The sequence below is a fragment of the Ciconia boyciana genome, chromosome 14, assembly GCF_034638445.1.
Source record: "Ciconia boyciana chromosome 14, ASM3463844v1, whole genome shotgun sequence".
Classification (NCBI taxonomy): Eukaryota; Metazoa; Chordata; class Aves; order Ciconiiformes; family Ciconiidae; genus Ciconia; species Ciconia boyciana.
The window spans coordinates 16036290-16087881 of record NC_132947.1 but is presented as its reverse complement, the minus strand read 5'-3'; the positions used below and the strand labels follow the sequence as shown (position 1 = coordinate 16087881).

The 51592-nt window shown below is 40.2% G+C and overlaps 1 protein-coding gene across 1 annotated transcript; it reads right to left on the bottom strand.

Moving 5' to 3' along the window:
• Positions 1-6707: 6707 nt before the first annotated feature.
• Positions 6708-13888, bottom strand: ASIP (agouti signaling protein). Its single transcript, XM_072879535.1, has 3 exons — positions 13708-13888; positions 8591-8652; positions 6708-6905 (listed from the first exon to the last, which is right to left on the bottom strand). The coding sequence occupies exons 1-3, from the start codon at positions 13886-13888 to the stop codon at positions 6708-6710; spliced, it is 441 nt and encodes a 146-aa protein (XP_072735636.1).
• Between the last annotated feature and the right edge of the window lie 37704 nt (positions 13889-51592).

Genomic DNA, 51592 nt, shown 5'->3' with positions numbered 1-51592 from the left:
AGGCAGCTGTGCAGAGTGAAGGGAAGCCCATATGAGATCATGAACGACATTTTAGCTGAGGAAACTGCCAAAAATAGCAAGGGTACCACAAGAACACTGTTATTAGCTAAATCCACTTGATGTTAGAGTGTGAGCAATGAAGGTGTTTATTAAAGTATATTAAAGTCAATAGAAGATTTCCACTGATTCAAAGGGGCCTAAACTGGATCACTAGGGAGGGTATATTTTTGTCTTTTCCTGCCTTTATATGTATTAAATGAATGCTACATATGAATTGTGTTATGACGCTATTACAGCCATTTTAGGGCTCCCATATTTCAGGCCAGGATTTATCTCAAAGGATTTCCTGGATAGAAATATGTGTGCATATGCCATGCAGCAATTGTGATATTTTTTTCATTTCACTGAAAAATCTTGCAGAAATGACTAAAGCCTCCTTTTTCTTCTGGGAGAGGGACTTAGCCATATGTTGGCCATCTGCATATCATCTGAGAAGTTTGCCACTAAAATCTTTGTATTACCTCAGAAAGTAATCTGCAGGCACCACAAATTTAACAAGGGCACTTTGAGAGTGATTGATTGCTCTTTCAGGCAGCCTAGTGTGTCTCTGGCCTTGTGCTGCTGCTCCAGATGGGGACAGTCTCCTATAGGTCCCATGTCACATCTGCCAGCCTTGCATGGGTGTTCCTGATGTGCCGAAGATGGCGCTGGGCACTTACGCTGATGCTGCTGAACTGGTCCTTTTGTGAAAGTCAGTTACCAGAGAGAAAAAAAAAAAGGGGGGAGGCAAATTTTCATATCCCTCTTCTCAGCTCCTTCAAATATAACTGTGCAAGAAGCAGAAAATACCTGTGTTGATTCTGGAGGACCAGAAAAACCTAAACTATCCTGGCATGCCAGACTGACGTTTGGGTGCCTTGGCCCCCAGATCAGGGTAATTTGCTGGGGAAGGGGAAGAAAATTCTGCCAAATCCTGTCTAGGTATAAAACTACTCTCACAGTTGTTCAATGTACTGGAAATAGCTAATCAACAACAGAGCTGCAAGCTCCTGCTGACTTCACGATCCTCAATATATTGTTGGATGTGAAGAAATCAGGAGCATTTTTAAAGCATGTTAGAGAAGTTATCAGCAGAACGTCTCAGGATCTCTAATCCGTAGCTTTCTGGAGCAGGTGGTGTCTTTTTTGTTGCATTGTTCAAGAATGGCATTAGGCATGCTGTGAGCTCTGGGATGTTACCACAGGTCCTGTAGCTGGCTGTGTAACTAACTTGAGTGAGGAGCCACAAGACTTTGCTTCCATTTTACAGGCTTAAGGAGCTACTAAGAGTGAGGAAATGCATTGCGGGTCTATTGTGTGTGTTCCCCTGCTTTGTGCTACATCTGCATTGACGGGAGCTGATGATGCCATTGAAAAATACCTAGTGGAGTCTGGATACTGGCAAAAGGAAAGGTGAAACAGCCCAGAGCGGAGATTGTATGAACAGAGACAAAAGAACTGCTCAGAGGGCTGCGATTCAGCACTGCCCATGTGTGGGCCCACTGGTGACACCCACCTGTGATGCATTATTATGACTACGTTGTGACTTGCGAACTGTAGCCTTTAGCAGACTGGGGACATCACTGGGGGCTGCCTTTGGGGTGCCCATCAAAAGTGACATGGGACTTTGTCTCATCCCCACGGTTAGAAAAGCATGCAGCAGTTGAGGTGGTTTGCATCTGACACAGGAAGCAATTATTTCTTTTCAACTATTAAATGTACTACAAAAATCTAAGATTATGTTTCTGCTTGGAAATGAGTAGCTGTTTGCTGTGCACTTTCAGTTTTGGAAATTGTCTGTGACCAATCTGTTCCAGGTATTACAGTGGCAGTTGGGATTTTGCAAAGCAGTAGCCATAGCAGCCCATCCCACGTGTTTCCCTCTGTGTGTTGGAGATAGCTGTGTGGAGAAGGCTGTCCAGAAGGGCAACAGTTCAGAGCTCAGAAGTAGACAGAAAAAAATGTGAAGTGCTCATGCATTTGTTAGGGGAGTCCGTTTTTAATGATTTTCTTTTTCAGCCCTGATTCTGCAACTCACAGCCATGTCTCTGAGTTCAATAGGACGCTGGATGTGAACAAATGCTGAATTGGTCTATTCAGTGTGTTTATAGAGTCACTTCTGGCCATAGAATGGTCTAATTCAACTTGAAATGCTTTGATGAAAAACGTTATGATTTAATGCTTTTTTGCATTGGCCTTGGATGTCATTTAATGTCTACACCCATACCGTGAGTGACCTCAGGACTGCAGTATCTCTCGAATAGTGTGTCCCACAATAGTCTGAGAAGCACGTTTGCCATAGGACTAAGGTGATGTAATTTTTGCACTGTAAAATAAGAGTTTCCACAGAGTCAGCTTTGGGCGTGGCATGTACACGTTCTTCCTTGACTCTTCAGTTTGGTTATACAAATCTCCATCTGGTTCCCCTACAATTAATTTCATCACGAGGTTAGCACTATCTCTGCATCTCAAAGGGACTTTACTGAATCTTTCATAACCCTCAGCCAAAGCAGCATCACAGATGCTGTTGACTCATCGGTAGAACTTGGAAAAAGTTGTTCTGCTTTCCATCAAATCTTTCCTTCTCTGAGAAGATCCCAAAGACTGATACGAGGAGTTGGTTGTTTTCCATCTGGGGTCTCCCAGACAGTTTTGGTAATTAGCCTGGAAAACTATGAGGTATTTAGTTAGTTTGGTATAGTCATTAAGATGTTAATTCTACCATTTGTTTTATCCACCAGGATAAACTTGGATTTTGTAGTCTTTGGGTGTGACAATAAGCAATCAAGTCAGGACTTTGGATGGGAAAATACAATATCTGTTTTAAATTCACACAAGATAGGCAATATTTGGAAAAGCTAATAGCGATTTATTTGTGCTTAATCCTACTAAGCTGTAATTAGGGTAAAATCTCCATTAGTCTCTAGGAGCAAAATTACTCTGTCATAGAGCATTTACTGGGTCTGTCTCTAAGCCTGAATTGCAATAAGTTTTCAGTGGAGACATTTTGGTACGTGACAACTAAAGATGAAACACTCCATCTTTGTCATGCATATGTTTTACCATGTGTGTGTGCTGATGACAATTCAGATAGGTCCCTTAGGGAACTCTTACTCTTACAAACAACTCCTCGATACAAATATCTGTTCAAACTAAATACAGGAAGCAACTATTAGGTGTACATGTTTTGCTGATTTCTGTATCCTATCAATACTTCATGCAACACGATCTCTACCAGAAAAGTAAAGTCACTAAGGCTAATAATTTCAGAGTACTTGATTATATATATTCTTTGGTGTGATAGATGAATGGCAAGGAAAGCATAACCTCTTTCTAATAAATTCCAGTTACAAAAAAGGCTTATTAATAAATCAAATTTGTCAAAATGCACTATATATAAATGCTATATTAAAAACTATGTGCATATGTGGTGAAAAACAAATACCCTCGTTCTCATAGGAAAGGATCTTTCCTTCTCCTTCATTGCATACAGGCACCATCCTGCACTTCGCTGGTTCAGCTTCCATGTCTCTCGCTCCTCATTGTGGGTCTTGGCACTTTCCATTTCCTTAGCTGACAGCCACAAGCTGTGGCTAAGATCTTCATTAATGATCTGGATGATGGGGCGGAGTGTACCCTCAGCAAGTCTGCCTGTGACACAAAATGGAAGGAATGGCTGATACACCAGAGGATCATGCTGCCGTCCAGAGGGACATTGACAATCTGGAGAAATGGTCTGACAGGAACCTCATGCAGTTCAAGAAGTGCAAAGTCCTGCACCTGGGGAGGAACAACCCCATGCAAGAATATGTGCTGGGGCCCACCCAGCTGGAAAGCAGTTTTGCAGAAAAGGACCCGGGGGTCCTGGTGAACACCAAGTTGAACATGAGCCAGCGACGTGCCCTTGCGGCAAAGAAGGCAAATGGTGTCCTGGGCTGCGTTAGGAGGACTGTTGCCAGCAGGTCAAGGAGGTGATCCTTCCCCTCTGCTCAGCACTGCTAAGGCCACACCTGGAGTGCTGTGTCCAGTGTGGGGCTCCCCAGTACAAGAGAGACATGGACATGTCTCCAGTAGGAGAGAGTCAAACATCAGGAAACACTTTTTTTTTTTTTTTAATGGCGAGGGTGACTGAGCACTGGCACAGGTTGCCCAGGGAGGTCGTGGAGTCTCGCTCCTTGGAGATATTCAAAAGCTGTCTGGACGTGGTTCTGGGCAACCAGCTCTAGGTGGCCCTGCTTGAGCAGGGGGTTGGACCAGATGACTTCCAGGGGTCCCTGCCAACCTCAACCATTCTGTGATTCTGCAAAGCCGGAGTGGGAGCTGCTGTCTAGAGAACAGCTGTTTGTTTGATTTCTGTCTCTCCTTCTCTCCTCCACTCTGGGAAAATACAATTTTGCTGACCAGCTGGACTTTCTGGTAAGAAAATGATATTGTTTCCACATGAGAAGTTGTTGTGTGATTATTGATGTGACTTTAGTGTCAACCAAGGACAATTTCTTATAGTTACAAGAATTTTGAAACAACTTGATGGGAACCTACATCTTTCCCTAGTAATAGAAGGGGCCAAATTCTGTTTCCTAAGCCCATTGTGATGTATCATTCTTCCTTCTCATCCTCTTTTTATCATAACTGAATGGCTTACAGATTCCTGAGCCAGGATATCTGATTAAAAGACATACTTATGTACATTTAAAAGAATTCAAGCTTGCATCATATATGACAGCCAATGTATTTTATAAAATACAAGGAACACAATGACATCCTGTCAGCATTTGGGCTCTTTCTTAGATTAATGTCATCTATATATATCTTTAAGACGAACAAACATTTCTGTCAACATCTGACCTATGTTTTGAGCTCTGGGCTTTGGATTGGTTATTAGAAGAAAAAAAGTTCATATGGCTTGAGTGTCATTAGAGTGTCATCTGTATCGTCTTTGCCTGCCTAAAAGATTTTTGTAGCCCTCAGCTGTGCTTAGAAATAAATCAGTAAAGAAATTTCCTCTCAGTTAGACCTGCACAGAGCATAAGAAAATTCAGGATTGGGATTAGAAATTCATGGTTAGAAAATATTTGATTGTGAAAGCTAAAGAGCATTGGTAGGGACACTGGTGCAGTCATCTAGCAGGCAGGTGCAGGAACATGGAAGATGTGGTTTTAGCCCTGGGAGTGCACATGGATCCTGTGGTGACTGGCAACAGCAGTGGGATGACGGGAAAATACTAAAATCAAGAAAGGCCCACAGAAGAAAAAAGAGTGTACAGGAGTGGGGGAGAGGAACGTTGCAGATACAGAACAGAGGAGGTGAAAAGGAAGAGCTGGAGTCTGGCAGATGAAGAGTCTTCAATGTTGGGGACAGCTTCTGGGTCTGCTCCCTCCTTGCTCTCCTGTGACCTCCCACATCTCTCCTGGTAATTTAACCAAGAGGGCATTTCCTCCTGTGCCATCTTGGATAACTCAAGATTAAGGCAAAGAAGCTTCAAGAACAAGAGAAAGATGTCTTCTAGATACCTGTTTGCTGCTGCCTTTAGCTTCATCCATACCTTCAGAGATGTTTCTGAGCCTTTAAGGGTTGGTACAGCATTCGATAATTTTTTATTTCCTGTGGTCACTGGTTGCATGCAGCACATGGAGATTGCCACCTAAATTCATGCTTGGGGTAGATGCTGGGAGTTGCCCGTAGTAAGAATGGGCAAAGAAGGAGGGATTGATTGCTTGTAATAGTTTTCTTCAAGATGTACATGTGGGATACACATTTATTTTTTTGCTGATCTTTCCTTTCTTCCTCAGAGTTCTGGATAGGTGTTCCTGCTTTTGGGCTCTATATGCACTATGTCCTTGACAGCAGGAGAAGGGCTGAGGACTCAACTCCTATGGATACGGCTGGGGAAAAAATTCTGATTTTTAAGTCGTGAGGCACAGATACATGTATATTTGAACCCTGAATGTATTATTATTATACACCTTGGAGATACTGGTTACTGGTAGAATGATTAAAAACCCTGGAGGTGGATGTACTGATGCTCAGCTGGGAATGATTAAAAAATTGCCCTATTGTTTTGGGTCTGTCTTTTCAGGTAGGATAACCTATGTAAATTCTTGTCCTGATTTTTGCTGAATGTGTGAAAAGGGATAACCCTGATACCTGCATTTTCAGCATGATATTTTGGCTGTGCTGAAAGTTGGTGCTGTGCTGTCCTTGTGGGCAAATCCAGGCTTTGGTCCCTCACTGGATTAACCAGTCCTGTTTTAGTGTGGCCGTTAGTGTGCCGTTGGTGCAGGTTTTGTGGTGCCGGTTAGGCAATACTGCAGTCTGTGGTTAATATAACCCTTCAAAAAACAAAAAAAAAAAATCCCAAACCAAAGAAAAAAAAAAACAAACCAAAACCAAAAAAAACCCAAACCAACAAGAACTCAGAATTGTTCTTAAAATGCAGGTCAGCTTTGCTAAAAATAGTTGTTCAATGTCAATCTCCCTGGTTGTCTGCTCCCTGAAAAAACATCCTGTTTATGATAGCATTAACCCCATGGGGAAGAAAAAAAATACTGTCCACTTAATTTTAAGAGGGGCAAATCCAAGCTGCCAGCTTCAAAGCTCTCTACTTTGATTGCTGTACACATGGGGCAGTTTGAAATATACACTTGAGAAGCTAATGAAAGACAGAAGCCTTATTGTGTTCCCAGTTTGAGTGAACACTTTGGGTTTAACATTAGACATTGGCAGATGGTCTGAAAAATTCGGCATTTGCACAAAGCACAGTAGTTACAACATGAATTCAAGTGTGGTTTGCAGGTTTTGAAGTTCGGCACGCAGTCAGCAGCTGGTGTGGGCCTTGTTTTTTGAGATGTTTTCAGTTCAGCTTTTTTCTAGAAGAAAAAACATCAAAATTCATATAAACGTAAAATGAGTATGGGTCAGAATAAAGCATAGGTGCAAAGAAAGTGAACCATGGGAACTTCTGGCTTGAGATGAGTAGGTGGTTGCTAGCAGTGAGACCTATATTAGTAGCAATCTGTGGTGGGACTGGATCATGGGAAATGCTGGCTTGAGACAAACCTACCGAGCAAAATGGTAAATCTCATGAGCCCCATATTTTGAGCATTAGAAATATGACTGGATAGAACATTGGGAAATGCTCTGTAGGGAAGAATGTGGCAGCAGTGAAGAAAGGGACACAAGAATCTGCAAAGACAACGACGTTATTGGTAGAACAAAGTAAGGAATTACTCTTGGATTCCCAAACTTTTCAAATGAAAGAGTGAAACCTCCCTGTCAGTCTGCGGGGCTGGTACCCACTTCGTTTCATGAGCTGCGGGCTGAGAGAGAGGGGACGTGACTTGGCAATGCTCTACCTTGCATGGTTGGTTTGTCAAGCTGCCTTTAGAGCTCGGTAATCCTTTGTACATTGGATTTGTGCATGGGAATCCTTAACTGCAGACACAGGTAAGTGAGCTGAAAAAGATCTCTTGGGCTACCCAAGGAGTGCTGCTTCTCTGTCTGCGATTCAGAAAGGTGGAAAACTTTGGGTTGATCAGCATGTGCCTGGGACCCAGGAGAGGTCTCTCGAGCCCTCCAGCTACAGGGACCCTATGCACTTTTTTAACTTGGTAGTTTCTCAGGAGTTTCGATTTTGAGGTAAATTGTTCTGTGTTCTCTAAGCGCTTTAGGAGCTTTTAAGCCAAAATACTTTGACAAAGTTTGATTGCAGGAATGTCCTGCTATGAGCCAAAGGTGGAACTAAATGACGTCCTGAGGCCCCTTTCAATCTGGGTCATCCTGTGAATTTAGGAAGTGTTTCAAGGAAGGTTAACCACACATGACATCAATTAGAAAGGAAAAGGAGAAGCTCTAAATGTTTCTGGTTGCAGCAATGACTGGTTTGGCTATAAATGGCTATCATGACATATTAAAAATAAAGTAAAAATGCTATTTTCTATTCTTCTAGACAATCTTTAAAATATAGGAGTCCGGCCCATGTAATACTTCACATTCGAGATCTATGGGTAACATCACATTAAGGAAATCTATCAATCTGAATCTACTGATCTGATAAAATTACTAGTTAACATTTTCAACCAAATACCAACTTCTTTGTACGCTTCTACTTTAATTTTTTTGGCACCTACAGTTAAAAATCAGCAGATAGTGAGTTTGTGCCTCTGGGCTGCAGAGCCTGTACCATTAACCCACATGGTGTGACTGGGAATGATACCTCTTTATGGCGGATGCCTAAATAGTTTTACAAGTACTTAAACCAGTTCAAGGTTTAAGTACCTTTTGTGTGAGAGGACTGTAAAAAACAAAAGCAAAATCAAAACCAACAAGACTCCCCAAACCCAAACAATAACATCTAACTAATCTAAGATCAGAGAGTTTTCTTTCCACCAGTAATGTTTTGCATCTGTTTTTACAGTATTTAGAGCTTCAAACTGGATGTAAATTATTTATATTGGGGAATGGCTGTAAAAGCCTTGCAAATGAATGCACAGAGGAAAACTATAGAAGTAATAAACCATTCTAATTCAACGATGTTTTCTGAACAGCCTCCTACCTTGGAAGATTTCTTGTTTTCTGCTTCTTTCCTGCTGACTTGCTGGGATCTTTTAGTTAAATCTTCAAAGAGAATAGCACAACATAATATTAAATCAGTTTTACAGCACATGTAATTTAACTGAGATGCTTAGTACTATTTTTGTGCGAGAGAAGGCAGATAACCTGCATTGCCACCTCATCACCGTATGTTTTGCAGGGAAGACATTCATCTCCAGGAGCCGTCCTCACTTACACATAGCGTGTCTGGACTCGTGCCGTCATTGTTGCTTGTGCGGAGTGGAAAAACACTGTTTTGTATTTCAGGAGGGCTTTTTTATACATTGTTCGGTCAGATACGAACAAGGTCAGATACGAACAAGGAAAATAATTTCAGAGAAATAAAATTAAAGATCTCTGTAAAAGATGGGGGTACTTATGCGCATTAGTCACATGAACAAAAATAGGAAAAACCTTTAGAAGTCCATATTTTTTTCTGCTAAAAGGTGGTGTTACCTGCATAATTTTGGCAGCAATTAACAAGTGTACGGTGGTTTTCACAAGCAAAAACCTCTTTGCTGATTTGGCATAAACTCTTCATCTGTATGATGCCACCTTTCATTCTTCAGTTCTTTGTTCCTTTTTCACCTACTATCTTGTTTTACAAAATGTTCCTTGCAAAGGTGTTTCATTAATGCGCCTGTAGCTTTGAAAGGTTTGTGAATATTCATACAGTTGAATCTTGGATCTGGTGAATTTAGGGGGGGTGTTCAGACTATGCCTGATGTAACTTTCTTTTTTCTCTTTAGATCAAATCACTAGTATTTGTGAACTTCCTCATTTTATCCCTTGAGGGCTAATAGCATTTATTGCAGTTGTTGTTGTTATTATCATATCAGCTCTAATGCTATTTATTACTATATATAAACTCCATGACTAAGACTTGTCTTGGGATCTAACACAGCAAGACTGTGAAAGTGAGACACTTCCCAGCTCACTAAGCTGTTACGGTATTTTTGATACCTTTTTCTGTGTGCAGGGGGTTTGTAATAAGCACTACCTGTGTGTAATGAATGATTGGGATAAAAAATTTACATACGCCCACTGATGAATGGTGGCTCCTTGTCTATTCCAGTATTTGCTATCCATATCTTTTTGAATATTTAATAATTGCCAGGATTTACAGAATCACAGAATGAAGAATACACGTTCTGGGCTGTTTTGGAGGGTTTCATTTATTATCCTTGCATGATTACAGTTAGGGTTATACATCTTTAAGAAACTCTGGGAGGAAAAACTATACTTCAAGCATGTAAAGTTATTGTCACTTAATAAGAGCACATCTTAAAAAAGGCATTGCACTAACTAGGATTAATGGTTTAGATCCAGTTCCAGCTAGCAGATAATGTTGGCTTTGTTATACTGCCCTTTGAAACTTTCTGATGGTAAACAAGATGCTTGCAAGCCGTTTAATTCTACATTAATTTAACTTTCTATAGCACAATTGTACAGGATTGTCTGCATTGCTTTGCCTATAAAATTGTTTTGAAAACATTCAGTTAAAGGGTGTATGATGTCATTAAACTGATTTAAACATTAGCATAATGTAAATGCACTTTAATTATTCCAGGGAATTCAGTAAAGAAGAAAATGATGCCCAGTGGACAGATGAGAGGGAAATGTAGAGATGCTTTTTTTGACAGGTGAGTGCTGTAATTGTCTCTTCTACAGTTCCTCTGGGTTGGGTAAAACACCTGCTTTTCCCAGCTGGCCTCTAATCTCATATTCCTCACGCTCTACCTACCGTGTTTTCAACAGCTGCCCAACTGACCAGCTCCTTACAAATCTCATCTGTGACAATACGGGAAAATGTAATACAGGCTTGTGAAAATATTGATAATACCCACCTCTAACCCCTGTTGATACAACTGTGATTTGAAGTGCTATAGAAAGCATGTATTAATTAGATGATTGCGTGTTTTACTAGTTGATGCTAGTAAATCCTCTGCTTACCTTTTAAGATGTGATTCAACTCCAGCCTCGGGTTTTATTGAATTTGAGCCAGACATATCATCTTTTGATACCATGAGCATTGTGATTGACAGGTGTGTAAACAGCTGATTGCAAATGAGTTTTATTACTCAAGTGTGGCTACAGCAACATTTAAAAACTGAGCTGTAACACGAGTGCCTTCATCTCTGTTCTGTGTAGCCGACCAGAAGGAACAGGACCTTGTATAAGAAAATGTCACTGAGATAGGGAGCTCAATCCAAAATGTTTAAGTCAAGCTGACAAGAAATTTTGCTGTTAGTTTATACAAAAATAGACTATGTAAATCAGCGTGGCAAATTATAACTGATAAATCGTAAAGAAATTGACAGTATCAGGAAGGGAGAGGAGGCTGTGGTTATTTAAACACTCTCTTAATATTTGCTCTAAATTAATTGTTTCTGTGGCAGTGATGGGAAAGACCAGCCTGTCAACCTTTTGCCATGACACTGTTGTTGTTATAAATATTACCACGTGCGGCTTCATCCCCCCCCCCCGAGTGTTGCAGGGGTTTTGCTGGGGCTGCAGGCAGAGGGAACGGTGGCAGCGCTGGAGGAGCCACCTCTGCGCCTGCCCTTCCTCCTTCTGTCTGGCTGCTTTTTCCAGCTCCTTTCCCCTGTTTGCATTAGTTTCGACCTGTTTCCATCCTCCGCAGGACTGTCTCCAAGGCATTCTCTCTCCCTCTAGCAACTCTTCCCACTCATTTCAGCACCCAGCGCCATGAAGGCCACGGCTCCACTTCTTCATCCCACTGCTGCATAATGCACACAACCTGGCAAAAATCAGGGGAAAAGGATGGGCCTCCAGTTATGTCTCATAGTACGCTGGAGTGAGGCAAGTGACCTTCCTCCCAGCTCACTTCAGTGAAAATGATGAGACCTGCTGTCACCCTCCTGCTCGCAGCGGGAGGTATCAGCAGGGCTGGAAGGTCCCTCGGTCTGGTAACCTGAATGCCAAAACAATGTCAGCGCGTGTCCTTTCTCCTGCACCTTCTTTCTCCACCCATTTGAAAGGTCACGGCTAGGGACCTTCAAACGCTTTGCGTATGCCATGCATTAATGCATGCTTTTGATTAACTTATATTTAGTTTATCAAGTTATAATTCAATTATTTTAGTTAATAAGTGATAGAGGTAATGTGGCTACTGGATGTCTGAAATAAAACCCAGAAAGGTTTGAGCATGTGCCATTTCAGCTCCAGAATAAACTATTTCCAAACTTAGGTCAGATTCTATTGAATGAGAAAAAGAGGAATGATTTGTCTCAGTTTTATTACTTATTTTGTATTTTTTCAATTTTCTTTAGGTGTGGGGAGTGGAGGATCAGACTGCCCTCTGGCCTTTGGACAAGTGGGCTGCAGAAAGGCCTTGGGATACCTCTGGAAATGCCTCGTGCCCCAAGAAAGTGAGCGCAGCCCTGGCCAGCAGTGTTACAGTGGGTTTTGCATCTGTATTTTCCTTTCTGGAATAGTCAGCCAAGACAAGCGGACTACAGAAGAGGTGAGTGTTATGCCAAGATCTGCTCTTTTGAGTTATTCTTGCATTTTCAGCATCAAATGTTGGTTCTGTTTGTATGCATGTAGGAGAAGAACGAGTGTAAAGGTGAGCTGGAGGTTATGCTGTTTGCTTAGATTCAGCCTCTTAGTCTGCTGTGGATTTCTTTTCTTACCTTGGCTAATAGCTTGGTCTCTCTGTTGACTATAAAATGGGAAAGCAGCGTAGCCAGGCTTCACCACGGAGTGGGGAGGATACAGGGATGCTCTGCGCCTGCGGGAGGAGGTGTCTCTTGCAGACAACCAGATGGGGCAGAGAGGGAGGAAGGGTTTCTGTGAGGCACTGCCGAACCATCCAAAGCAAAAGGATCTGACAGCCTTAGGGGATTTTTGCTATCTTGGATGTCTGTTGGCAAAGCAGTTGGTATGACATAGCCTAGCTGCCATGTTTAAGGCATGGGCGCATTTTTGCGAGAAGATAGAGAAATCAGCTGAAGGGAATGTATTTTATATCTCTGATTTTAACTGGAATAAAAATATTATTGAAAGTGTGAGACCGAAGGCATCTAGGATCACAAGGACCATGAAATGATATGGCCTGGGAGGCTGCAGAACAGCACAAGCTTTAATAAACTTGGAGTTAAACAACCTTGAGTTAACTCAGGATTCAGAGGTTCAGATTTCATTGGACAGGCATGTGGGGTGCAACTGTTTCTCCTTAAAGCAACATTGTCTTGAGCAAGAGTGTAGAGAAAACGCAGGAAACAAAGCAGCTTGGTTTCCTATCTTAAGCAAAAGTCCTAAAAACCTGTAGAAAGGGGCTAAACAAGAGAAGCTGTATTTTTTTTGAATTATTAAAATTTTGACACAGTTATGATGTTCTGCAGCTAATTATCCCCAAATACCCGTAAGTTTCTTGAAAGAAAAAAGTTGGCTTAAATAACATTTGAAAGAGTTAGGGCACACACTAGGAAAAAATTTTGTCAAGAAAAGAGTTAAGCATTGCCCTAACAAGGTTTTTCCTAACAGGACAGATGGTCACCTGCCAGTAAAGGCAGGGACATAGCTGGTCCTGTCTTGGATAAATAGATGACCTGCAAGGCTGTCCCTTGCAGTGCTCTTTTCTTCCCCTGGTTAAGGATCGCTTAGCACACAGGTAAATTGAGGTTATATTAATACTTTAGAGAACTGTTGATTTCTCTGCCACAAGAGCAGGTCCTAAAAAAAAAAAGTTATGTTCACTTTTTCTATTTGCACTAGACTTTCAAAGGAAGATTAATGCCTATATTAATGGAAACACACTTCTCTTCAATATAAAAAGACTTAGAGTATGATAGGACCTGAAGTGAAATCTGTAAAACTAAAATAAGTTGTCTGATTTTTTTTTCTTTTTTTTTTTTTTTTTACTCTAAACTGTGGTTTGCCACATTGCCATTCTTGGATGCTGTGGCTGCATTCCCACTGCAGTTCTGCATACCACTAAGGCATTTGTATGAAATTGCAATGTTGCAGTAAGCTATCAAAATAATCCATATTAATTGACAGTTGTATTTTCTGCAAATCTTGTTAATTTGGCACCAAATGGCAGATTTTACTAACCTACTATAGAGATGGCTGGGACATCTTGGAGATTCATTTTGTTGCTCCTTGACACGTCGCATTCTGTCTTCTCTTCAATTACCATATGAGAATTGGCAGCTCTGAGCAAACTGTAGCAGAGCAATAGGCTTAGGAAGAGGTTCCTACTTTCCATCCTAGGGAGGAAAAATTCCATTGTCATGAAAACCAAAGTCAGTCAAAACCTGCGTGTAGAAGAGACGCAAGGATACAAATCTCACCAATAGTTTTCTGTCATGTTGTGCAGCTTTAGCAACATACCTTTGACAATTCTTTTGTTTCCAGCACTTTGCCTCTGATACCGGAATACCTAAGACAGCATTTTTCCACTCAGACAACTGAAATCTCAAATATAACTCTCTTAGATGTTTTTTTTTTCTTTTTTCCTGATTCTTTTCTCAAAAGATTTACTTTCCCAAAAGCTGTGAGTTCTCCCCACTGAGCTTTACAGTGCTGTTTATCAGGTGACGAAGGGGAGAAGAACTACTTCTGTCACTTTTGACCAGCTCAATCACATCATCAGATTTTCCCCAGAAAATCTTGTTTACAAATTTGTGCTAGAAAACCTAGAAAAATGATGATAATTTAAAAACACCACAAATTGTTTCCTATTAGTTTTTTCCATTTAAAAATAAGTCATGGAGAAATACCCTGTTTTCTTATACCCCGATGTGGCTGCTCTGATCCCATAGTGAATCATAGCGGTAACTCATGCAAGTTATAAAAGGCCCAGTGCTGTAAAGCATTTATGGACCTTAGGGTTTAGTATGTACTTAATAACTTCTAAGATGTAACAAAGTCTATGGGATTTGAGCATGCTTATGGAGAAACCTGAGCTTTGCTGAATGTGGCCATACACCTTGGAAGAAAGCCACTGGCCCTGGCCAACCTCTGCGTGACGCACTGCAGCTATACAGGGTACACAGAGCGTATCACAATCCTGGCCTCCTTTTCTTGTAGATTCTTAACACTGTTGAAGTTCAAAGTTGATTTTTATTTCCATGTGCATTAGTTTTATGCTGTGGCAGAGTTATGGGAGCCTTCCCCCAGAGGCACTGCCAGCCTCCAGATTTATGGGTAGCTTTTTGTCAGTGAAAAGCTGCTGGTAGCAGTAAAAGGAGGGAGTGAAACCAAATGTTTTGAGCAATTAATCTGGTTGTAATTACTAGAGAGTTAAAAGATTAAGAGTTTCTGCATTGGAAGAGCTTCAATCTAATCACTGCTGCTAAACTGAGCTTGAATTACACTTGCTTTTATAACCTCCACTGACCCACTCTTCCTTGTGAGATGTCAAATATTATGCCTCTAATTCCAAGTGTTTGGGCTCATTTCTAAAATAGTCTGTTCTACAGGCTGTGCTCATGTAACAAATCAGTGCTGGGTACATCAACGTTGCTTTCATTGCTGGTTATAGCTGTGCCATGAGGATATGCACCCAGATCTATTAGGACTCTATTAGGATTAGCAGGGGTGCATGTGCTGGATCCTGTGTGATTTAGACATCTGCATGAGCTGCAACCAAAATAGATATATCCGAGCTTGGAGTTTTACAGTAGGGGCGATTAACCTATGGGGAACTGAGTGCTGCTATGTTTGTATTTCAAATGATATGCAGCTGGTGTAGTTCAAAGCTGGTATGAAAGTTGAGACCCAAGTTGGATCATAGTCATGACTGTGGATAGACATATCCTTTGAATGAATTGATTAAAATTTTGTAATAGGAGATGGGAGGAGTCTTTAATGTGATCACAAATCACCTACTAGAGGAGAAAGTACATCTTCTTTAGAAGAAAATAAAAAAATGCAATAAACAAAAGGAACAAGTCCTACCATGAAAACTTGTTGTGATGGTAAAATTGTAGGCTTGAATTTTCAGCAACTGCAATTTAGTAAAGAATCAAGATGGCATGTCTGTTTTCATTTTTTACATACTCTGATCTTGCAAACTCTTATACAGAAGTTCAGCCTTTGCCTGTGGTAATTGCCTATGAATAATGGAAATTATGTGAAAATATTTGCTAGGTCAGGAACCTAGCGTGAAATTTCTTTTTCTAGTCAGAAGAGGTACCCTTTTATTGTTTTTTCCCCATCTTCTTTCACAAAAGAGGCCCAAACATGACTGAGATTTCTTGATGCTTTCTAAAGACTGTTCTAACATATAGTTATATATGTAGATAACCATTTAGGTCATAACCATAACCATTCAGGTCAAAATTAGAACTTCTTTTTACGTAACTAATTTTACCAACCTGAGTATCCCTGGTGATGTTCATATTCTAGGTGTATGTTTAAAATTCAAAAAAGAGCTGAATAACAGCTTGTGTTCCCAAAACCTTGTCTATGTTTTCCAAATATGCAGTTGGTCAAATAAAATATATTACTTAAAAAAATCTTAGCTTGCTTAACATTTAAGTGTGCTGATTTTCGCAGAATCTAGGCATACAGGGAAGGAAGAAATTTATTACGATGAGTGTGGTGAAACACTGGCCCAGGTTGCCCAGAGAGGTGGTAGATGCCCCATCCCTGGAAACATTCAAGGTCAGGTTGAACAGGGCTCTGAGCAACCTGATCTAGTTGAAGATGTCCCTGCTTGTTGCAAGGTGGTTGGACTAGATGACCTTTAAAGGTCCCTTCTAACCCAAACTATTCTATGATCCTACGATACAGGGTATGTCTATGTTTTCTAATCTTTATCACCTTCGTTGACTCTGCTAGGTGACAATGCATCATCCACATTGGTGACAGGGGAAGCTTATTTCTCAAAAAGGGATGAAACATTACAGCCATGACTTGCCTTGCTGAAATTTTGTAGGAAGAGAGGTGACTGTCTGGTTCTTCTCTCATCCTCCTCATAATACCATGTCTGGTGTGGCTTGATATAATGGGAAGGTGTATACATGCAGCAACTGTAAGAGCTGCGCCAAACAAGTTTTAATTCCTGGCACAATTCCCTAAGCTATCTACAAAAATTAAAAGCTATTCAGGAGTCCTGCTGCTGAGAAATGCTCAGTTAGCTACTATAGTATAAGTGACAGTGAATGTATAGAGAAACAATTGAGGAAATATGCTGTGGCAAATATTTTAGCATGCTATCTTGAACAAAATGACAACTGTTGAGGAAAACTGTCAGAAAACTAAAGGTCTAAGAGTTCCTTAACTAATGTTAAACATAAAAGGTTACTTAATCTACCACTTCAGCAGAGAAATCTTCATCTGTGATCCAAGGTGTTACTGAAAATAACTGAAATTTCTAAATTAAAGAAAAAAACCACCCTGTCAGTGGCCCAACAGTGATTAAAAGAAACTGTGAGAGTATTACATATTTGGGAAGGCAAGTTGTCTGCCATTCTGAAGGACTACGATTAGTTGTGATTTCAATAGAAGAAAATCAGTTCTAGATGGCTTTTTGCTCCAGACAGATTTCACACACATCACTGACGCTTTCACACATTACAAGGCTAAATATCAACAAGAACCACCAATGGAGTCAGAGATCAGCTCTGGTTTACAGCTATCTAGTGAGTAATGACAACCTCAGACGTGATGGTCCTTTAGCAGTGGGGGTAGCCGTTGCTGACACTGGGAACAATGATGCTAAGGCAGAAAGTGTTATGGATGAAGATTTAAATTGGGGCTGATGTTAAAGGCCTATGACTAGGAGCTCACTTTTTCCTCATAAAAATATTAATAAGTAAACTAGAATTTCCCAGATAGAGTCTCCAAGGGCTATAGTGACCTTCTATACTGTATATTCAAGAAATTAATGTGAAATTTCCAAAAACCAATGAATATGGGGGAGAGAACACAGTAAGTAAATATAGCATGTGTGTAGTAAAACTGAGAATTAAGAAGAAACCCGAAATCTTCAAAAGCAGTAAGAAGATTAGTAGCAGAAGGTTACAACAGCAAAATAGACATTACCCCATAGAAAATTGTCTCATAGTGTAGAAGAACCATTGAGAGCAAATACGGATGTTTGTCAGAGTTCAGTCTTCAGAAACAAAGGCGAGATGGGAGCAAACTAAAGCAATGGACTTCAAGAAAACAGATTTCCGTAAGTTCAGAAACGGTAGGTAAAACTCCACAAGAAACAAATCCGAAGTAAAAAACCGCCAGCATTCAGAAAGCTAGTTTGTGGTTATAAAGCTAGAATGAAACAGAATCAAATGATTAAGAGCAAATACCTGACCATCTGTTAGAAAAAAAATGCTTGGAACAACTGACACAAGTTTGGCCTTCTTGTTAGCTGTGAAAGAAGGGGATTGCAAATTTTTTTCTTTTTGATTTTTTGCAGTTTGAAATTTTTGATGTTGTAACCATTTGGTGTGATTGTTAATCCTCTAGTTCTTGAGGCTGGAGGAAGAAAAACTGAGTGGAACTTCTTGAGTTGCTGAGTCCAATACATTGTTATCCCCCACAATCAATGCATGTTCGCCTCTTTGTAGGTTCAAGTCTGGGTAGACCTGTTATTCCAATTGTAAAGCCCTCCCATATCTCCCTCCTTAATTTCCATACAGAAATTAAATTTATTTTTAATTTTCAGCCTGAATTTATTCATTGCCAATATAGGTTTATGGGCCTTGTGGCAACATCTTGCAGTACTGAATTCTCTCCTCTTCCTTTCTTGCTCAACTATTGGAGAAAACAACCATGCACCCCTCTGTCTTTATTTTATTACATGAGATACTTTTGTAATCTCTGTGGTGCTGTGGAACTGCATTCCTTAAATCAACTTCGACAAGTCATTTGCCATGGAGCTGTAGAGTAGTTTAGGCAGTAAGGGACATATGGAGGTCTGGAGTCTTACCTCCTGCTCAAACCGGTGCCAAATTAGATCACGTTGACTTGGGGTCTCATTCAGTCAAGACCTGAATATCTCCATGGACAGAGTTCACAAAACCTCTTGTTTGATCAGCTCCTCCAGCCTATCAGCCACTCCTACCAACTTGGTATGACAAGCAAACTTGCTGAGAGTGCACCCTATTCCATCAACTAGATTATTAATAAAGATGCTAAACAGTACTGGCCCCAGTTTTGAACCTTGATGGACTCCATTAGTAACTGGCCAACAGCTGGACTTCATACCAGTGATGACCACTCTTTAAGCCTCTGCACCAGCCAGTTTTTCACCTCCCTTATGGTCCACTAATCCAGTCCATATCTCACCAGTTTGGCTATAAGGAGACTACAGGAGACTTTGTCAAAGGCCTTGTTGAATTCGGGGTATACATTGAGCAATACGCTCTCCTTTCCATTTATGCATGCATCCAGTTATTCGCACCTCCAGTCACCTCAGCACAGAAGGCAATCAGGTTGGTCAGGTATGATTTACCTTTGGTATATCCATGCTTGCTGTTCACAATTCCTTTTTGTCCTTCCTGTGGCTGGAAGTGGCTTCAAGGAATATTTGCTCTACCACTTTCCTAGGGACTGAGGTCAGCCTGGCTGACCTGTAGTTCCATGGATCCTCCTCTTGCCCTTTTTGAAGATGGATGCAATATTCCCTTTTTCCAGGCATGAGGAACCTCCCCCAGTTGCCATGACTTTTCAAAGCGAGCAGCCTGATAGTAACATCAACCAGCATCTTCAGCACCCTGGGATGCACCCTGCTTGGTCCCATGGACTTTTCTATGTCCAGCTAGTTTATGTGCCCTCTGCACTGTATCTTCCTCTGCAGTGGGTAATGCTGTGTTCACGGAGGCTCTGCCTTCAGGCTCAAGCCAAAAGCAGACCTGACCAGTCTGGGGGAGACATCAAGTACTTCATCTTTTTATATATCCCTGCTCCACTGACTGCTTGAGTTGCTGTGGATTTGCTAAAAGCCTCCCTTGGCTGTGGTGTTGGTTGCTGTGTGGTTGGGCAGCAACAGGTAATAGCACGAGGGTCCAGAGGAGCCTTGGCAGTCTCTCTGCAACTTCCCAAATCTCAGCCTCCAGCAAGCAACAAAGCTTTGGAGTTTCACAGATAGGGGCCTCCATCTCCAGGAGGGTGTGTCTGGTGACTATCTCCTACCACTTCCTCCTGATGCAGACACTGGGTTCAGCCTTGGCCTTCTGGATGCCACCGAGCCTGCTAACCCCCTCCAGCAGATCCTTCACTGGCGACGTGGCACCCCAACCAGTGTGCACCTCCCAGAGGTGTGAGGCTCAAGGGGATGCCCGGGGCATTCCCTGTGGCTGAGAGCCAATGGCCGTCCTTCTGGGGGGTGCAACATGGCAGTGCCAGCAGTGTGCCCTGCAGGGTATCACCACTGTCATCGTGCCATCCATAGCAGTCTGATGTGGACTCAAGCGGTGTCTTTGCACTGAGAGTTAAGTGCTGTGATTCACACTAGTCAGCTGCTGAACTTCCCCATTCACAGCCCCCGTACGCATGTGATGCTGAATATGCTATTTTCACTTAAACATAACCATAACATAACCACTTAACTACCAACAGGCATCATAGTAAAAGTACTTTTATGGCCTCACTACCCACGGCAAAAATGAAATGGAATACAGTGAGTCTCCTTGTGTGCGCATCCATCCCCTCCCTTTGACCTTAAGTGCAGGGTCAGTATAAAAGGCTTTTTCCTGTGGGAAATATCCTTTACATCCCCATCTGCTACTGATCATAATAGAAAATCCTCAAAATACTCCAGGTTTTCCTCTTTTCTTCAGTACAGCTAGATGTAGTATAATAAATACCACCACATTGCCTGGAGATAACGTTCTTGGCTACTGCCACCCCTACTGTTTGCATCTGTTTGCATGGGCATATCTCTGCAGGGTTTGTTTTTCACTAGTTCAAATCACTTGCATTTATAATTACCACAGCATTTGAGTTCTGCCAAACTCAGCTGTTCTGGAAGCCATGAGAGCAATGTTAATTCCACTTACCAATGAGTTTTGACATTGAACCAGGAATTCAGATTTACATTTATGTGGATCCCTCGTACATGACTATAAAAATCATCGCACAAATGCATTTTACACAAACCATAATAGCCATTGAATTTGTTCTGAACATGATTACATATTTATAAGAGTCAATGATTCTTGATTTTTTTTTTCCACACAATATCTATTTTATGTTAGTCAAGGGCCAGGGGAAATATCACTATTTGATTGTCCCATTTGTGTACTTTTTTCTGGGTATCTTCCATTCTGACATAACTTTTCTGATTCACTCTTAAAAAATTGCCCATGATTGTGGAAAACAGGTTCCATGTTTTGAGAGTCTGTTCCAGTCTGATACTTCGTTCATTATTTCATGTTGTACCTATGCATTTTGGCTTGTTTAAAAAAATGCAAAGTGCACAGTCGTGGTGCTTGGGTCCAATATAACCTCAGTTTGGTTAAAAAAATGATCTATGTGCTATCTATGAAGATAGACATGTCCGTAGCTGAAAAGCAACCTTTTTCAGACTTCAAGCAAATTTAGGTCTGGGTCTTTTTTCTTTTAAGGGTAATAGTTGAGACTATTTTTATAGTTCTCCTCTAGTACCTCTACTTAGTGCTATCAGATAAGTTTCTTCTCCAGCCTATGTATTTTCCCTTAGGCTTTCCAGAAATTACCCTGGAGCCAGAACTTCAAGTGAAGCTTGGTGGTTACATAGCTTTCACTCACGGATTTCATCAATCTGCCCAAACTGCTGCTAGACAAGCACGTGTCCTGCTGCCTGTCGGAGACCCTCACATGGAGCATGGTGTGATGGCAGGACACCAAGTTCCTCCCTGCTGTGGCCAGGTGGCCGCAGGAACTCAGCTCTCCCTTTTTATAAAATGGGCTTAAATCCTTATTCACCTGTATAAAACAGTGCAATCTTAACTTGCTTTTAAAAAAAAAAAAAAAGTGACACGATTATCTAGGATTAAAATTACGGGATGCCAGTGTGTTACATCCACATTTCTGCTTCTTTTCTCCTTTAAATTGAAAACAAGGCTGTAACATACTATTGACCAAAGTCAACCTGGCAAGGGGCATTGGAGGGCTTCTCCCAGTTCATTCTCATTCCTTTTGTTCTTTCTTCCAGACTCTTATCTGCTAACCCCCACAATCTGGTCCTCAGATTGTTTGAAGCTCAGGGACAGGACTCTCTGATTGTTCGAAAATGTACTCCTGCCTTTGTACTGGGATTTAGGGAACTTTTTATAAAGTGTTCTTTAAGTGTGCTGGGCTGTCCCTCATTTTCTGCATGTTTAAGTCTTTCTCCTAGTTCATTTAGGAGAAATATAAGTTATATTTCTTTCCAGCTCTATGGAACTGCCTCGAGGAGGATAGGCATGTTCTCAGAAGATGGGAAACCGGCAAAGTGTGAAAGGAAGCTGTGAAACTCTTGTTGATCCATGTTCACTTCCCAGAGAACCAACTATATGAAATACTTATCCCCCTATTATCTTGTAAAAGCTTACGTATTGTTTTGACTAAAAGACATTACTTTTTTGAGACATCCTTTTACTCTCTTCCTATGCATGACTAGATATAGGCTTTACAGACACGGATACGTGAGATTTCCTACTTGTATTCACTATAAACCCTCTATTGTCTTAGGTTTTGTTCTATTTGTACACTCAGGAACAAATTGGCTTTTATGTTACAATCAAGACATCTAAGAGGTGAAGGTTTTTTTTTTAATAGAATATGAGTTATGAGATATTTGATCTGTGACTGGTGGAGGCTGATGGTGGATTAACTTCAGAAATCCTTCGGGCAACAATAGTCTTTCTGGTGAGGATGGCGATGTGATAAATAAGAACAATGGTCAATTTATATCCGATGGTAAAACCAAAATAAAATCACTCTCTGGCTTTTCCTGCTGATTAATTTTAAACAACTTGCTTGGAAGTCAGAGGACAGAGAGTTTCCACAGTGAAGGCAATGGAGCTGCAAGAAGTGCTGAGTGCCATATGATACCTGTTTGCAGTGGATGGAAAGCAAAGGGAGTAAGGAGGTTGTTGGTAGAGGTTCCCACTGTGTAGTACCTGCATAGAAGATGGGGTACAGCTGTGGTGATCAGACTAGGTAATCAATTCGTGTTATATCTGAGAGACTGTTGGGGCCCTGAGTGCACCAACAGGGTCTGCAGCCTCTTCCCCACTGCTGGTGGTTTGGCTGCCTGTGCTCGAGGCTGGCTCTGATATGGTGCAGCTGTAACCTGGGATCCGCCTGCTGGGGAAGAGCTGGGAGATGCCTCCTCAGGGGCTCCCTGTTTCCCTTGGATGCCACGGAGAAGGCAGGAATTCCTCCTTAGCTGATGGCAGAAGGACCTGCAAAAGGGAAACTTGAAGGGGCTATGACTAAAGGGCTAAATTTAAAAAAAAATGAGAAATGTCTTTTATTTGTTTTCCATGTGTAACCAAACTTCTAAATATCCTACTCTTCTGCTTGCCCATATCCTTGACATCCTAAACTAGAGGGTTCTGACTCGTGTTAATCTTCATCTGGTAATAAGCATAATTTCTGCTTGAAGGTACCACTTGCATATTGATGACACGTGTTGGCCTGCCACAGCCAAAAAAGTGCTGAATGGGGGGGAGGGGAGACCTTTCTGGCACGGTCACTGATGACTACAGGGAGAAATGGAGGTTTCTGGACATTCCTTCCACATCTGGGCAAGGTCATGTTATCCTGACTGTGGCATGGACAAATAATAACAGTTGGAGCCATTAAAGTTTGCAGCTACTTAATGCAAATCAATTTGTTGCACTTATGTGCCCTTTTAGAAATGAGGAAATAGAAGATCAATTATTGATCAATAAGATCAATCGCATTGCTCTTGTCTATGTGTGGAAAAACCTGTCATCAGTGACTCAGACATCGTGTACCATATGAAAGAAAGACGTCGGAGCAGTCTTGGGTATCTACGCAAGATCAACAAGAGATCTGGACTATCTCTACAAAGTGCTGCGAGGCATAGCTTTCTTCGTGGAAGAAGGGAAATCCATGTGTGGCCCATAAGTGGGAAATAAGGATGAAGACAAATGTCTGGAAGTTATGTTTTAATTGATAAACTAACCATAGGAAAACAACACACATTCTAAGAATGAAAAAATTATGGACAAACATCTAAGAAAAAAATGGATATTGTACATTCAGGATGGGAAATACTGTTCTGGAAAGCAGTGACTCGAAAGGGTTTGGGAGTTATGGTGGAAATGAGCTCACAGTGTAACACGGCTGTCAAAAGTGCTAACGTAGTTCTTGAATGAGAAAATAGGACCAACCTCAGTAGGAGAGAGAATAGTTGTTTGGGATCGGTATGGCTATTTCTGGAAGGAGCTCCAAGAACACCACTAATTGAGTGGAAAGAGTTTGGACAAACCATAAAAATGATAAAAGGAATGGAAATGTATGTCTAAAAAGAGCTCTCAAAGCTCCATCTCTTTAATACCAAAGAGAAACTGTAGAATTTCTCTGTTCCTCAACACACTTGGCAGGGAGGATGGGGTGACAAAAGGGTTTTCAAGAAAGATGACAAAGGTATAATGAGACAAAGTCACCAGAAGTAGAAGCCACGTCTAAAAAATTTCCAAGATCTGGACTATTCTGGCTCACTAACAATTATGCTTTAGAACATCTATCCAAAGGCTGATATGGGTTTTCTACTATAGAAACTTAATATATATATATGTATATATATATTTTTATTACTAAGAAATACAAATTCTAAGCAAAATTGCTGGAAATTACATCATTGTCTATGTTACGTGCTAACTAATGATTAGACCTTCAGTTTTATTTATGATCTTACAAGTCTCTGAATCTGTGCCAGGAGTGTGGATGTTCACTTCAGCTGGTGTGCTGGGGACACACTTCTCACAGATAATCCTGGAGACAAAGATGTTGCTTTTACAGTTATGGCACTACAGTTTTCCTACCAACTTGACCTACCTCTCCACTTATTTATTTCAAAGTATATTGTTTCTTCTTTTTTAAATCCTGAGATCTCTGAAACCTCTTTAGCTCTAGGAAAATAATTCATATTTATCTCCAGAGTGTCAGGCTTTGAGTCAGACCTACTGAAGCAGCCCATTCCAAAATCTTAGAAAGCATACACTGAAACAACAAGCTTTGAAATTCAACATGCAAATGATAAAAAGCTCAGGGTGAATTCCTAAATAATGAATTCCTAGATAGATTCCTGATTTCCTAGGTAGATATTATTTAGGCATATATATATAATATGTAGTAACTGCAGTGTACTTATTTTTTTCATGCATTGTGCCCCCTGAAATGCAAAGTGTGTTGCTTTCAGATGATCTGCCTGAAGCTGCTTCTCTGCCACTTTGTGTAAAAAATAGGATAGGAAATAAGTCTTTGTAGATTCTGCATGGTTTGGGCTCAGAAAGTTTTCTGTATGGATTTTTTCTAACTCATGTTTTTAACTGATCACAGGAGTGAACTAGATCTGCTCAGCACGGAGCTTTATTTCATTTTATCATGTTGCAACCGATGATTCTTTGTGGGTCATTGCAGATAGTTCCCCACAGTGGGACTGGTCACCTTTACAATTTTTCTTTTAAGCAAACATTTTATCACCAACAAGAAACATGAGTGTTGTCACCAGCCGCAGCCTTCCCAGAGGGTGTCCCCTAAAAGAACAGCTGCCATCAGCAGCTGGATACTGGACCTGCAGCTGCTCTGAGCAGAGTTCCTTATTTCAGGGTTGCTTTACACTGGTACAGGAAATACCTCAGTTACAGACACCTTTGAAAAATACATGGCAAAATCCACTAAAAACTGTACTCTGCAGGAAGAATAGAAACAAGCTTTTATGTGTACACTCAGTTTAGACATTTCTAACTGGGATACTTCTATTGACAGGATGAAAACATACTTACTATTCGCTAAACAGTTAAAATTATCATGTTGAATGGATTTGAAATGCTTAATTAAACACTATTATTAACGTAATGGCTTCCTAAGTATTTGTAGGTGAGAATGCATCTCGGATTTTTTTCATGGCATGAGCATTTGAAAATGCAGAGAGAAGCAAGTGAAAAAGGTGTAGCAAGTACTTCCAGAGTAGAGCACTGGTCATTGCTGTCTTCTACTTCCTTATAACTCAGATTCAATATACTTATTTCAAATTAAATAAAATTTTAACCACCCGAATCAAAGAAGATTGAAGAGAAATAGCGTGATTTGAAAAACAAATTTCATAAGCAAACGCTCTTCAAGAAGTCAGCGGGGTTTTCCGTTAAATTTGCCGTTTTTAAGAAATGTTGTTAAAACTTAAAAAATAAAAAGGTTATGCAATATTTCTTCTATGCAAATATGTATACCACATGAGCATGCACACTTAATTAACAGTGTTAACTATCTAGTCAAGGGTTTTAGTAGGTCTTTACTCTGCAAAATACTGGGGGCTAATTCATGCATGTAGCTCTACTTATGAGTCTGTTCATGCATAACAGATTAAAGGAAATACTAAAGATAAAAACCTATGTTGAAGCTGGCAAAATTATTCTTCAGTTTTCAGTGAATTGTTTTTTTCCATGTACAAGGAAAATAACATTTTTCCCTAGTTATCTTCCCTATCTGTGATCATTTTTGTATTGGGCTAGAACGCTCGTGAAAGCTTTCTGAGCCTGCTTCGATACAGAAAAAATAATTTTTCTGTAAAGTAGGAGAGGCATAGGGAAGTGCAACTTCGATATTTGGAAAGCCAAGCAAGAAACATGTTCTTTAAAAAAAACAAAAACAAAAACAAACCAACCAACAAAAAAAGCCCAAAATAACCACCAAAACCACAAAGATCCCCCCTTATTCCCCCCCCCCCCCGACACTAATAGCCTCAAAAGACCTTTTCAAGAGAGACTGTGACTAAAACTGCCTAAAATGTAAACTGGGGACACTTCAAACTATCCAAATAAAATGCACATAACTCTAAAGGGGCGGGGGGGGGGGGGGGCGGCGGACTCTACAGTCAAATAACGCCTCTAAAGAACCCTTCCTGTCGCAATCAGAAGTGTTTCTGATATTACGAAGATGGCCCCACAAACTACGAAAATGCCAGCAAAGCAACAAAGGCACTTTTGAACACGATGAGCTATCTTTTTCTTTCACCGTATGGCTGGAAGTCAAAAGAAAAAGAGAACTATATAATTGTCTTGGGTCTGGCTGGGACGGAGTCAATTTTCCCCATAGCAGCCCTCATAGCACTGTGCTTTGTATTGGTGGCTAAAAAGGTGTCTAACACACCAGTGTTTTGGGTACTGCTGAGCAGTGCTCCCGCAGCATCAAGGCTGTCTCTCCAACATGCCTCCCTCACCAGTAGGCTGGGGGTGGGCAGGATCTTGGGAGGGGACAGCCAGGACAGCTGACCCAAACGGACCAAATGGATATTCCACGCCATACGATGTCTGCTCAGCAATAAAAGCTAAGAGAAAGAAAGAGGAGGGGGGGCATTTGTTATTGTGGCATTTGTCTTCCAGAACAACTGCTACGCGTACTGAAGCCCTACTTCCCGGGAAGTGGCTGGACGTTGCCTGCTGATGGGAAGTAGAGAATAAATCTTTTGTTTTCTTTTGCTTCCACACGTGGCCTTTGCTTTTGCTTTATTAAACTGCCTTTACTTTGATTCATGAGGTTTTTTCCATCTTCTTTTGTCCTCCCCCATCCTGCTGAGGAGGGGAGTGACAGAGTGGCTTGGTGGGCACCTGGTGTTCAGCCAAGGTCAACCCACCACAATAATATACAAGGAGAAATAAAGAAGGAAAAAAAGTAGACAAAAATATGGAAAACAGGAAGAAATGCATCCCTTTAGAAAATAACAAATGTAATAAAATGAAAAATGTTATTTTTCATTTTCTAGTGACTGCAGTCACTATAAAATCAATAGAAGTGCTGTAGAAATTTAGGCTGGAAGAAAAATGCTGGTATTGCAAATGGCAATCATAAATTATCTCTCAATTTCGTATCTTGTTAACAATGTAAAGCAACTAAACTTGCATAAAATTATGTAATATTATGAATATGAATGGAGGATTAGACACATGGATATGTGTAGCGTAGAATTACTTGTTTGTGACATGCTACAGAGAGAACTTACAGGGCAAATTAGAAAAAGAATTACAGTCCAAAGTTTGAAGAGAAATATTACCACTCTAAAAACAAATAAAATCTAAACCCTTAAAATCTTTCACGAGTTATAAAAGCTTCAGGAAAAGAAAGATTTTTATTTCAATATTATATAGTAATTTTATTTACCTCACTTGGACAGGGAAAAAAATAATTTAGCTAACCAATTGAAGCAGTGTAAAAATACAGCTTAGGAAATGTACTTTGTTAACTTTAAAATCACACAATAAAAGAGTGTATAGAGGTAACATAACATTTAAAATAATTTCAGAAAAAAGCGTAGATACAAGTAGACTAAACTAAAAAGCAAAATTCGCAACAAAAAATTGGACAGCCAGATGCATCAAACAGAATCAAAACAATCTAAATCATGGGCAATACTGAAAAAGAAGTATTTGAAGTTGAACAGAAAACTGGAGCAAATAAATGCAGAAGAGCACAAAGGTAAAATATGAAAGTAAAGAAAGATTTAAAACTTTACTGCTTCCCAGATCAGTGAGATAGATTTGCAGGACTGATCTGAGTGTAAAGAAAGACAAACACCACCAGTACCTTGTAGCAGTGAAACACAGTCTTTTAAGTCCAAGCAACGCAGTGGAAGTTAAATGGCCTGCAGAAAACATTAAATGTTTTGGTCCTACTGAAGCAGTAAGCTGTTGTCCTATTCACCGGGCTCTAATGCAAATCAATGCAGCTGGTCTCCCTTGTTCTGCTGATCTGCAGAGAATATAGGCTAAGCTTTTGGAGTTGCTTGTACTCCCGTTTGACTGCTGAGCAGCCTGCTTTTAAATATCACCTCCTCCTGAAAGCAATACAGAAGCATTTACTAAATTTTACCTGCCAAAGTTATAACGAGGATGGACAGTCTAGTCTTCTCTACTTGAATTTCTGTTTTTTCTCAGTGCCTTTTCTTTTTCCTTCTCTCTTTCACTCTTGCTCTGAAAAAATCTGGTAGAAAGTTGACCCTCAGCCCCTCCTTTTTCTCCCCATTTGAAAGCCACAGGGGCAGTCCTGATCCAGCAGTCTTCAGGCAGAGACATTTTCAGCTGATGGCAGCTAGTTTTTTCTGTCACTCAGGTAGAAAAACGTACGTAACGGGAATAACTGAAAAGACCTGCCGATCAAAACAACTCTGTTTGTTATGCTCTTTAGTACTTGTTTAGGGCTCATTACTGCAAGTTTCTGTATCTGGCAGCCCTAGAAAGATCGTTATGAACGCTGGGCTTGTGCACGAGCAGCTCCTCAGCGGTTTTGTGAGCATGAGAATAGCGGAGTTTTTCATTGATTAACTCCACTTCAGTGGGATAGTTTTGTGGAGTAACTAAAAGTAAGAACATAGAGGAGGAAGGGCTTTTTACTTAAGCTTGATAACTGCATGTACAAAAACCAGATGAGTTTACCAGAATGTGGACACAATTATTCAAAACATACCAAATGTCCCTTTATCATTTCAAGGGTTTAATTATACATTTCCATGTATACATTGTATACATTTGTATACATTTGTATGCATTGTATACATACATTGTATACAATGTATACATTTTAATGTAATACATTTCAATTAATACTTTTTGTTGGCTATTGTACAGCCATGTGCATGTAATTTGTGCCATGAGGGGTTTTTTTATGCCTACATGGTTAAGTTCTATGCGAGGGGATAGATAGAAATAAGTAATAGTTAAGCTATTTAGCTGCTGACAAGACGGCTCAAGTTTGCAGCCTAGGGCACCAAAAGTTTCAGACTGGAATAAATGACAAAGCGTTGTCCTGGTTTCAGCTGAGATAGAGTTAATTTTCTTTATGGTGGCTGGTGTGGGGCTGTGTTTTGGATTTGTGCTGAAGACAGTGTTGATAATACAGAGATGTTTTGGTCGTTGCTGCACTCGTCAAGGACTTTTCAGCTCCCCCTGCTCTGCCAGGTGCAGAAGAAGCTGGGAGGGGACACAGCCGGGACAGCTGACCCCAACTGCCCAAAGGGCTATTCCATACCATATGGCGTCATGCTCAGTATATAAAGCTGGGGAAGAAGGAAGGGGGGGACGTTTGGAGTGATGGCATCTGTCCTCCCAAGTCACCGTTACATGTGACAGGAGCCCTGCTTTCCTGGAGATGGCTGATCACCTGCCTGCCCATGGGAAGGAGTGAAGGAATTCCTTGTTTTGCTTTGCTTGCGTACGCGGCTTTTGCTTTCCCTATTAAACTGTCTTTATCTCACCCCATGAGTTTTCTCACTTTTACCCTTCTGATTCTCTCCCCCATCCCACCGGGGGGGAGTGAGCGAGCGGCTGGGTGGGGATTAGTTGCCAGCTGGGGCTAAACCATGACAAGCATCAACGGGTTTTTGGAAGCTGAATGATCAGATTTGATTTAACAGCCTCAAGAGTGTTTGTATGAAAAAAGATGATGGAGGGGGGAAAGGCCCTGCTATGAAATAAAACTGCAGATCCTTTGCATTTCTCTGTGTGATTAACAAGTCAAGTCTATTTTTATGAAGACTGTTTTTTAGTGTTCCCTCAGGATCTCATCAGGACTATTCCTGGGTTGGAAAAAAATACCTCTTTTGGGAGGTCTTTTTTTTTTTTTTTCTTGGTAGGCCTCCCAAAATGTGGTCGTTTAGGTGAGAAAGACAATACTAAGATAACGCGAGCTGACTTTACAGGACTTGAAACATTTGCAAAAAACGTGGGGCCATGGGAATTGCTGCTTTGGAGTTGGAACCACTCCTCACAACCTACATAACGGAAATTTTTGTAAAAATCAAAAGTTTAAAAATTAAATTTTTTTACTACTTCTGATTTAAGGCACTAACAGATTGTGAAGTTGCACTTTTTTTTTTGAGTGTTGCCTAGCATGTAGCGTACTTTTTGCCATATTTGAAAAGTCTTTCAGTTTCCAGCTGTTTAATCACAGATTTCTTCTGAGCGGGAACTAAGATGCTGCAGACTGTATCTTTCTAGTAAACTATCCCAACTCTTCACTGACTGCAGCCATTTATTTGCTTGGTTTAAAATACTGTGCTCTTGTGATTGTCCTGAATATCTGTCATGACTGATTTCCTAGGAAACTCCTGTTGCTAGCAGTATTGTATGTATATTCTGTAAGTAGGCTGATTTTATTTTTTTTTCTTCTTTCCTCCATTAAAAACTATTTTCTCCATTTTTGTGCTGGGGTTTTACCTTTCCAGTGTTACAGCTTTAGTTCTCTTCTTTCATAGTGAAACAGAACAATGAATAGAACAATTGCAGACCATGGTCATGCAATTTAAAAAAAGATTTGACGAAAATATGAACGGTAAGACTCTGAGGGGACAAAAAGCACATAAGTATGTGCTTTAAATATATAGGTAATCTATTAAAGTGAAAGAAGTTATTCAAACACTTAAAAGTGACTGTGGGCTTGTATGTTTTCCTGATTCAAGGTCATTTTTTTGCAGAGGCTGAAGTCTAAAGTAGTTTTACTTAAGTCATAATGCAACAATTCCAGATTTACATGGAGATGATTAGAGCTGGAGAATAAAATTTGACTAAAACCCAGCTTTTCACAGAAGACTTATATAGCCATATAATATCACTATGCAAATACAATGTTAAGGAGTATTACTACTGCTGTAAACTGATAGGACTAATGTAGACTTTCAGCATTTAAATTAAACCCCACCAGGGTGAAAAAGGGCTCTTAACATCTTTTTGCTTCAAACCAAATAACTTTATAAAACAAAGAAAACCTTCTGCATCCAAGATGTCTCTTTTTGCAATAAAATTTGAAGAAATGTGTTTTTCCATTCTCTGCCCTGATATTGTCAAATTAAAATTTCTAAGTGCCTTCAAAGAAGTAGTAATTAAGAATTTAATATTTACATCATTACACAACAGAAGAGGTAACTAAGCTTCACATTTGTAACACTCTTTTAGTGTTCTTTACTAAGATATGTGCTGCTGTAGTATGGCAGTAATAGGGAAAAGATGTGATCAGGAACTAAGTTTTTAATGTGAAACCAGCCATTTGTGGCCGATCCTCTGTGCTTTGCAAGCCAGCAGAAATGTACAAGGACTCAGCCAGGTGACACAGATAATTAGTTATTTGTTAAACATACATATAATGACATGACTTGTACCATGGAAGACTGGGATACTTGAGGCATAGCCCATTTTGCTTGAATCCTTTGAATATCTAACTGAAAGTTAGCTTCCCCATTTGATTTGAAATATGTGTAGATAACTTCACCTAAATTTGGTGACATCAATTTAAGTAACTAAATCCAGTTTGAATGTTGCTCAGCTGTTGTTACAGACAAATAGAGCAAAGATCAAAAGGTTTTCAGAAACTATCATGTTTGCTGTTAATATATGAGCAAAATTATATCACAGAACATCTGGGGATCTCTGTTCCTACTAAAGGAAATGCACAGTGCTTAGCCTCTGCTTTTCCAAAAAAGTATCCAGAGCATTAGCTTGGATCCTGGAGCACTTAGGGATTACCCACCAACAGAGTTCCACAAGAAGGAAAGATGTGTCCAGCAACCAGAAATGTGGGCAAAAAAAAAATGTGTCTTCTGTGAGTTACCTGAACGTGCTTGAGATGCTTGAGAAGCAATGTTTGAGGGACCAGATGGAGACGAACACGACAAGCAAAAATAACTGTGTGGTGCTCTGAGCAGCTTCTCAGAGTAGCTCTGAGCTCTGAGCAGAAACCTAGAACAGCGAGAGGAAGACAGGCTTGCATGAACATAAAATGTTTCGGAGGCTTTTGAAAGGACAGATGTTTTTCCATTGTTCTCTCCTTGTGTTGCTTCACTTTTGAATACATCATGAATATGAAGCGGCACACTTAGCAGTAGAACTGGTTGAATTTTAGAGGGTTGGAATCTTCTCAGTTGTTAAAATTGACATTTATTACATGAAAAACTTTAACAGCAACCACATTTTTCCATTGAAAGAATTTCAATTACAAAACTTTATGTGCTGATATCTGCAGGGGAATTTACAGCATCAGCAATTTCCTTTCTTTTGAAAATGTTCTTCTTATTCCATTTTGAAAGTTCAAGTTCAAAATGTTCTGATTTTATCTTTTTTTCCATTTGAAATAACAAATAACTTAGTCAAAATTTCCCATAAAGGAAAATCTATTTTTCAGACACTGCTGTTATATGAATTAGGGCCAAATTCTGCTCTTAACTTCTATTCCAGCCTTGAGGCACTGAATTTACATCTCGTATTGTAGACATTTATGGGATGTAATTAATTTTCTCATTTAGAAAAGAAAGAAATCCCAGAGATTTGTTCTGTGCTGCTTTGAAAAGAAACTCTTCTGTCACTCTGGAGAATGGTTTAGGTTGTCAGACATAATGCAGGAAGGCTGGTTTGCATTCACAGTACCAGCCATTATAGCCTTGTGAAAAATTTGGGGTGTGTGCACATTTGCGTGTCTTTCTCTGCTCTGTTTGATCTCAGTCAGTGTTCCATTTTCTCCCTGTTTGGCTCATTATATTTTCTATTGTTGTAAGTTTACAAAAAACCCCATATTTATTTTGCCTTTCCTTTATTCCCCTCATTTCTTCTTTCCATAGTTGACACATCTTGGCTTTTCTTCCTTTTCTTCTCTACTGTCTCATGAACATACTCTTCTATGACATTTGTTTTTCCACACTTCTTTTTCTATCTGGCTGTTTCCCTTTCCTCTCTTTGATATGTTTTCAGGCTCTCTTTTCTGTCTTTCCTTTATCCACCTTATTTTTTTTATTTTCCATGCTTTTTGCTCTCTGTCAGTTCCCCCCGTTTTGTCATCCTCTCCATCTCCTTGTCATTTCTTCTGGCTCCCTCACCATACCCTTCATCACTGTTTGTTATCCCCAACACATACCGTTGTGTGACACCCTGACTCTTTCATGCCTACCTGTAGCCGGTACCCTCCTCACGTGCACATCTTTCTGCAGATGTTATTAGTTGCATTAGGACTGGGGTGAGACAAGAGAAGGAGTTTTCCTCCTGTTCCCATGAGCATCTGGATATGCATGTGGTCTGTTTGCCATTCAGACAAAGACCAGTGTGCATCCATCATCTGCAAAGTCCATTGGATAGTCTGTGGATAGTTACAGGTCATATTTTTTAACTGCCTCAGACTACCTTACAATAGGATTTGGTGTCTTTCATGGGTATATGAGACCAGACTCCTCTCGGCAATGTCTCTTTGATTTTGAAGTTATGTTTGTGTGACAGAAAGCAGCCTGGTCCATCCTTGTTTTGCAGCATTTATACAATGCAAGAATGTAACGCTTCTAATTTGTTTATTTTTTTCTCAGTTGCAAATGCTTTTATTGGGAAACCATTGCTATTCTGACAATCTTTGCAACTTGGCTTAAGGTGTTTTTTCTAACATATGAATAAGAAAGCTAGAAGCCCAGCTTAAATAAAAGTTGTTATTTACAAGACTGTCACTGGTTTTAGAGGAAGGTTCTCTGCTTCTGTGACACGTTAATATCAGCAGGTGATCTAAACATATGTGCTGGAAGGACAATCTGAAGGGACAATTACAGAATTCACATGAACATGCTGCTCACTTCTAAGAGGAGAAAGAACATGTGTCTTTGGGCAGCAATACAGAGTAAGGATGGGAAAACTTGTCTGAGCAAAATAAAATTTCTGCATTTCCATACTTTGAGACTCTTATAAGCTTTCTGAATCAATTTAAGTCAATGATGTTTAATCAGACATTTGCTGATTAGAAACCTTTATGTTTTTCAGATACAGTGAGATCTGGGAATGCAAATATTAGGCAACTGGCAACTAACAAAAATCTTTTAATAGAAAGAACATCAGAGTGGAAATTCGCAGCTTATATACCTAATATTTTAAAAAGGGAGCAGATTATTACAGGCAAATAAATCCTTATCCATACATGACAAAATGGATAAAAATAATTAAAAATAGGGTAATGAAGTGTCTGCAACATAATGATAGGATGATGTTCAAACAATACAATCAGCCATGAAAGTGTTCCTTTGCAGAAGGGCTATCATCTCTCAGTGAGGTTTCTCATTCTCTTAAATATGTAGTCCTGATCCCTCCTGAAAACAGATCATTTGGTTAAACAGATTATATCTGATCTAGTTCTTGCTTTTGTATGGGAATAGATGTAACAAAAATCTGAGAAATACCGCTTTATGTACACCTGGCTTTGCAAAAATCAGTGGAAGGCAGTTTAAGATGATTATTATTTCAGTGGTACATCTCTTGCTGCTAGTTCTGTAGAGTTGCACTGCTATAAAATTAGAGTTTTTTCTGTAATAGGTAGTGGAGAAGATGGGCATATTTGGAGAACATTCAGAGAAACCTTAGTGTTTGGAGAAGTGACACATGTGAATGATGCAAGTGAAGTCGATCTGATTTATGCTTTTGAGTAAAATATTGTGCATTACATTTTGGTAAAATAATACTACATCAGTTCAGAAGAATGTCTTATACTTAGGCTTGAGAGGTCTGGTATTTAATGGTTTATCCTAAAATCTGAGCAATCAAAGAATGCTATTTCACTGGAAGCAGTCAAAAGGAGTAAAATCCACATACGGCTACAGGTTAGTACTAGATTTACTGCTGTGTTTATGCAACACAAAAACCCGCCAACCCTCCCCGCCGACATGTTGATATGCTATGGTCATTATTATCACAGCTTCTCTCATTCCTTTTCATTGCTAGGAAATTCATAACATGGGTTGTTATTCACTCTCATGATGATCTAAAGTCTTTCAGCCAGATTTGACCTTATTTCTTTACTGGTTGCCCTGATTTTCAGAACATTGTGGCCAATATGAGATATGATTTTGCTTTGCAATTTAAATGCTTTATTTTTCAGAGAAGAGAAATACAGAAAGTGTATTGATCACAGAAATATTGAAAATGTCAAAGTTTTTTGATTGGAACAATACTAGGCACAGTATTGATTGAAAAACTTAAAAAATTAATCCATACCATCTTTCATGATGTTTATTTAATAATGGCAACACTCATGAACAGTTAATCCTAACCTTTTTTTTTCACAGAATCACAGAATCGTATAGGTTGGAAAAGACCTTTAAGATCATTGAGTCCAACGGTAAACCTAACACTACCAAGACCACCACTATACCATGTCCATAAGCACCTCATCCAAATTTTCTTTCATACTTAATCAGAAAGGGGTTTAACTGAAGGCTAAATATTTCAGATTTGTGTTATAAACTTACCTAGCTTGCTCCTGCTTTCATAGAAATAAGTGGTAAAACTTTAGAGGATGTGTCCTTAGTTAAAAGTTTCTTCACTTGCCTGAAGAATAAAGACAGCAAGAGCAAAACAGGTAGAGCGGATCATTAGGAATAATGCAGGGAAGAAAGAGGCAACAGTGACATAAACTTAAAGGTGGCAGACATACCTTAATTACTGCCAGTAATATTTTCTAGGTATGCTCCTTATCTCATCTGTTTCAGCTCTGATCACGTCTGTGATAGGTTTTCAGGACTTTACATTGTAAATGTTTTTAGGGAAGGGATTTTCATTACTCAAGTACCTGCTGTATTTTTGATCACTGCAAAACTAATACATGGTGCATCACTATGCCTCAAAACATCATATATATGCACTACATACATATATTCTATATATATAAAATGAGGTTCAGGAAGTGCTTCAATATTTTACATTGAATTCTTATATTCTTTGCATCTTAAATCACAAGCTCTAATGATAGGGGTGACCAACCCGTGAAAGGAAAAATAGTATTTTAATTAAATAGCTAATTCACATTCTACATTCATAGTTTTGTTTATTCATGTTACAATCATAACATTTTTCACAACTTAGTGATTTACTGCACTTTGAGGGATGTATCTAAGCATTAAAACAGGCTGTGCTGTTGGTATCTTGGAACCTCCTAAATGAATTTTAATTCTTCTACTCCATCTACTTTCTAACTAAACATAGAAAATGATTTTAAGTACCCCATAATATTCAGTTAATGTTCCCACATTTCTGTCTGTTGCAACAACATTTTGTATTGGACAGTTCTCAGTAGTGCTACTGTATGTTTTCAGATAAATCGGTACATTTTTTGTTGCAAAGGAGTTTGAAAGGGAGGGAAAAAATCCCCCACAAAACCAGCATTACAATGCATTTTTCTTCCTTTTTTTTTCTTTTTTCTTTTCTACCATTTAAAACTTAAAGCTACTGGAAGTGAAGATTGTTGATCTAATTGCTCTACAAAAAATTATCTGAGCTTGCCATCCTCCTTCAACAAATGCAGTGAACACTCTCGGAAACTTGCTAGAATTAATCTTAAAGTGTAAAACTTCTTTAGCGTTTGTGTGAGAGCCACAAAAATGTGCACACATGAAATCAAGCATCACATTTAAAGAGCTATTAATTAAATTCTTCAAATATTCAGGACTCCCACCTTCTTATTTTCTATACAAGAAAGGCAATGGACATCTGATCCTTGTTAATACCATCAGTGTGCTTACAGGTTTCCAAATTTTATGCACATCATAAAAACATTTGTATAAATCTAAACATATACAATCTATAATGTTTATAAATAAGAGTTGCTGGTACTGGAAGAGGGCAACAAAAATTTTTGGAAAAGGCTTAAAAAACCCAATCTAACAGTCAATGAAATCACTCCTGAAACAGAAAACAAGATTTAACTCTCCACAATGAAGAAACTATTTCTTTTCCCCCTGCAATGTAAAGAATCTGAGGCCAGTATGAGACAAAACTCTAAAAGCAGTAAAAGTATGTTTCCTATGAAAAGATATTTATAAGTTTTAACTGTCCAATTTCTAAAGGCAAACTGATAATTTGAAAAGCAGAAAGAAAACACTATCTTGCCCATAAAGGAGAGTTGCAGAAATTAACATTTTCATTTAACTAAACAGTGCTGTCTCCTTTTTTAATGTATTCTTTTTTTATTTCATAAAAACTGGTGACTAGTTATTACCCTTCATGTTTCAATTTACCAGTGCTATTATTTTTAAAGTAGATGACATAAATCTATTAATGCATACATATAAGTGGAGTGTTTAAACCATAGATTTCTCTGGCCCCTGTATTTTCATTTTAGCTTGCTAAACAAATCCATATCACACCTACGGTTCTCGCTGGAGCTATATCTTCCTAAAATATTCTGTTGTAATTTAGAAAAACAGTAAAAAAATATAAATTTATGAATAATTTATGAATAAAAGCAAAACATCCACTTAAATAACAAATAATTTACTCACCTCAGGCATGTAGCTGAGGAGAATGTACTTCCAGCCAGATTTGAAAGTCATAGCTGAAGTGCTAGACATCGACCGGCAGTTCTGGCTTTTCTCATTGCAACAGATTTCACTGCAAGTGAAGTGAAGCTAATCCTGCTAAATCCTTTGATTTACCTAGAGCTTCCTAGGTAACTCAGGTTTTAAGGCCTTTCTATACATTTATTTTTCTTAAAAATAAACCACTGAAGAAAAGGAGGTAACTGTAAAAACTGCTGGAGCATTAAGGCATCTTGGCATTGTAGTATCAGCCTAAAGGCAGCAAGGAACAGCAGGATGCGCTCAATACATTTTGTTTAGCTTCTTTAGAAATGAACCTCCAAACACATTTACCACATACCTTTCTTATAGGCCTTCCGCTGTCCGCATTTTTAACGTTCTGTTTCTGCTTCCTTTTCATATAAATCAGATATTAACCTTCAATCAGTGAATTAAAGATGTGAGAGGTCTTGCTTATATTGAATATCCAAGACATGTTGGCAGGGGCGGTACTTTGAAAGGGTTATAATGTTTTTTCCTCCCTCTCCAATGCAACGTCAATTGGGACTACTGCTGTCAGTTCACGTGGTCCTTTGTACTTACACAATAGAAGTTTATACATCAGGTACGTCAGACATAGGAGACCCAGTGTGCAGTTTTAGAGGAGCAATCAACTGATAATATGATGTTGTTCTACTATGTACAGTTATGCTTCTACGGCTGTGACCTGTTGGTTACTTGTTTTGTGTCTTTGGTATTGGCAGCTATTAGAAGTTGAAAGCAAAGGCCTAAAGACTATATTCAGTATCGTCTTGATAGCAGGTTACTTCTACAGACCCATCATAGAGGGAAGTCTATTGGTTTGGCACCTTCCTTTTTTGGAGGCATGAAGAGGAGGAATGTTTGGTCTAATAGGGTTTCCAGGTTTTCAAAAAAACACACCCCCCAAAAAAATTAGGTTTCGTGAACCAGTTATTTTGCCTCCTCCAGGGGCATAAGGCCTCATGGCCTCCAGAGCCAGAGTCCTTTTTTCACCTCTGTAATGGTGGGCAACAGCACTGGAACCTTAGATCATCCAATGCTAAAATCAAGCCATTGAGTGCTGGGTTTCTGTCAAATTTGTGGGGGATTAAAAAAGGTCGTTGAGCTTTGGGGGACTGTAAAGAAGGCAATTGCCTCTTGCTGGCTCCTTTGTTGGGTTCCCTTGCCAGGAGGTTCTGATTTAGCCCCAGGACTCTTCCGCCAAGGATGACGTTGGCTTGTAGTACAACGTGCAGCTGAGGACTTGGGGCTGCTTCTCTTTTGCTCCCTTCTACAGTTGGAAACCTCTTCCTTCCCCAGCAGAAGAGCATTTCCTTCCCTTCCACAACCAAGGCACTCATTGATCCCATATGTGCTGCAGCTCTGCTCCAACGACTTGCTCAGGAAACGGAGAAACACCGATGGCTAGGGGAAGAGGAGGGTGAGTGGAGCCTGGCTCTTGCTCCTCTTCTTTTCCCACTCCTAAAGTAGAGAAGGACCACACTGGTTGCACTGTCATGGCCTGTAGACAGAAGATGGGACAGGGACACAGCAGGGTCAAGTATTGCAGAAGGGGGTCTGACTTGGCCATGTAGGGCAGCAGGGTGAGGCACAAAGCTACCATAATGAATATTGTGATTGTATGGGTGCCTGGTTGTAATGCGCAGTTAGCATCACGATACTGCTGTGGTGTTGGTGCATCATCCATCCTTATGCTTGAAAGTGTTGTGGGCCATAAGCTACACAGCAGCTGTGTCCTGAGTCAAGGCTGTGCCTGGGTACTGCTGACTGTGGGCTTCAGGGACGTGGCCAAAAGCCTCTCATGTTGGGGAGCACGTGGAAGAGCCCACGGCATTTTGTACAGTCTGACTCACGAGGTGTTCACCTTGTACAAGCCATACTTACAGAAAAGAAAGGTGCAGATAATACTACAAGAATTGTACTCCTTTCGTCCTCTGTCTTCTCCTTGGTCATCATCCTCCATTGTGTGAGTCAGGGACTGGGAGGAGAGGCTGTTCTTCACAGCAACCAAATGGATCTTGTATTGGTGAGAATCAAGGGGATGATGCCAGGACAAGGGGAGAGGAAGAAGTCTGGAGCTACAGCATCCAAGCCAATTCCTGCTTCCCTGATGGCTGGGGATGATATTTTGGTGAAGTGAGTCCTGCTTCTGCAAGACCTGCTGGACTGATGGTCCTTCTGCCTCTGCTAAGAGGTAGATTCTCCTCTTGCATTTCCCTTTCTGCAGCTCTGCCTTTCTCAAGTGTGAGGGTATTTATTTGAACGGAGATTTTTATTAAGCAATTACTAAGCATGAATAAGCATTGTGCAGTCTTAAAAACCTTCTCGTTTTTATGCATGCAAAACTTGATTTTTATTTTTGCTTGCTGACAGGCATGACAGCAGTACTGGGCTGAAAGCATTGTACATGGAGAACTGTGCTTTTTCACAGTCCAGAATGTACCACACACAGGCTGTGAGAGCGTGTGCCAGTTGATGCTAAGTATGGGAACTGGAACTACACAATCTATTCATTCAAGTTTTGCCAAGAAAGAAATAAGAAAACAGAACAATAACTTTAAGTAGATAAACACTTAAAGATTGGGACCTTAAAAAAGATGGTGAAATAATGTCTTGGACATTATTTCAGTGAGAATAAATTTCTAGGGTCTTTTTCTTAAATTTCGGGGCTGTGCAGGCTCTTGGACATATAATCTTCAATAGCTGGAAGTAAGGCTTTCAGTAGATGAAAGTATTCTCTATTCCTAATTACACTATTCCTAATTCCTAATTAGGATTAGTATCCTAATTACAAAATTGTTTTGGAACAACTTTTGTTGTAAGCTGTCAAGATAGAGAACCAAGAACAGTTAATACTGAATTTATACTTTAACTGGGGTTTAATTTGGAAATGTAACCATGTAAAATCCTAATTTCTTTAAGGGGAAACCATGTAATTTGTCTTCCTTTTCAGTATTTTCCCTGCTTTTTGCTGTTGTTTCAGTTCATCTGGTTTGCATCAGGCTGAACCTGGCCTAACATATGGCTAGCGCATAGCCTTGCCAGAACCAGCTGGAGCCTCCTCCCAGTTGCCTGAAACCTCTGATTATTTCAGCTTCCTATGACAGTGATTACACAGGGAATCTCCCCTATGGAATTTGTTTGTATATTTACCAAACATGCCTCTTCAGTTGTATACTAGAAGAAAATTAAGCTGAGAAGGACACTGGCATGTTTTTGTCACTGAGGCTATTGTAAGCAAAACCTCATTTTTTTTCCTAGAAAAAGTGTTTTAATTCTGACTGTATAAGATGCAATCTTCCTCTTTCCACAAGCTCTATATTTTTTCTACTGTCCCCTTTCACACCACACAATTATATTGTTTAATTTTTCTGTTAGCCTAGAAGTAATAATATTTAGTACTGAGTAAAAATATTTCATATTGAGGACCAGATCTTCAGGTAACTGAAGTTAATAAGTCCAAATGGAGTTTTCATTTTAAACTATCTGTAAATTTTGACCTCAAGGTTCTTTGTAGCTGGTGTAGACACTCCTAATAATACCAGTCTGAAAAGCCTCATTGCAAATGGCCACACAGGACCAACTTTGAAACAAGAAAAGACTAACTTTGAAACAAGGACAAATGTGTCTTTTTTTCGGGATGGCCTAATTAACTCCACAACCCCATCAAGATCTGCAAGAAGGCTCTTGCCTTTGTGCTTAAAGACTAAATGGTAAAATCTTTATGGCCAGGATACCCTATATTGCCTATCCTTTTTGAACAGTTCTTCTTGTAGTATTTACCATCTTGGCCTAGTTTTCTTTTTAACTAGAGTGGGATCACTAAGATAAAAAATAACACCCTAATAAAACATATATCGGAAGTGTTGCTGAGAATTATGCATTCAGTGAAAGCAGTATATTGCAGAGGAAACTTCAGTGCCTTGTTACTAAACACGTACAGCGATTTGTTTCAAGACCTAACACAGCTTCTGTTGTGGGGTGTATATTTCTTCTCAAAGCTGTAGAAGAAAAATCCTTTTTGTCTGAATAATTTCTGCTTTCACAAGCCTGTGATATCAAGGTGTCTGTATTAGTTCAGTTGCCCGACACTACAGTAGGATACTAGACATTCATAACGAGTTCTGCAAGGTGGAAGGGCATGTTGCGTTAAGAGTTACTGTCACGTAGGAGTCTGAGGAGTGGCTGGGGGGGGGAACCCTCCCGTTGAGTCACGAGGTTCAGACAGGACCCCCTTGCTTTCTAAACTCCTTCTCAGAGAGGAGTCTAGGTGTGGCTAAGTCCAGTCCTAGTCTCAGACTTGGTCAACGGTTATTTTCTAAGGGCTGTATATGCAGCCATTCATCAGAGTGAAGGCGACAGCGTTAATTTAAACGCGCTGCACCCCCAGTCTAGTCGTGTTGCATGAACTATCACGGCCACATTAATAAAGAGTGCAGTTTATTAGAGCAACAGATACACAGATTCTTTGGATTACGGGTGATAAATTTACTGTCTGCAAAGCACGTGCAAATACCAAGAGTATGAGTGACACGGCCAGCTATAAACGCGTTAAAGATGATAAAGCAACTCTAGAGAGATTTCTAAGTTTCCCGGGGAGACACTTGGTATAACCAAAGGCATCCCGACGGGGAGGAAGAGAGGCTCAGCCCGTCGACTGATCCCAAACGTCAGAGTGGTATGCGATGGTGTCTTCCCTAACATTTGCTTTCTCTTAAGCCATTTTATACTATCTTTCATCTTTCGGGTGGAGCTTGAGTGACTCTAGTCATACATCTTTGTTTAGGATTGGTGTAAAGTTTTCTCGCTTCGCTTTTAAAGGTATAGGCTAGGAAAAATTCAAAGCGCAAGCTCAGTGAGGGGTGGTCGCACCTTGGAGGCGGGTAGCTTTTGGGATGGAGGTGTGTTTTGGTATTATAATGATGTTATAATGAGCAAAGTTCATCAAAAGACAGCATTTTGTCAGAAACATGACAGACTGTTGGCCCAGGACAGCAAATGTGCAGCTTACTGGTCACACACAATACCTTTGAGTTCCCATTTAATTGCAGAGCCTGGCCGCGGCGTCTCCACACCGCTCCACCCTCCGAACAGTACCTTCTTAGAGTCAGTACACCAAGCTCCCCTGGCGTCACCGACGTCGAAGGTTACAGGCCTAGGGAACTTCCATGGAATGGCCTTGCATGTCAGCCGCGCTCCACCCAGGAATCTTCTTCGATGCTGTACCTTACCTAAAAGTGTGAATATAAGTTTAATTTCTAAGTCACCTCCAGCTATTATCCCACAGGGCACTGTCTGGGTGAAGATACAAATGCACTCCTTGAAACCAAGATGTTTGAAAAGTATATGTGTGTTCATCAAATACATACTCTGGAGTACTTATTCAGTATCTAATGCAGCATGTTATTATGGTATTGCATATGAAGGCAGGCTTGCCTGCCTTCCAGAGGGCCACTTTGTCCAGAGGGCCAGGTAGCTTCTAATGTTCTCTCTGCAGCTGCACTGCCCCCGCACTGGTCAGGATTTCTTCCAGGTGAGTGCTGCTGGATGTTTTTTGTCCAGGCGAAACACTTGCAGCAGCGTACCTATCCCTGGTGGAGACCAGGCCAGGAGGTCTCCAGGAGCCTTTCAGCTCCTCTTATGGAGTCCTGGCAGTCCACTGTCAGGCAAGTTAACACGGGTGTGTAAGGCACAGACCTGATTTGGAGACGCGTGGCTGTCCAAGTCATTGCATATTTGGAAAAACTAGGTACAAATATGCTTGCAGTACCATCAGAACTGAGGGCAAATTAAATAACTGCTTTATTCTAAAACCTGCTATAAGACAAAGGAACATGGATTGTTTTCATCAGCTTAAAGAAGACGTAGAAGTTAGATGAGCACATGGGAAGTTAGATGAGAAGTAGATGACCCAAAGTTTTGATCTTTTCTCTAAATAGATAACGTCAAGCAACTGGCAGACGCTATTGCTGTTCGCTCCATCAGAGATTGCTGTAGTTGTTTGGGACCGCAACACTGCCAGGTGGACAAAATAGTTGCATCTTGGAAAGGGACAATGCATGAAGCATTGTAAAATAGTTGTGTAACTGTGTAAATACTATGGGCAGAGCAGGCTGCGCAGCCCAGGGACCTCTCCCGCACCTTGTAGCACGCTCTCCTCCCAGTGCGGCAAATAAGATTTAGTACCTACAGCTCTTCTCTCTTTACTTACCATATTCTCCTTCACTTTATCCAGGGAGTAAAGAGCTATTTTTTTTTTACTTTCCAATCATGTAGTAATTCTGCTTACAACAATTTTCTCTCATTAATAAAATATCCCATTCCTCTAGTATATGAGCTGCCCTTCTAGTATTATAGTGAAAGTGGCTAAGAAACCTTCCCCCCCCCCCCAAACCTCCTATCACATCGGTTTTAAAACCCTGGGATAATTTCACAGTGTCAGGGTGCCGAGGGTTGCCCAGCCTCAGCGGCCCCGGGCAGCGGCCCCGGGGCTCCCCCCACGCCCCCTGGGACCCCATGTCTGCTCCAGCCCTGGCACTGGGGCTGGGCTGGCGGTGCCTGTGACAGCTCTGTCCCGCCTGCCCCCCCACCTTAGGTGCTGTGTAGGTGTGGGAATGGTGGACACATTGAAGGCAGAAGTAGAAGCAGAAGTGATACAGCTTGCGGGAGCCCCACTCCAGTGTGGCTGTGAGGCTGGTGGGTCCACGCGTGGCTGTGGTGGTGCTCGCAGAGCGTGGCATGAGTGTGCTGGCCCTAGCTTGGGTGTTTCTGCATCACCTGCATCACACAGTGCTGATACACTGAAGGAAACACCTTTTACCTCTGCAGGACACCAAATGGACGTGTCTCTCAGAAAGAGCAGGCACGAAGTGCCTTTCTGAAGCATTTTCACATTTATATCTTCTATTCGTCCTCCAGCTCTTCTAAGAACCAGAGGTCTTCTGTGAAGTGCGTTGTCTGGTTTTAGCTAAACATGCTCCTCTTTGCCTCCTGACTAAAAGATAACTGGATGTGTTCCCATAAGGGCTCTTTGAATGGGATGTGCTTCTCTGGACTTCCAGATGATTCCTAGGGTTGTAAGTCTTATTTATAACTAGTGTCATCCGTAAAGTCAAATTTCATTTAATGAAAAGTTTTACATAGGAGAAATGTATGCTCAGCTTCTTTTGTGACTATGGAAAAAATGTTAGCCATTGCCAAGAAATTATGATGCTTATATGGCTGGTGGCAGGTCCTCCCTTAGTGCTTTGATGGGAACTGGGAAGAACAAAAGTCTCACTCGAGGTTTGTACATGCCAGTTTGAGTGCTCAGGCCAGTCAGCTATGAAGCACATTGTTTCCCTTTCTGTAAATGAATAGAAACTATAAAACTAATAGGATAGATTTCACTGAAGGGAGCTTTCTCAGTTTTGCTGAGTAGATGAATTAAAGCCACTCTTCTTCTCTTTTTGTTTAGAACAGGGTGCCTGTATTCCTGTCCAGAAAGTCCTGGACAGAAATCTGGGAGTAACACATAGGGAGTAGCGAGCTTTGAGTGAGAAGAGGCGGGTTTGCATGGGCACAGCTCTCTCCCTGGTGTCGGGCAGTCTGAGCGGAGATGCTGCTCCCACTCCAGCTGGGCTGCCTGATGCCTGGGACAGGCTGGTCCTGCCAGTTGCTCCACCACGAATGCATTTGGGATTGTGGAACCCCTTGTTGCTAGCCAAAAAAGGACTGTCGTGGTTTAGCCCCAGCTGGCAACTAAGCACCATGCAGCCGCTCGCTCACTCCCCCCCGGTGGGATGGGGGAGAGAATCAGAAGAGCAAAAGTAAGAAAACTCGAGGGTTGAGATAAAGACAGTTTAATAGGTAAAGCAAAAGCCGCGCACACAAGCAAAGCAAAGCAAGGAATTCATTCACCCCTTCCCATGGGCAGGCAGGGGTTCAGCCATCTCCAGGAAAGCCGGGCTCCATCACGTGTAACAGTGACTTGGGAAGACAAACGCCATCACTCCGAATGTCCCCCCCTTCCTTCTTCTTCCCCAGCTTTATATACTGAGCATGACGCCATACGGTGTGGAATAGCCCTTTGGGCAGTTGGGGTCAGCTGTCCTGGCTGTGTCCCCTCCCAGCTTCTTCTGCACCTGGCAGAGCAGGGGGAGCTGAAAAGTCCTTGACCAGTGCAGCAACAACTAAAACATCTCTGTATTATCAACACTGTTTTCAGCACAAATCCAAAACACAGCCCCACACCAGCCACCATAAAGAAAATTAACTCTATCTCAGCTGAAACCAGGACAACAATAGACAACATCTTCATCTTGCTGTCCATAAATGGTACATGCACAGCCATTTCCCTGCTACTGCGCTGAGTGGATTGCCAGCTATAGGAAATCCATGGTAATTTCCTGATTTTTCCAATTCTCTTCCCTTTCTTCCACCTGAACTCAATTTGCAGTGGAAAAACAGAGCATGCAGCCTCACAGATCTGGAAAAAATAGAGTACTTAGCAGAACTTTCACTGGACCTGGTATTTTCACCAAAAGCTCTGATTTTATCTAGGTGGAGTTTTACAGCAAAAACTTTAGCAAAGTGTTCCCAGCTGAAATGCTATGTCTATGACACACCTATAAAATGCTGTGTGCATTTTTTTGTACTGTACTGTGACTTACCTGCGTAGGGTTTGATAGACTGAGTTAATTTTGGTCGTCTCTTCCTGCTCAGAGAATACACATATTTTACTGCTCTTCCACTTATAGCAATTATATTTAGTATTATACTGTATTCAAACTATTTGCTAAACAGCAAAAAAGTAAAAAACCAAAAGTAGCGAAAAAGGCTAAAAAGTATATGACTTCTTAGGAATATAACTTGTATCACAGAGTTACTTTTCTTTCTTTTTAACCTTGTGAAAAATTTCCCGTTTCTAGTGAAAATCATCAGTAATTAAGGAGGCACATGATTACAATGCTAAAAAGAAATATCTTTTTTTGGTTAAAGCATGTTTCATCTCAGTGGTACTCATGTTTCTGAGGGAGAATATGAAAGTCCAAAAGATACTGATTTCACCTATAAAGTAGTTGCATACTAATGTATACAGCCAAAGTATATAAAAAAAGTGCTTCTTTAAAATGTGAGAATTTGATAATTTCTGCTTATTTTCTATCTGATTTTTGTGTTAGTTCACAAATATGAGCTCTCATGGGACTCAGTGCAGCTTCGTTATTGTCCACTTAAATAAGGAGATCACAAATATGGAAGACTATGTGTAGGCCAGCTAATATTCCTCACAGGTAAGGGATTTGCTCAACAGTTGAGTTTCTTTCTTCCTCTTTGTTACCTGCACATTTCACATGGAGCCAACTGTCGAGTGACGCACACAAGCGTGGTGGGAATAGGATATTTTATCTCCTGCCTCAACAGAATGGTTTGAGGCTATGCATTGTTCTTACCCTCGCCAAAGTCGTGCTTTAAACTCACTGGCGAGAAGTTTATCATTCTGGAGACATGAGGTCAACCTCAGAATTTCTAGGTGAAGTTCTCTTGCTTTGAACATAGCGTCTACAACTGAGTCACAGGTACTACTCTCTTTATCTGGAGCTTTTAAAGCAATAGGTAGAAATATTTAGTATTCAGTCAGAAGCTGCAGTCCTTATGGATAGAATTCATGTAACTAAATGTAGATGTCAATAGCTAAGCTAATCAGCCCACAATTCTTCTACTGTCAAAAGACAGAAAATGGTGCATTTAGAGTATATTTTCCTAGAAGGAACATCTGATAGAGATTGGATGACTCACACCCTGAAAATGTCTGGTTTTCTCCACTGGATAAAAAGATGCATTTGCAGATGTCTAGACTGATATGCAAATAAAAAATAATATTGCACAGACTACTTGCAATGAATAATTCAAGCAATTCAACTAATGCAGAAAGCTTTGTTTGAACTGAAAACATTTTGGAAAACATTTCAGATACATACTTGTATACAATTTCCTAATCCATGGATTTTTATTGTAAAAAAAGACTAGTTTGGACTGAAACTAATTGAGAATAGAATCCACTATAATGTCAGAAGAAAATAAAATTTTGTGGTTACATGTAAACTTGTGATAAGCTTTTTCAAGAACATTAATGGCGAGAGGGATGGGATACAATAACGAGCGGTAGCGGCCTATTTATGTAAATATCAGGCCAGCCTCATTGTACACTTTGAAGTACAACACGTAAGTAAATGTATGCTCACTAATGAAGCAGCAAAGAATAAGACTAACAGGAATTTTCTGTTAGACAGATGTCGAGCAGTAAGTAGTATTATAATATCTAGTTATTTAAGACAACGTATAGCAAATTATTAATTGTGTATGTGGGTATCTGTGCTTATGGTCTTTCTATGAAAATTATGAGACTTATAATAGCTTGGAATTTGGCTGTCTGACAATGTAGATAGTGAAGTGCAGAAAAACTTTGAAGATTGAGTCTCCAGATAGAGAACTAGTGGGTTTGTTGGAATGCATTTAGTAAGCACTCAGAAAGTGGAATTACCATGTTAATTTCTTGATTCTGTGGTCTTTCTAGGATTTCTTTAATTCTTAAAATGAAACAATATTAATATCTTTGGACCAAGTTTTGAAAGGCTTAATTTATCAAAGTTTATTAAAGTTCTGAGTGCTTGAAAAGTGCAATGGAAGGAAAATATTATCACCATTTTAGGCTGGCTATCCATAGCAGCATCTGGCCTTGATATCCTCTTAGATCTGGGATGGATAGATTCTGGTGTTTGAAACCCTGCTGTAGGAAGGTCACATTCCCCTCCAGATGTTACATAAAGTTCTTCTTTCAGTTGACTTATAGAGTCAACTGACTCTATAAGGAGGTGGCATCTCCTTATAACTTGTCAGTTTGAAATGGTACAGTCTTTGAGTCTGAAGGGAGGATTTAATGGTAAAAATCTGGTGAGTCCTTGAGAAATAATTCTTGGGCTAAGAATGCCCTTTGTTTTCGTGCTTTGGTTCTTTGCAAAGAAGTCAATGCTTTATTGTTGTTCTCTTAATGTGACACATTTTTTTTCTTGTTTCTCCTTCCTTAAGGGCTCAATTTTGTTAAATGTTTTGCAGTGCTTTGTCTAGGTTGCCTCTCTTGCCCCATGCAGATGTATGTTTTCTTAAGGATGGGCAAATTAACTAAGGCAAATACTGACTTACCATAAAAGGCACATGGAGCCCAGTACCATTTCTGTGGTCAGAACAAAAATAATTTAATTAATTTTTTTTAGGAGGAGCAGATCTAGAGGCTGACCAGAAAAACATGCAAGTCATGGGAGTTGCTTTCCTTTTTAGAGCAATTCCACTGGTTGAACCGCACATAGAACTTCTGGGTAAGTAAATTCTCACTGACTGGAAACTCAGGATAATCAGAAATGCAGTCTGAGCAGGTAAATTACTATATTCCTTGTCTGACAGATAGAGACAACTTAGCCCAGATTGCATGACTGTAAATATGGAAGGCAAATTAGTCAGATTAGTTTCATTACATGTGGAGCAGAGGGAGAACTGAGACATCCAAAGTTAGAGGTATAGTGCAAGATCTGAGCAGGAGGTGGTGGACAGAAGCAGAAATAATCATACTTGCTTGCAGCTGAATGAGAAATGGGAGACAAGTCCAGGATAGAAGTAATCCTGAATGTTTGAAAGTACTATCTGTTACTGATCTGGTCATAAATACATGAGAAAAGGGAGAAGAAACAGCCTTTGAACTCTTCATCTGCAGTCAAGAAAGTCTCTTCTACTCAGAAGTAGGTGATTTAATTTTTCTGAATAGAGTCCTAAAAAAATAAACCTCAATTTGATTCATGGTTGCAAAGCAATTACATTGATTATTAGTAGACTAGTGGTCTTTCTAGCTTCTTGTTCTCCTTTCTAATTACAATTATAATTATAATGACTTCTGCTCAAGTCAGCCAGCCAAATTAACACATCAGTCCTCTAGTGACAGACAGCCCTGAAAGCATTTGTTTTGACCAGGAAAATAATGGAGTTTGCTGGGGTTGTTTTGAAAAATATTTTCCTGGCAAAAATGCTGTGGTGTTGTTTCTTTTAAGTGAGACATTTTGTAGAAATACAGAAATTATGATAAAATTTCTTTTTGAAGAACAAAAGAGATTAATGATATTGAAGTAGTCCATTTTTTAGCTTTTCTAGGATATAACACTTTGCTTTTGCATTTCAAATTGTACATTTCAATTTTGTCCAACCAAATGATTTTTTGCTCACACACTATTTCTATGAGATGGAAAACTTGGTTCCTCCCTAGCTACAAAGCTTTTTGTTGGAAATACTGTTATTTGATGTTGTGATGAATAAAACTTGGGCCATAAGTGTTCAAGATGTGTTGGGTTGTAATGGTTACGTCTCAGGCTGGGCTAAGCTGGGCTCAGTTGTTAGGCTGGGTCATTTCAGTGTATTAAATTAATTTAGTGCTTTAAACCACACAACCCCCAAAACCGCACCTTTACCCTGCTCAGAGTAATATTTGACTCCTTTTCACAAGGTACTGCAATTACTTTAGAAACCTGCAAACTACAGCTTGGAATATATTTGGTTTTGTCAGCATGTTCAGGATACACTGAATTGTTCTGAATTTGCCTTTTATGGGACTAGCCTTATGAGCTGCAGTAATAGATAGACTTTCTACAGATTCCACTGAAAATACACCGATATGTGCAGAGTTTTATTTGGCTCACTTTGGGCTCTAGGGTCCAAAATCTTCCATCTTCCACTTTTTTTTCCCTACCTGTTGATGACAGAGTCTACTGTCGCCTTTATAGAGTTTCTCTGGGTACTATGTCAAAAATGAAATTGGAGTGCTTGCTTGCTCTTTTACTAGTAAATGCTGGGCCAAAATGTGACCCATGCTCCATTAGTGCTTCTGTAATAGTCTTGGAAGTCCAAAGGCTTCAGTGCATATGTGATCTTCAGGACATTGTCTCCTCGCACCATGTAGACTCCACAGTCTTGTACTGCCAAGCAAATATCTACCCAGTGATCACATGTGCTGATCCCAAACTCATTTTCCAATGTCTTTAGCAGTTCAGCAGAAGAAACTGCTACTCGTTTTCTAAGTGTGGTGTGTGTTGTCCTGGCCCTTCAGGATTAGGGTGAGGATTTGAGTGCCTCATCCTCCAGTTCTGTGAGCACTTCTGGTCTTGAGAAGGTCTTAGTTCTACCTATTTCTGCTTTTGGGTAAGACCTAAAGCAAAAACTTGCCCAGCACATTTAATCGGGGAGATGGAGAGGCTGTATGCCTCCTACCAGCCCTGCTGGTGAGGTATGGATACACTTTCTTTTTTCATGTGTAAGGAGAGGGTAGTCACATGAATGTGCAGTTCTGTTGTCCAGATTAAGGCCATGGCTGTGTGTAGATTCTGCCATTGATGTAAGACCGCTACGGAGCTATGTGGTTTGCAGACTCCATAAAATTTTAGGTCTTGAAAGGACTGCTGTGATAACAAGAGCCTTATT

What these genes read in the sequence shown, in the direction of transcription:
- ASIP (XM_072879535.1), bottom strand. Translation starts at nt 13,888, where the DNA reads ATGACAATGGAATTTTTCCTCCCTAGGATGGAAAGTAGGAACCTCTTC. An exon ending in CCCAGCCATCTCTATAGTAG is followed by an intron (nt 8,653 to 13,707) that starts GTTAGTAAAATC and finishes TTCTCTTTGAAG; the next exon opens with ATTTAACTAAAAGATCCCAG. An exon ending in AAAACAAGAAATCTTCCAAG is followed by an intron (nt 6,906 to 8,590) that starts GTAGGAGGCTGT and finishes TTTTTCTTCTAG; the next exon opens with AAAAAAGCTGAACTGAAAAC.